This window comes from Prionailurus viverrinus, chromosome D3 (genome assembly GCF_022837055.1).
Source record: "Prionailurus viverrinus isolate Anna chromosome D3, UM_Priviv_1.0, whole genome shotgun sequence".
Taxonomy (NCBI): Eukaryota; Metazoa; Chordata; class Mammalia; order Carnivora; family Felidae; genus Prionailurus; species Prionailurus viverrinus.
Genome location: NC_062572.1, coordinates 43409916 through 43482004, shown reverse-complemented (window position 1 = coordinate 43482004; position 72089 = coordinate 43409916). Strand labels below are relative to the sequence as shown.

The following is a 72089-nucleotide window of genomic DNA, read 5'->3' as shown; positions in this document are numbered from 1 at the left end:
TTTAAGGCAGAAGGTTAGGTTGTGTATCTGAGATCTTTCTTCCTTCTTTAGGGAGGCACGGATTGCTATATACTTTCCTCTTATGACCGCCTTTGCTGCATCCCAGAGGTTTTTGGTCGTGGTGTTATCATTTTCATTGGCTTCCATATACTTTTCAATTTCCTCTTTAACTTCTTGGTTAGCCCATTCATTCTTTTGTAGGATGTTCTTTAGTCTCCACGTATTTGTCACCTTTCCAAATTTTTTCTTGTGGTTGATTTCAAGTTTCATAGCATTGTGGTCTGAAAATATGCACAGTATGATCTCGATATTTTTGTACTTGCTGAGGGCTGATTTGTGTCCCAGTATGGAGTCTATTCTGGAGAATATTCCATGTGCACTGGAGAAGAATGCATATTGTGCTGTTTTAGGATGAAATGTTTTGAATATCTGTTAAGTCCCCCTGATCCAGTGTGTCATTCAAAGCCATTGTTTCCTTGTTGATTTTTTGATTAGATGGCATGTCCATTGCTGTGAGTAGGGTATTGAAGTCTCCTACTATTATGGTATTACTATCGATGAGTTTTTTTATGTTTGTGATTAATGGATTTATATATCTGGGTGCTTTCACTTTTGGTGTATAAATGTTTACAATCGTTAGGTCTTCTTGGTGCATAGACCCCTTAATTATGATATAATGCTCTTCCTCATCTCTTGATACAGTCTTTATTTTGAAGTCTAGATTGTCTGATATAAGTATGGCTACTCTGACTGTCTTTTGTTGACCATTAGCATGATAGATGGTTCTCCATCCCCTCACTTTCAATCTGAAGGTGTCTTTCGGTCTAAAGTGGGTCTCTTGTAAACAGCATATAGATGGATCTTGTTTTCTTATCCATTCTGTCATCCTATGTGTTGTGTTTGGATCATTTAGTCCATTGACATATATTTATTTATTTATTTATTTATTTATTTAATTTTCTTAATGTTTATTTTTAAGGGAGAGAGAGAGAGAGAGCGAGTGAGACAGAGCATGAGTGGGGGAGGGCAGAGTAAGAGAGGGAGACACAGAATCTGAAATGGGCTCCAGGCTCCGAGCTGTCAGCACAGAGCCTGATGCGGGGCTCGAGCCCATGAACTGTGAGATCATGACCTGAGCTGAAGTTGAACACCCAACCAACTGAGCCACACAGGTACCCCATCCATTGACGTTTAGAGTGAATACTTAAAGATATGAAACTCTTGCCATTATAATGCTTGTAGAGTTGGAATTTCTGGTGGTGTTCTTTGGTCCTTTCTAATCTTTGTTGCTTTGTGTGTGTGCATATCTGTATCTATCTATCCATATATATATAGGTATATATATATGTACATATATATATATCTATATCTATATATATCTATATATATAGATATAGATATATATATATATATATATTCATTCATCTTTTCTCCCCTCACAGAGTCCCCCTTTAAAATTTTTTGTGGGGCTGGTTTTGTGGTCACAAACTCCTTTCATTTTTATCTGTCTGGGAAACTTTTTATCTCTCCTTCTATTTTGAATGATAGCCTTGCTGGATAATTCTTGGCTGCATATTTTTCTGATTCAACACAGTGAATATATCCTGCCACTCCTTTCTGGCCTGCCAAGTTTCTGTGGATAGGTCTGCTGCAAACCTGATCTGTCTTCCCTTGTAGGTTAGGGACTTTTTTTCCCTTGCTGCTTTCATGATTCTCTCCTTGCCTGAGAATTTTGTGAGTTTGACTATGATATGCTTTGTTGATGGTCAGTTTTTGTTGAATCTAATGGGAGTCCTCTGTGTTTCCTGGATTTTGAGGTCTGTGTCTTTCCCCCGGTTAGGAAAGTTTTCTTCTATGATTTGCTCACATAACGCTTCTACCCCTATTCTCTCTCTTCCTCTTCTGGGACCCCTATGATTCTGATGATGTTCCTTTTTAATGAGTCACTGATTTCTCTAATTCTTAAATCATGCTCTTTTTCCTTAATGTCTCTCTCTTTTTTTTTTCCTGCTTCATTATTCTACATAAATTTGTCCTCTATATCGCTGATTCTCTGTTCTACCTCATTCCTCCTTGCCACGGTGACATCTATCCATGATTGCAGCCCAGTTATAGCATTTTTAATTTCATTCTGTTTTACTTCTTTTATCTCTGCAGAAAGGGATTCTAATCTATTTTCGACTCCAGCTAGTTTTCTTATTACCGTGATTCTAAATTCTGGTTCAGACATCTTGCTTGTATCTGTGTTGGTTAAATTCCTGGCTGTCATTTCTTCCTGCTCTTTCTTTTGGGTGAATTCCTTTGTTTTGTCATTTTGAAGGGAGAAAAGGAATTACTGCTTAATTCTGTGGTTCAAGTTGTGCTAATTGTTGTGTTAATACTCTCATCAGTTTTCCAGGTGTGCAGGATGGTTTAGTGTGGGTCTTGCTGTATTTCATGGATGCAAGACACACACACACAAAAAACTTCCATGATGTTCCGCCATCTTGGCTCCCCCCCAATATTATACAATTTTTAAAGAAACTAAAAGCATATGGTATATTATTATCTTAAATTCACTCTCACATAATGCGTTATATTTTATCTGATTTATTTTTATTCATACATATATCATCTGGTTTACATATAATTGGGATCTTTAATATCACAAATTGCATTAAGTATTTTATGAAAGAAATTATTTTTAATGAAAACAATTGTTTTTTTAAAAAATTCTTATCAGATACATCTACATAATTGTCCCTATTATTTAATGTTGGCATAATATTACACTATATTAATTCTCTGTATTATTCCTCTGTTGTTGGACATTGAGAAGGATAACACTATGTATTCACCATTGATAACACTGTAATAAACCCATCTGTATACATAGATTTTCTTCTGCATTATATAATTACAAAAAAAACATACATTATATGTTCATATATATTTTGTTTAAATTCATTGAATTTGTAAGAGCAAAGTATACATTTTTCTCGGTATTTTCTCTCCTCCAATTCTTATCTCAAAGACCACCATTCTAAATGCTTTAATGTGTTTCCTTTGCAATGTACTTATTTTTAATTTAGAGAAAATTAATTAAGTTTCTCATAATAATCAACTAAAATCTTGATTAGGATTTCATAACAAGTTTTTACTGTTGTAGCTGTGCCACACAAACGCTGATCTGTAGTGTTTTCTATTAAATATTTAAATATATTTAATATTTAAATTTTCTTAATTTTTCTAATGTGAACTTTTTTAACACATGGTTATTTATGAAGACATTTTCCAGTTTACAAACATATGAGACAGTTTAGTTATTCTTATGTTTTAGAGTTTTGTTGTTGCTGTTGTCCTTTTGTGCCTTTTTTGTAAAATTTATGTAATTGTTAAAATTTAGACTTTACATCTTTTGAGTGGTTTTAGGTTCACTGAAAAATTGATAGGAAGGGGGGCCACCTGGGTAACTCAGTCATTTAAGCATCTGACTCTTAGTTTTGGCTCAGATTATGATCTTACAATTCATGAATTTAAACCCTGCATTGGGCTTCAAGCTCATAGCATGGACCTTGCTTGGGATTCTCTCTCTCTCTCTCTCTCTCTCTCTCTCTCTCTCTCTCTCTCTCTGTCTCTCTCTCTCTCAAAAAAAAAATAAATAAACTAAAAACAAAAACAAAACAAAATTTATAAGAAGGGACAGAGATTTTCCACATACTCTTTGCCCCACACATAATCCTCCCATTGCCAGCATCCCCCACCAGAGTGGTACATTTTTTATAGTTGATGAACCTATACTGACACAATAATCACCCCAATCTTTAGTTTACCTTAGGGTTCACTCTTGGTGTTGTATATCCTATGGTTTTGGAAAATGTATAATGACCTGTATCCACCATTATAGCACTATACAGAGTGTTTTCACTGCCCTAAGCCTCCTCTGTGCTCCATCTGTTCATCTCCTCACCCTGTCCCCCTACTCCTGGCAACCACGTATCTTTATGCTGTCTCATATAACTTTGAGTTTTCTAGAATGTCACATAGTTGGAATCATACAGTAAGTAGTCTTTTCAGATTGTCTTCTTTCACTTAGCAATATGAATTTTAGTTTACTCCATGTCTTTTCATGCCCTGACAACTCATTTCCTTTTATTAGTAAGCAATATTTCATTGTCTGTATGTACCACTATTTACTTATCCATTCACCTGCTGAATGACATCTTGGTTGCTTCCAAGTTTTGACACTTATGAATAAAGCTGCCATAAATACCCATGTGAGGTGTTTTTGTGGACATAGTTTGAGTCAATACCAAGGAGACTGACCCCTGAATCATATTGTAAGAGTGTGATTAGTTTTGTAAGAACTGACAAATAAAGTGGCTGAACTGTTTTGCATTCCCACCGGCAATGAATGAGAGTTCCTGTTCCACATTTTCACCAGCATATGGTATTGTTAATATTTTGGATTTTGGTCATTCAGATAAGCTTATAGTGGTATCTCATTGTTTAAATTTGCATTTCCCTTACAACATATGATGTGGAATATCTTTTCATATGCTCACTTGCACTCATTTTCAATGCTGTGAGTTGGCTGCTCAATTTTTTATTTCTGGAATCTATATTTTCCTTTTGTTTCTCCAGTTTTTCTAAGATCAAAATTTGTGGAGGAAGAAATACAATAGTGTTTAATTGATGTTTGTTTTTCAGCACAAAATTAACTAGCACTTTCCTAAGGTAAGGTAAAAAAGATTTTAATGTCCTTTGATATACCAAAATGTTTTCCAAAATGACCATATAAATGTACTATTTTACAAATGATGCAGCAGTACTCTGGATTTAATGTACTATTCACTAGCTTTTGGAATCATGTTGCATTTTCAAGTATATGCCTTATATATTATACCTCATCTTTGTTTTAGCTTGCATTCATTTTAGTACTAACAAAAGCCAGTAATATGTAGCATGTGTTTATTGTTTGCATGTCCTCTTGAGTCATTTTACTGTTCATGTTCCTTGCATATACATTTACTAGAATCATGATGCTCTTATGACTTGGAAGAAACGTTTTACATTTCTCAGATATTCTATTTCTTTGATAGTCATAGGGAAAATAAAAACATTTTGAAATGTTATGAACTCAAATGGAAGATTAAGGAAACCAGACCTTCTGTCTGTCAAGAAGCAGGGAGTGAGGAATGTGATATTTTAATCATTGAAATCACATATGTTTCTGCATCCACAAGGTGCAAACATTATATATAGTTTATTCAGTTCAGAGCCTAGTTTCTGGGTTAATGGTGTTTTTGTTCAGAATAGAAGCTCAAACACTGGGAGTTTCTACTTTCTTGTAGTCTCACTTTACGTGGTGTGAAGTTGGCACTGGTGCATCTGTCAAGTACAACAGATGTTGTCGGGAACAGAAACTTCTCTGCAACCAAGTTTCAATCTGCCTTTTGCACATGATTTTGAACACATAGGCTGCAGTTTCATTTCAACAGAAGAAAGACAATTTATTTCACCTGCAAGTGTATTCCCTCTTCAGGTCCTAGAGAAAGGATGAGGGTTGATTTTCCTATTGCTATGCAAGGAAATGTAAAGAGAACTGTTTCCACAAGAAATCTATAGCCTTAAATGTTTCCCTCTAAGATATGATGTTAATATGGATTTTGTAGACGTAGACAGCATTGAGTACCTGAATGGCTTCTTTTGTGCATGATGAGATTACGTACATGAGGAGCTGATCTCATTGAGCAGCTTCTTTAGAATCATGGAGGCAGAATTGTGTAATAACATGGCTTGTTATTACATGGTTTTATGGTGACTCCAAGTCAAATATTATAAATAAAAGCCTTGTAGCATCAAACGGGTGTATCTGTGGCACTACCCTCATTGAGTAGCTGTATCATGCTTTGGGAAAGCCACAGCACAATATTTTTACTACTATAAAGAAGCCTAGTGGTTGCCAGAGGGGTTAGGGAGGAATGGGAAAAATAGGTGAAGGGGAGTGGGAGATATACAGGCTTCCAGTTACGGAATGAATAAGTCAGGGAGATAAAAGATACATCATAGTCAATGGTATTGTATAGTATTGTATGGTGACAGATGGCAGCTACACTTGTGGTAAGCATGGCATAATGTGTAGACTTGTAGAGTCACTAAGATGTGCACATGAAATTAATGTAATGTGTATCAACCATACTTCAATTTAAAAAAAGAATAAGAAGCCTAGAATTATGGATAATGATAGGAAGGAGGAAAAGATAGAATATAAAATATTCTAGTAAACATATAGCATATTCTATCTAGTAAAATAAAAATGATAACATGTTCTTAATATTCTGCTTTCTAGTACTTAAATTCTAATCCCCTAAGAGCTAAGAGAGAAACCATATGGGTATGAATCGTTACAACTGTAGTTATTTTTTGTTTTCAGTTTTTATTGTAGTAAGATATATGTTTCCATTTTAATAATTTTTAAGTATACAATTCAGTGTCATTAGCTTACATTTACAATGTTCTGCATCCATCTCCACTATCTATTTCCAAACTTTACCACCCCTCCAAAGAGAAACTCTGTAACTATTAAGCAATAGCTCTCCATTACCTCCTCTCTCCAGCTCCTAGTAACCTCTAAACTACAATAAAACCTTGGATTGCAAGTAACTTGTTCTGCAAGTGTTCCACAAGATGAGCAAATGTTTATAATAAATTTCAATTTGATAAGTGAGTGATGTCTTGCAATACAAGTAGTACATGATGCCGAATATCACATGTTCACAACTAAGCCAATGTTCTTCTCTCTTTCTCTGTCTTTTGCTGTGGGATTGTAGGTGATCATCTCCCATGCTTGGATGCTCAGTCTCAGGCCATGGTGTTTGGCAGAAATCAATGATTTTTCAGAATGTTGGAAGGTGCCCACAACTAGCACTAATGTATTTTTTGTCATTTCGAAGCACCTATGGACAGTCCTTTGCTTTCCATACAAGAGTAAGCTTAGAAATGCTTTCTTCATTCTAGGTCAGGCTGTCTGCAGATATAGACCCTTTCCTTTGCTGCCTTATTGCCAATTACACTAAATACAGTATATGACAGGAGTTTATTACTACTGTACTGTAATCAACATTTGTGCAAGTGTACACAGTGGCCCCATGCAGAAAAATATTCCATTGAACCAATAGATAGCAGTGATTCTGTTAGTGATAAAGACATCTTACACAATAACCCTCCTCTCTCTTGTTTCTCTCACACCAGCCACAAAGGTTTTCAAAGGTAAGTGCAGGTTAATTTGTTTATTTTTCTTTATATTTTGCATTTTTTTTGTTATATTACAGTATTGCAATCATTTTTATATGAATATTTTTGGGCTGTGGAACAAAGCATCTGAGTTTCCATTATTTCTTACAGGGAAATTCACTTTCATATACAAGTGCTTTGGATTACAAACATGTTTCCAGAATGAATTATGCTTGCAAACCAAGGTTTTACTACAGATTATATGAATTTTCCTATTCTAGATATTTCATATAAATGGAATCATGTAGTATTTGTTTGTGTCTGGCTTTTTTCAGTTAGCATAATGTTTTCAAGGTTCTTCCATGTTGTAGCATATATCAGAACTTCATTCCTTTTTTAAGGCTAGGTATCACTGTATATCTATATATTTATTTATCTATTCAACTGTTGATTGACCCTTGAGTTGTTTCTCCCTTTGACTCTTTGACTTTAATTGTTGACTGTTGTGAATTATGCTGCAATGAGTGAACATTGGCATACAAACACCTGAGTCCTTGTTTAATTTCTTTTGTTTTCTTTTTTCCATTTTTTGAAAGTACTTGGGTACTCTTGATCTTTATTAAATCCTTCCTAATCTGAATACCAGTAATCTAAAATTCAGGCCCATTCAGATCAAACCAAGGCTGTATTTTGGTAACTAATTATACTTTGTATCTGTTAGCATTTAGGTGGGTCCATGATATGGACACTTCATAGAGGCCCGATCCTTTTTCTACAAAGTATGGCATACCTGCACATGACCACAGATGCCCTGCTGATATGCATAGAAGCTTTGAGTCTCTTCTAAACTACTTGGAATATTAACTTGGGAAAGAGTAATGTGGAATCAATAACCCACATTATCAAACAAATATCCAAACATGAATATGCTTAGAGACCCCTGGCTCCCTTTCAAAGTCTTCATAGCATGGTTCTCTGAGACAGGAAGTCTCCCATTGGCCTTTTAAACTCAGTGATTTCTGTTATTATTTATCCTGCTTACCTAACTTGGAGGAAAAGTAGTGTTTGCATTGCTAAGCCCTATCTTTGACAGTGAATTGTTACATTTTTTATTTTGGATGGCCTTAGATAATTCTTCAAATGCCCATTATCTTTTTTTTCCTTCATTAAAAGAAGTCTATCAGGACCTCTGCTTGCTAGCATTTCTTTAACCTTGAGCTCGTGGTATATGTAGATGGTGACAACCACCACCACAATGAAAATAACATATGATGAGTGCTTATTATGTTATTTTCATATATTGGTGAATTTAATCTTCATAAAACCTATAAGAGAGGTATTGCTTTCATTTCACTCTACAGATAGGCAGGCTGGTGCCCAAGTCCCATTTTTTAACCAATACACCAGACCTAGGGATATTGCCTATTTTTCAATTCTCTGAAGTGTCTTCCTTGAAGATTTAGTAGAATTTGCCTTTATAATCCTTATGGGCTGAAAATATTACAGTGTGTTCATGAAGATGGTAAGTTTCTCAATACTGATTTCTCTTTAAGGATTATAGGTTTATGGTTTAAAAATTTTTCTTCTCAAGGTACTTTTAATAATTTGTATTTTTTATAAAAGTGTTAATTTTCAAATTATTGCCTTAAAATGTTCATTTTATGATACATTTGTCATTTCTGCTCAATCTAATTATGTCTTCTTCCTCACACCATCTTTTTTTTTTTGAATAGACAAAATTTATTAAAATTGTTGGAGATTTAGCATTATGTTTTATTTTTATTTTTTTTTTCAGATCCTACAATGTTTTTTTTTTATGAAATTTATTGACAAATTGGTTTCCATACAACACCCAGTGCTCATCCCAAAAGGTGCACTCCTCAATACCCATCACCCACCCTCTCCTCCCTCCCACCCCCCATCAACCCTCAGTTTGTTCTCAGTTTTTAACAGTCTCTTATGCTTTGGCTCTCTCCCATTCTAACCTCTTTTTTTTTTTTTTTCCTTCCCCTCCCCCATGGGTTCCTGTGAAGTTTCTCAGGATCCACATAAGAGTGAAACCATATGGTATCTGTCTTTCTCTGTATGGCTTATTTCACTTAGCATCACACTCTCCAGTTCCATCCACGTTGCTACGAAAGGCCATATTTCATTTTTTCTCATTGCCACGTAATATTCCATTGTGTATATAAACCACAATTTCTTTATCCATTCATCAGTTGATGGACATTTAGGCTCTTTCCATAATTTGGCTATTGTTGAGAGTGCTGCTATGAACATTGGGGTACACGTGGCCCTATGCATCAGCGCTCCTGTATCCCTTGGATAAATTCCTAGCAGTGCTATTGCTGGGTCATAGGGTAGGTCTATTTTTAATTTTCTGAGGAACCTCCACACTGCTTTCCAGAGCGGCTGCACCAATTTGCATTCCCACCAACAGTGCAAGAGGGTTCCCGTTTCTCCACATCCTCTCCAGCATCTATAGTCTCCGGATTTGTTCATTTTGGCCACTCTGACTGGCGTGAGGTGATACCTGAGTGTGGTTTTGATTTGTATTTCCCTGATAAGGAGCGACGCTGAACATCTTTTCATGTGCCTGTTGGCCATCCGGATGTCTTCTTTAGAGAAGTGTCTATTCATGTTTTCTGCCCATTTCTTCACTGGGTTATTTGTTTTTCGGGTGTGGAGTTTGGTGAGCTCTTTATAGATTTTGGATACTAGCCCTTTGTCCGATATGTCATTTGCGAATATCTTTTCCCATTCCGTTGGTTGCCTTTTAGTTTTGTTGGTTGTTTCCTTGGCTGTGCAGAAGCTTTTTATCTTCATAAGGTCCCAGTAATTCACTTTTGCTTTTAATTCCCTTGCCTTTGGGGATGTGTCGAGTAAGAGATTGCTACGGCTGAGGTCAGAGAGGTCTTTTCCTGCTTTCTCCTCTAAGGTTTTGATGGTTTCCTGTCTCACATTTAGGTCCTTTATCCATTTTGAGTTTATTTTTGTGAATGGTGTGAGAAAGTGGTCTAGTTTCAACCTTCTGCATGTTGCTGTCCAGTTCTCCCAGCACCATTTGTTAAAGAGGCTGTCTTTTTTCCATTGGATGTTCTTTCCTGCTTTGTCAAAGATGAGTTGGCCATACGTTTGTGGGTCTAGTTCTGGGGTTTCTATTCTATTCCATTGGTCTATGTGTCTGTTTTGGTGCCAATACCATGCTGTCTTGATGATGACAGCTTTGTAGTAGAGGCTAAAGTCTGGGATTGTGATGCCTCCTGCTTTGGTCTTCTTCTTCAAAATTACTTTGGCTCTTCAGGGTCATTTGTCGTTCCATATGAATTTTAGGATTGCTTGTTCTAGTTTCGAGAAGAATGCTGGTGCAATTTTGATTGGGATTGCATTGAATGTGTAGATAGCTTTGGGTAGTATTGACATTTTGACAATATTTATTTTTCCAATCCATGAGCAGGGAATGTCTTTCCATTTCTTTAAATCTTCTTCAATTTCCTTCATAAGCTTTCTATAGTTTTCAGCATACAGATCCTTTACATCTTTGGTTAGATTTATTCCTAGGTATTTTATGCTTCTTGGTGCAATTGTGAATGGGATCAGTTTCTTTATTTGTCTTTCTGTTGCTTCATTGTTAGTGTATAAGAATGCAACTGATTTCTGTACATTGATTTTGTATCCTGCAACTTTGCTGAATTCCTGTATCAGTTCTAGCAGACTTTTGGTGGAGTCTATCGGATTTTCCATGTATAATATCATGTCATCTGCAAAAAGCGAAAGCTTGACTTCATCTTTGCCAATTTTGATGCCTTTGATTTCCTTTTGTTGTCTGATTGCTGATGCTAGAACTTCCAGCACTATGTTAAACAGCAGCGGTGAGAGTGGGCATCCTTGTCGTGTTCCTGATCTCAGGGAAAAAGCTCTCAGTTTTTCCCCGTTGAGGATGATGTTAGCTGTGGGCTTTTCATAAATGGCTTTTATGATCCTTAAGTATGTTCCTTCTATCCCGACTTTCTCAAGGGTTTTTATTAAGAAAGGGTGCTGGATTTTGTCGAAGGCCTTTTCTGCATCGATTGACAGGATCATAAGGTTCTTCTCTTTTTTTTTGTTAATGTGATGTATCACGTGGATTGATTTGCGAATGTTGAACCAGCCCTGCATCCCAGGAATGACTCCCACTTGATCATGGTGAATAATTCTTTTTATATGCTGTTGAATTCGATTTGCTAGTATCTTATTGAGAATTTTTGCATCCATATTCATCAGGGATATTGGCCTGTAGTTCTCTTTTTTTACTGGGTCTCTGTCTGGTTTAGGAATCAAAGTAATACTGGCTTCATAGAATGAGTCTGGAAGTTTTCCTTCCCTTTCTATTTCTTGGAATAGCTTGAGAAGGATAGGTATTATCTCTGCTTTAACCGTCTGGTAGAACTCCCCTGGGAAGCCATCTGGTCCTGGACTCTTATTTGTTGGGAGATTTTTGATAACCGATTCAATTTCTTCGCTGGTTATGGGTCTGTTCAAGCTTTCTATTTCCTCCTGATTGAGTTTTGGAAGAGTGTGGGTGTTCAGGAATTTGTCCATTTCTTCCAGGTTGTCCAATTTGTTGGCATATAAGTTTTCATAGTATTCCCTGATAATTGTTTGTATCTCTGAGGGATTGGTTGTAATCATTCCATTTTCATTCATGATTTTATCTATTTGGGTCATCTCCCTTTTCTTTTTGAGAAGCCTGGCTAGAGGTTTGTCAATTTTGTTTATTTTTTCAAAAAACCAACTCTTGGTTTCGTTGATCTGCTCTACAGTTTTTTTTTTAGTTTCTATATTGTTTATTTCTGCTCTGATCTTTATTATTTCTCTTCTTCTGCTGGGCTTAGGCTGCCTTTGCTGTTCTTCTAGTTCCTTTAGGTGTGCTGTTAGATTTTGTATTTGGGATTTTTCTTGTTTCTTGAGATAGGCCTGGATTGCAATGTATTTTCCTCTCAGGACTGCCTTTGCTGCGTCCCAAAGCGTTTGGATTGTTGTATTTTCATTTTCGTTTGTTTCCATATATTTTTTAATTTCTTCTCTAATTGTCTGGTTGACCCACTCATTCGTTAGTAGGGTGTTCTTTAACGTCCATGCTTTTGGAGGTTTTCCAGACTTTTTTCTGTGGTTGATTTCAAGCTTCATAGCATTGTGGTCTGAAAGTAAGCATGGTATAATTTCAATTCTTGTAAACTTATGAAGGGCTGTTTTGTGACCCAGTATATGATCTATCTTGGAGAATGTTCCATGTGCACTCGAGAAGAAAGTATATTCTGTTGCTTTGGGATGCAGAGTTCTAAATATATCTGTCAAGTCCATCTGATCCAATGTCTCATTCAGGGCCCTTGTTTCTTTATTGACCGTGTGTCTAGATGATCTATCCATTTCTGTAAGTGGTGTATTAAAGTCCCCTGCAATTACCACATTCTTATCAATAAGGTTACTTGTGTTTATGAGTAATTGTTTTATATATTTGGGGGCTCCGGTATTCGGTGCATAGACATTTATAATTGTTAGCTTTTCCTGATGGATAGACCCTGTAACTATTATATAATGTCCTTCTTCATCTCTTGTTACAGCCTTTAATTTAAAGTCTAGTTTGTCTGATATAAGTATGGCTACTCCAGCTTTCTTTTGGCTTCCAGTCGCATGATAAATAGTTTTCCATCCCCTCACTCTCAATCTAAAGGTGTCCTCAGGTCTAAAATGAGTCTCTTGTAGACAGCAAATAGATGGGTCTTGTTTTTTTATCCATTCTGATACCCTATGTCTTTTGGTTGGCGCATTTAATCCATTTACATTCAGTGTTATTATAGAAAGATACGGGTTTAGAGTCATTGTGATGTCTGTATGTTTTATGCTTGTAGTGATGTCCCTGGGACTTTGTCTCACAGGGTTCCCCTTAGGATCTCTTGTAGGGCTGGTTTAGTGGTGACAAATTCCTTCAGTTTTTGTTTGTTTGGGAAGACCTTTATCTCTCCTTCTATTCTAAATGACAGACTTGCTGGATAGAGGATTCTTGGCTGCATATTTTTTCTGTCTAGCACCCTGAAAATCTCGTGCCAATTCTTTCTGGCCTGCCAAGTTTCAAAAGAGAGATCAGTCACGAGTCTTATAGGTCTCCCTTTATATGTGAGGGCACGTTTACCCCTTGCTGCTTTCAGAATTTTCTCTTTATCCTTGTATTTTGCCAGTTTCACTATGATATGTCGTGCAGAAGATCGATTCAAGTTACGTCTGAAGGGAGTTCTCTGTGCCTCTTGGATTTCAATGCCTTTTTCCTTCCCCAGTTCAGGGAAGTTCTCAGCTATTATTTCTTCAAGTACCCCTTCAGCACCTTTCCCTCTCTCTTCCTCCTCTGGGATACCAATTATGCGTATATTATTTCTTTTTAGTGTATCACTTAATTGTCTAATTTTCCCCTCATACTCCTGGATTTTTTTATCTCTCTTTTTCTCAGCTTCCTCTTTTTCCATAACTTTATCTTCTAGTTCACCTATTCTCTCCTCTGCCTCTTCAAGCCGAGCTGTGGTGGTTTCCATTTTGTTATGCATTTCGTTTAAAGCGTTTTTCAGCTCCTCGTGACTGTTCCTTAGTCCCTTGATCTCTGTAGCAAGAGATTCTCTGCTGTCCTGTATACTGTTTTCAAGCCCAGCGATTAATTTTATGACTATTATTCTAAATTCACTTTCTGTTATATTATTTAAATCCTTTTTGATCAGCTCATTGGCTGTTGTTATTTCCTGGAGATTCTTCTGAGGGGAGTTCTTCTGCTTGGTCATTTTGGATAGTCCCTGGCATGGTGAGGACCTGCAGGGCACTTCCCCTGTGCTGTGGTGTATAACTGGAGTTGGTGGGCGGGGCCGCAATCGGACCTGATGTCTGCCCCCAGCCCACCGCTGGGGCCACAGTCAGACTGGTGTGTGCCTTCTCTTCCCCTCTCCTAGGGGTGGGATTCACTGTGGGGTGGTGTGGCTCGTCTGGGCTACTTGCACCCTGCCAGGCTTGTGATGCTGGGGATCTGGCGTATTAGCTGGGGTGGGTAGGCAAGGTGCTCGGGGGCAGGAGTGGCAGACTTAGATTGCTTCTCCTTAGGTGATCCACTTCAGGAGGGGCCCTGTGGCAGCGGGAGGGAGTCAGATCCGCTGCCGGAGGTTTGGCTCCGCAGAAGCACAGAGTTGGGTGTTTGCGCGGAGCGAGCAAGTTCCCTGGCAGGAACCGGTTCCCTTTGGGATTTCGGCTGGGGGATGGGCGGGGGAGATGGCGCTGGCGAGCGCCTTTGTTCCCCACCAAACTGAGCTCTGTCCTTAGGGGGCTCAGCAGCTCTCCCTCCCTTTGTCCTCCAGCCTCCCCGCTTTCCGAGCAGAGCTGTTAACTTATGACCTCCCAGAAGCTAAGTCGCGCTTGTTGTGGGAACACAGTCCGCCCGGCCCCTCCGCTTTTGCCAGCCAGACTTGGGGGCTCTGCTTGGCCGGCGAGCCGCCCCTCCGCCCCGGCTCCCTCCCGCCAGTCCGTGGAGCGCGCACCGCCTCGCCGCCCTTCCTACCCTCTTCCGTGGGCCTCTCGTCTGCGTTTGGCTCCGGCGACTCTGTTCTGCTAATCCTCTGGCGGTTTTCTGGGTTATTTAGGCAGGTGTAGATGGAATCTAAGTGATCAGCAGGACGCGCGGTGAGCCCAGCGTCCTCCTAAGCCGCCATCTTGCCGCAACTCCCCCCTCACACCATCTTTAATGTTGTTTGAGTAGCTCATTTTTCTAGACTGAATTTGCAGAAGACTTTGTTTTCATTTTTATTATTTATTTCAAGAAGCAGCTTTGGCTTTTGCAATCCTGTAAAATTTATGTGTTCTGTTTCATTAATTGTTTTCTTTATTGCAAATATTCCTTTCCTCTTTTATTGGTTTATTCTCTTTTGATTTGTTTTGTCTCCTTAAAATGGATACATACCTCAAAAATTTGGCCTTTCTTCTTTATAGTATTTGTGTTTACTTTTCCCTCAAAATAATACTTTGGCTGTGAGGTAGGCAGAATTATGCCTCTCCAACCCCATCAAAGATGTTCATATGCTAATACCTGGAATCTGTGAATATGTAGGTTACCTAGCAAGGGGGGAATTTAGGTTGTAGCTGGAATCAAGTTTGCCAATCAGCTGATTTTCAGGAGGGAAGATTATCCTGGATTAACTAGGTAGACCCACTGTAATGATAAGAATCCTAATAAATGAAAAAGAGAAGTCAGAAGTCAGAATCCTGTAATGAGATATGAAGACTCAAGACTCTTTGAAGGTGAAAGGGGCCATGAATAAAGGAATGCAGGTGGTTTCCAGACACTGGAAAAGGCAAGAAAACAGATTCTCCCCTAGAGCTTCCTTGATGGACCACAGCCCTGCTGCACCTTGATTTTAGCCAAGAGTCATTTCAGACTTCTGACCTCCAGAACAGTAAGGTAATAATCCAGGCTATTTTAAGCCACTAAGCTTTCGGCAGTTTGTTACAGCAGTAATAGGAAACTAGCAGAGATTGTATTTTAGAAATTAGTCAGTTTTGAATATCTAAAAATGTTCATTATGCTTTATTCTTTGAATCATGAATTATTTAGAATTATGTTTTTAATTTCTCAGGTGTGAGTTTTTAAATTTATCTTTTTGTAATTGGCTTGTATCATTATTACATTATGATGAGAATATATGGTCTGTATAACACCAATTTTTGAAACAGAATGAGAATCTGTCTGAAATTATTTTCTCAATGTTTCATGTGTGCAAGAGAAGACACTATATTAATTGTTGGAAGTAGGTGTTTAGATAACTGTTATTACAGCCATAAGATATAAAAAATAATTATATTCAAATCTTGATATCTTTACTGATATGTTGTTATGCCCAGAATTCGTGATCCCCAAAGACCACCAGGGAGCCGAGTCCGATGCAAAAGCAAAAGAGCCATTATTCGAGCTAGCTCGAGCTCAATTCCCTACCTGCACCAACGCAGCGGTGAGATGCTGGGGAGAGAGCAAGTTTCAAAAGGACAAAGGTTTTATTGGGGCCTAGGGGCAGTTGGTGAGGTAATGGCTGTGGCCTCAGCGGATTGGCTGGGGGAAGGGTCCGAGTCCTGTTAGGCAGGTGGGGGTGGGTTACTCAAGGGGAGGAGGTGTGGTCAAGGTGAAGGACACAGAACAAGATGGAGTCGGCTGGCGTAGGCCCGCCCTTTCAATGTCATCTAGTTTATCTAAAAATTATAAGAAATAGATGCTAAAATATACCATAATCATTATGAATTTGTTCATTTCTTCTTGCCATTCTGTCAACTTTTCCTTTAAATGTTTTGTGATTCTGTTTAGTGTGTACAAGATCAGAATGTATAACTAACCATACTCTTTATCCACAGTAGGAGTTGTGTCTTAAAGTCTATTTTGTCTAATACTAACATAGTTTCCTATCTTTGCATGGGTTAAGTATTTGCCTGATATTAGTTCTTTTTTTTTTTTCACTTTCAAATTTTCCATGTTCTTGGCCTTTTGGGAAAAAAACATAGAGGTATTTTTGGTTTTGTTTGTCCAGTTTGGTTATCTCTGGATTTTAACTGTTGAGTTTGCTTTATTTACATTTATTATTCTTCCTAATATATGTGATTTTATGTCTACCATCTCGTGTTATGCTTTCAATTAATCTGCTTTTCTTTTACTTCTCCCATCTACTACAAATAATCTACTTGCTCTAATCGAATTTATTCCCCTTCAAATTTTCCTACTTAATTTCTAAGAATTTTTACTATAATTAAAATTTTAAAATGCATAGAAATTTAACAATGTCAAAAATCAGTACTTCTTTCTCTTAAAAGTATTATTTATTTTAATCACTCTTCTACTTTCCATTGTATTGTCTAGAATATTAATCTCATTTTATAACCACTCGCCTTCCCACACATCCACATGTGTACTAAATTGGCTACTATGATCTTGGGGGCAGATCCTTTCTCTTCCTTCTTTCTTCCATATTGACAAAATGACACCATGGGGTGTCTCTTGCTTTACCCCCTCACTCATTCCTTTGGTAGGTTATTTGTTCAGATCAGACTTGGATGTGTGAAATTTTAGTCTGTAGAATATAAATAGATGTGATTTGTTCAGTCTCCCAATGGAAGAGCCATAATACAGTTGGAATTTATTTGCCTTCTGAGTCCTAAGAGTAGCATGTCCTAAAGGACGACCTCTCCTTCAGCCACTAATGAAGTCCACGTTTAGTCCACAACAGAACAAGAGTGGGTTTTATATGATCAAGAAATAAGGCTTTCCTCTTATAGTCCAAGAAAATTTCTGCATTATTTTTTACAGCCACATGATTTATATTAACCTGACTGATATACCTTCCAAGAAGAGAAGTGGTAAGTAATCTTATTAGTGAATTTGGGAGGAGTTGAATATGGTCTGATAAACTCCTTGTTCTTTGGTATTAGACTTCTCACAGAGTGTACACATGCTCTTGGCCAATTGTAAATCTCACAGTGTCTGCCATTTTGAGGAGTGAGTTTATTTCAGAATAGATTTTCAAACTAGTCTAGTTCTACACCTAAGCCATGTATTCCAATATACAGATATATTGGTTAATGAAAACTGAGGTTTCATCTCCGTCTACATAGATCTTATGAATATTTCTCATATTTCAATTCAGGTGGAGAAGAGGGATATGCTATACTGACTCCTTCTCCAACAAGTACTGTGATTCTGCACAGGTAATATTTGTTTAGATGTAGCCACATGTTTACCAATCTCAATTGTTTACCACTGTGTTTGACATTTCTCTCCCTGATTCTGGATTCAAATACCATCTGCATGAAGTCTATCCATTTTTCATTCTTTCAGTACAGGTCAAAAATGGTAAATTATCTCTATATTTGTCTATATGCTCTTACTCTTGGATTATTATTTAGCCAGGAATTCGGTTTTTGTTGGACAGTTTTCTTTCAGTACTATTGTCTTCTTCCCTACGTTTTTGCTACTATGAAGCAGGTACTCAGTGAAATTATTGTTCCTCTTTGAATGAATTCTCCCTTTAATTTAGTTCTTTTAAGAGCTTTTTCTTGCCTTTGGTTTTCCTCACTTTCCTTACTTTCATCTCACTTGATGTTGATATAGCTTTGAATCTGAAGATTCTTTCATGAATTCTGAAAAAGCCTTTTTCTTATCAAATATGTCTCTGCTCTGTCAGAGAATCTGGTTTTTCTTATGAAACCCATCATCCAGGTTTTTACTCGCTTTTCCATATTTTTAAAATGGTGTTAATTCGTTGCACTTCATTCTGTAAATTTTTCTCAGGTCTAACTTCTGGTTCAATAACTACATCCTCAGCTGGTGTCTAATTTCTTCTACAACCTATCCCTTAGGGTTTGACTCATTAGTAATTTTTAAAATTTTTTTAAACTTTTTATTTTATTTTTTGAGAGAACAACAAGAAGGGAAGGGCCAGAGAGAGGGAAGACACAGAATCCAAAGCAGGCTTCAGGTTCTGAACTGTCACCACAGAGTCCGATGTGGGGCTCGAACTCTTGAACACAACATTATAACCTAAGTTGTAGTTGGACACTCAACTGACTGAGCCATCCAGGCGCCCCAACTCATTAACAATTTTTAAACACAAAGTTTTGTTCTTTCACAATGCCCCTTTAGTGCTTCAAGTTCTGGGATTCTGTTTTATGTGGTGTCTGCTATTTTTTTAATATGTGGATCTGTTCTTCATTTTTTTCTTTGAGTTCATTTTCAGTGGACGTTATTTTTCCTTTTTATGAATTCCCTGTGGTCTCAGTTATAGGTATTTAACTCAAAAGGGTTTTGTATGCAGCTAGGAATATCTTAGCTATCAGGAACTTGGGAACAATATTTAAATTATCCTCTTGGTATGGGAGTTTCTATACTACTCATACATTAGAAATCTGAATTGGGACCGAAATAATACACAAGCCTGGAGTTCCATGTTTCCTCAGGGCACTAATCTTTCTTACCAATAGCCCTCCAGAGACAGTGGGGTGGGGGGCGGGGTGGTGGTGGTGGAATGGAGAGGTGAGAAGAGACAGAGAGAGAATTCCAAACCACCTCTGTGCTGTCAGCGTGAAGCCCGAGGCATGGCTGGATCCCACAAACCGTGAGATCATGATCTGAGCTGACACCAAGAGTCCAGAGCTTAACCGACTGAGCCACCCAGGTGCCCCAGACAATGGAGCTTCTTATCACTCTGCACTGAAGACTAATTTTTTTTCTAGTGAATGCTCTTACAGAGCGGAGAGGGAAGTCCTTTGAAGTCCTGGCTTTATTAAATGGGACACAGCTTCAATGGGCTCAGCATCTATTCCTGAAGAAAGTTAGCATTCGTGCTCCTGGTTTCCACGTCAGATAGTCCAAGGCTGCTACAGTATCACTTCATTTTACTTTTCACTTTCATTTTCATTTCTTTTTATTTTTGTCATCTTTGTCTTTTCCTCTCTTTCTTGCAAGCTTCGCTATACATTAATTTTCATGTGGAATCTAGCATTTCCTAGGTTATGGGTGGGTTTTCAGGTTATAGAATTTCTGCCATGTTGATGAAACTACAGCTTCTACTATTTTCCTATTTCCCCTTTGTTATGAATCTAAATTCTCCATGTCAAATTTCTGACACTTCCTCCTTTTTTTTTTCCATTCATCTTATATTCTGTGGGCTATATCCACTGATTATCTCCTTGGATGTGTGGGCAAGGGATAATTGAGCCAGCATAAGCTTTGGCTTTAGGCAGACATAGGTCCCCAAACAGTGCTGTCACTCACAGACATCTGTGCATTACTTACATAGATGTAAAACAATACAGCTCTTAACCATTACACCCGCCACATGCTATTTCTTAATTATCCTGTTCTGACCATTTCCTTTCCATATCATAGGAGTTGAGTTTTCCAGCCATCCTCTTTTTCCCTTAGGACTGATCAATGAAATTCTAGGTTCTAGTCTTTAAATATAAGACTTTCTAATTACTGTTGTGTGTGTTTTTGGTTTTTTACAAAAGGTGAGACAAAAATATTACCTATGCAAGAAAAGCAGATAATATTCTGCATAAAAACATTATTCTTGGTAAGTTTAAATTCAATAATGGGACCTTGTAAAACCTCCAGACTTCTGATATTGTGGCTAATTAAACTAACCCTTAAACTCTAAGAGGTGTGTAATTCTAATTGATTTCTCTGCTTAATAACATACTCCTGAAATAATATTTAAATTGATAATCTCTGTTTTTGCAAAGGTATAAAGTATAAATATTCAGGGATTTTCTCTGAAAAGCCAGAAGTTGATCCTTGGTACTTCCTTTTTTCTCACATGCACGGAAGGAATAGATAAAAGGACACACTATATTTCTTATTTAAACAGATTTTGAAAGTTTTATCTGAACCAAAATGTTATAATCTATAAATTGAGAAAAATTACCTACCACACAGAGCAGTTAGATGATATACTGATTAAATGACATGTTACATCTAAAGCACCTGGGATATAGCTGACTTGTGGTAGAACGCTATTTCATCTCTGCACCCCCCACCAGCTTGTTTTTTCGTGTTCCTCCTCTGACTTCTAAGTCATTTCTCTTCTTTCTTTTCTTTATTTCTTCCCTTCCTTCCCCTCCTTCCCTTCCTTCCCTTCCCTTCCCTTCCTTCCTTTTTTCCATCTTTTATCTATTTTTTGTTATTATCATTTTGTGGAAGCCTCCTTTTTCCTTTCCCTAAATTATATGTGTTTCCCAAAGGATGATATTGTCTTTAGTATGCTTCTTTTTCTCTGTCTCTCTCTCAGAAAACTACTACAGTGGACCCTTGAACATTATGTGGGTTACTTAGGGGCACCAACACCCTGTGAAGTCAAAAATCCATGTATAACTTTTGACTTCCCCAAGTCTTCACCACTAACTGTGGACCTGAAACCTTACTGATAACATAAACAATTAACACATACTTTGTATGTTATGCATATTAGATACTGTATTCTTACAATAAAGTAATCTAGAAAAAATAAAATGTTATTAAGAAAGAAAATCATAAGGAAAAGGAAATATGTTTACAGTGCCGTGCTGTATTTATTGAAGGAAGTCCACATATAAGTGGACCTGTGAAGTGCAAACACATGTTGTTCAAGGGCCAACTATCTACTCAAAATTATAGTACAAGGTTATTAGGAGGAATAAATGACATCTATGCCCCAGTGTTGTCTATATCATCACATCTGCTGTCATTTTGGCATCTGATGCCCCTAAGGACTTACCTATATGACGCCTCCCATAGAAACATTGTTTAAATACATAACCATTCAGTCACACAAATTGGTGAGGTAGACTTCCAGAGAAGTGGACCTTTTGGCCTTTTACACAGAATATCAAACAGAAGTAAAAGGGGGAAGCGGTGTTCTTTTGTTTTTTGTTTTCAGCCAAAATGTAACTAGGTACAAACTCCCATTACCTTTATGATGAAAACTGCTTCTGGGTTGAATTTGAGTAAGTGGCTGTTCTTTTGAAACCTTATGAACTTGGACAGTTATGAAAAGGGCGATGGGTTTTGTCCCTCTGGTGATTCTAAATGATTAATATGAAGCTAAAATGTATTATTTTCTGTTCCCTAATTTCTTCTTGGTTGGGAAAGTGAACTAAAATCTTTTAGGCTTAAATGTATTCACCTTGTAGAGAGGTTACTGATTTTTCTTTTTTCCCATAAATTATGTATCAGTGCTTTTTTACTGGCTCTAAAATTATAATCCATAAAATTAAAAAAACAAGGCCATCAATCACTACTAAAAATGACAAATAGAAGGTGAATAAATCAATACTCACATTATCAGAATGCAATATTAATTTCCAAAAGACTCTTTAATTAAAACTCTACCTGTTCTAGGGTGAAATCTCTAAATAATGTTCTATGAATTATTTGCTATGTAAAAAGGGAGCTGGGATGCAGGAAAACAAACAAAAGTATACACAGAGTGTGCTGAATTTCTTGAAGTTGTTCTTTCTAAGCATGGCCCTTTATATAATCATGGTGTTGAGTCCAGCAAAAATCTCTCTGGAAGTACACACAAAGATAAGTGTTAAGTACAGGTAATGTAATTTTGCTTAATTGGATGTTGATAGTTATTCACAATTGGGATTTCACATTAAAAACGTCTGGGGAATTATGTATTTCAATATATTTATAATGAGAATCCATACCTGGGTTTTTCCTTAATGGACCTCCCATGGGGTTTATTTTGTAAAAGCTTCCCATATGTTTGATTTTATACCAAACATTAAAAACGTGGATATAACATTATTCTTTCAGAACACATAGCACAACTCTTTCTTTTTGGATAAAATGGTTTATTTTGAAAGGGAGCAGTGTCTATTGGATTTGGATAACCTCGGGTATGTTGTGTGGTCTTCAAGGGTGACAATAATATCCATCTGTATTTGCTTCACCATAATAGGTAACTTGTGGGATGCTTCTACACTTATGGCTTAATAAGTCAGCAGTATCATCCTTTGAAATATCTCCTGTGGCTACAGTTAAAATCCCATCACATTACAAAACACAGTATTAGCTTCATATTTTAAAATAGAAGATCAACAAATATTTTTTGCTTATTTGACTCACTGGACTTTATGTCAGTAATACTAGAGTATATCATTAGCATATTGATCTAAGAAATGGTGCATTTAGGGAAAGAAAAGAAAAAGAAAACAAATTTTTGGAGATATCTGTGCATTTATACATTAAAAATATAACATTTCTGACATTCAAAATATATAAAGAATAATATAAATTATACATTTATATTACCCAGATTAAGAAACAAAAAATTTAAAATCACATGAAACCTCTATAATTCACTTCTGCAATTGGATTTACCCTCCTCCTTCAAAAAGGAAAACACTGTTAATAATAGGAGTTTCTCATACTTTATAAAAATATATTTACTATGTAAGCATGAACCTATAATCAATATATAGTAATGTTTTGCAGTTTTCAAATTCATGTAATAGGACGTTTAAAGCATCTTTTTCTGGGCCACGTGGGTGGCTCAGTTGGTTGAGCATCCAACTTCTGCTCAAGTCACGATCCTGCAGTAAGTTCGAGCCCCACATCGGGCTTGCTGCTATCAGCATGTTAGTGGAGAGCCCACCTCAGATCCTCTGTCCCCCTTTCTCTGCTCCTTCACCACTTGTACTCTCTCAATCAACAAATATTTTTAAAAAACACATCTTTTTCTAATATATATTGTTCCAAATTATGTCTGTAAGATTTGTCTTTATAGAAAGAGGTCTAGGTCATTTATTATTAGAGCTACCTATTTTTCATTAGATGGATAGAGTATAATGTATGTACTTATCTCTCTGCTAATGGATAGTTAAGTTGGTCTTTTTTTCAATTTTCCCTCATAGAAACGAGGTTATAGTATGCATTTTTGTATATGTCTCTAGGCTGGCTAAATATGTAGAATTGGGTATGGTGGGTCATAAGGTATGTATGGATTCAGCTTTAGTAAACATTAGCACTCTGCTCTCTCCCAATAATGATGTATAATTTAAATTCTCACCAGCAGTGCATAAGAGTTCATATCATTCCAGACCTACTCCAACACTTGATGGCTGACCTTAAGTCTTACTAATTGGATGCACAAGAAATAGTATCTCATTTTGCCTTGAATGTCAAGGCACCTGACTACTAGTGAAATGAGGTATGTTTTGTATTGTTAATGATCCTCTTCTTTGAATTAATTGCCTATTCCTATAGTTTGCATATTTTCCCATTGTTTTTCTTATTTATTTGCAGGAGTTCCTAATACATTTGTATCTTTTAAAAAATTATTTAATTTTCAAAAAATGTTATTTTTGAGAGAGATAGCACATGAGTGGTGGAGGGGCATAGAGAGAGGGAGACACAGAATTTGAAGCAGCTCCAGGCTCTGAGCTGTCAGCACAGAACATGACATGGGGCTTGGACTCATGAACCATGAGATCATGACTTGAGCTGAAGTGGGACACTTAACTGACTGAGCCACCCAGGAGCCCCTACATTTGTACCTTTATATACTACAAGATTGATTGTCTTCTGCAAAGGCTGAATGCTTTCAAGATTACTTTTATCTTAGAGAATTTATTATAAGTAAAAGCTTGACCTTTGTAGGCTCAGATTCAGTCTTAACTGAGTATGGGTCCACGTATCAGGGATAAATCTGTATTAACCAAGCTCACAATATTTATAAAGTGATGCATCAACATAGGATATAATTGCATTTATTACTTTATAGGGCAGAAGCTTTAGAGTTGGCAGAAATAGATTCAAACCCTGATTTTACCACACACCAGCTCTAGGACTAGGATGTAAACTCCATGAGGACATGAATTTTTTTCTCTTTTGTTAAGTGTTCTATCCCTAGGACTCTGAACATGCCTGACACAGAATATACACTCAATAAATAGTAAATCTGTGTATGGAACCTGCTAGTATAAATGTGCAAGTTACTGTTTTGCCCATGGTGCCTCTTGTGCATGGATGTACAGATTTTACATTTTAATGTAAAAAGTTAATTTTCTTTTCCATATGCTTTAAATATTCCATTATCTTTTTAAAAAAACCTTTCCTAGACCAAATTCATGAAGCTATTCTTTCTCATCATTAGCTCTTTTATCATTCTGCAATTAATTAATTATGGCACATCCATGTTTCCAATTAATCTTCTCCATGTGAACCATTTGCCCCAGGACCATTTTCTGAACAGTTCATTCTTTTCCACTTGATCACTTACCATATTTTCCATCTGTCACTTATCCAGTTTCCATAAATGCATGCATCTCTATAGACATTTAAAACTTTGATTTTGCTAGTCCATTTTTCCATAATTATACCACACAGTCTTGATTATTTAAATGAGACTGAGCATTTATCTGAAAGACAAGCCCCACTGTTTTGTAACACACACACACACACACTCTATTCTTGAAGTTTTTCCTGAATTTGCATGCTCCTTTGTCCTTCCACAAAAATTTTAGAATAAATTTGAAAGTGCCATTAAATCTTTCAGGCTAAGAACTATAATTTTAACCCTGCATTCTCTTACTTATGAACTGTGTGTATCTATTTATATGGAACTGCTTTAAATTCACTAAATAAATTTTTTATAATTTTCTCCATTAAGATTTTAAATAAATCTTGTTAAAATAATTCCTAGAGGGGCGCCTGGGTGGCGCAGTCGGTTAAGCGTCCGACTTCAGCCAGGTCACGATCTCGCGGTCTGTGAGTTCGAGCCCCGCGTCAGGCTCTGGGCTGATGGCTCAGAGCCTGGAGCCTGTTTCCGATTCTGTGTCTCCCTCTCTCTCTGCCCCTCCCCCGTTCATGCTCTGTCTCTCTCTGTCCCAAAAATAAATAAACGTTGAAAAAAAAATTAAAAAAAAAAATTCCTAGAAATCTTGCACTTTTAGTTGCTATTTTAATGATATGGTTTTATGAGACTGCATTTTCTACTAATTTGTTGATAATATATAATCAATTGATATTTTATTCAAATCAGAGTCAGCAACTCAATTTTTCTTTTTTTAAATTTTAATATTTATTCATTTTGGGGAGAGCACAAGCAGGGAACGGGCAGAGAGAGGGGGACAGAGGATCTGAAGTGGACTCTGCACCGACAGGCTGATAACAGTGAGCCGGCTGTAGGGCTTGAACTCACCTGAAAGCATGACCTGAGCTGAAGTCCATCGCTTAACTAACTTTGTTTTGTTGTTATTGTTTTGTCTTGTTTTTTTAATGTTTATTTATTTTTGAGAGAGAGCGAGCAGGAGAGGGGCAGAGAGTAGAGTGAGGGAGACACAGAATCTGAAGCAGGCTCCAGGCTCTGAGCTGTCAGCACAGAGCCCTACACAGGTTTCAAACTCAAGGATTCATGAGATTGTGACCTGAGCGGATGTTGGACGCGTAACTGACTGAGCCACCCAGGCACCCCACTTTGTGTAAGTAAAGAATTATGTAATCTTGTGTAAGTAAAGAATAATGATAATGTTAAATCTTATTCCTAAACTTTATACCTTTACTTATTTTTCTAGTCTTTCTGGGATATCCTCATGAATGGGATAGGTGTCTCTACAAAAGAGACTCCAGAGGGCTTACTATTATCCTATGAACCAGGATACCAAATGTGCTGGCACCTTGATCTTTGACTTGTCAGAGCCAGAACTGTGAGAAATAATGTTTGTTGTTAAAGCCACTCAGTCTATAGTTTTTTGCTATAGAAGCCCAAATGAACTGATAGTTGATATAGCTGGAATTTATTCTTCCTCTTATTTTTTACTGAATTCTATGATATGATTTTACCACATTCTTTTTTGTATACTTGATGCATATTTGAATTGACATAGTTTTTGACTCCTATGAATGAACTGCTATAAATATTATCTTATTGTCATTCATGCCACTCCATTATATCTAAAATTAGAATTGCAGGTAAAGGGTAGGATATACATAGCTTTCATATATACGGCCAAAAATATTTGCAGAGGGATTGTACCAATATATACTCTCACCTGCAATAAATATTTTAGGTGCTCCATTCTTATCAACATTGGTCCTTCTACTTTAAGATGTATTAATGAGTGTAGAAGTAATTTATTATGGTATTAATTTGCACTTCCTTAATTACTAGTGCTGTTGAGCAACTTTTCATATAATTTGAGGCATAATTATTTTATGAAGTGTATATTTAAATTTGTCTATCTTAATTTGCTTTCTTTTTCTTCCTGATTTGAAGTTGTTTCTTGTTTAATCTGGATATGAGCACTTTGTCAAATATGTGTATTCAAATATAACATCCCAATTAATGACTTGGCTTTTAACTCTCTTCATGGCAAATATTTGAGTGATGAACTTTAATTTTTTTATATTTCTTTATTTGAGAGAGAGAGAGAGAGAGGTAAGAGGAGCAGGGAAGGGCTTAATCTTAAGCAGGCTCCACGCTCAGCACAGAGCCTTATCCAGGGCTCAATCCCATGACCCTGGAATCATGACCTGAACTGAAATCAACAGTTAGACACCTAACCAACTGAGCCACCCAGCTCAGGCGCCCCTTTAGTGATGACTTTTAATGAAGATAATTTCTCCATTTTAAACTGGTTCAAATTATCAAAAAAAAATTTTTATGTGTACAGCTTTTTAATTCTCTTGAAAATATTTGCCTACTTAAAAGTAATGAATACACGTTTGTGCCAAGATCTGCTGACATGATAACATTTTTAATATTTTCAGGTATGTTATGAGATAGTGGTGAATTTTATTTTTTTCATACATTTACTGAATTCATCCACTATAATTTACTAAAAAGGCTATTTTCAGGGTGCCTGGGTGGCTCAGTCAGTTAACCATCCAACTTTGGCTCAAGTCATGATCTCACGGTTCATGAGTATGAGCCCCGTGTAACGCTCTGTGCTGAGAGCTCAGAGCCTGGAGCCTGCTTCGAATTCTGTGTCTGCCTCTCTATCTGCCCCTCCCCCACTCATGCTCTGTCTCTCTCTCTCTCAAAAATAAGTAAACATTTTCAATGCAATCCATATCAAAATTGTACCAGCATTCTTCTCAAAGCTAGAACAAGCAAACCTAAAATATGTATGGAACCACAAAAGACCCTGAATAGCCAAAGTAATATTGAAGAAGAAGACCAAAGCAGGAGGCATCACAATCCCAGACTTTAGCCTCTACTACAAAGCCATAATTATCAAGACAGCATGGTATTGGCACAAAAACAGACACATAGACCAATAGAATAGAATAGAAACCCCAGAATTAGACCCACAAACGTATGGCCAACTAATCTTTGACAAAGCAGGAAAGAACATCCAATGGAAAAAAGTCTCTTTAACAAAAGGTGCTGGGAGAACTGGACAGCAACATGCAGAAGAATGAAACTAGACCACTTTCTCACACCATTCACAAAAATAAACTCAAAATGGATAAAGGACCTGAATATGAGATAGGAAACCATCAAAACCCTAGAGGAGAAAGCAGGAAAAGACCTCTCTGACCTAGGCCGCAGCAATTTCTTACTTGACACATCCCCAAAGGCAAGGGAATTAAAAGCAAAAATGAACTATTAGGACCTTCTGTGAGGATAAAAAGCTTCTGCACTGCCAAGGAAACAATCAACAAAACTAAAAGGCAACCAACGGAATGGGACAAGATATTTGCAAATGACATATTGGACAAAGGGCTAGTATCCAAAATCTATAAAGAACTCACCAAACTCCACACCCGAAAAACAAATAATCCAGTGAAGAAATGGGTAGAAAACATGAATAGATACTTCTCTAAAAAAGACATCCAGATGGCCAACAGGCACATGAAAAGATGCTCAACATCTCTCATCATCAGGGAAATACAAATCAAAACCACACTCAGATACCACCTCAGGCCAGTCAGAGTGGCTAAAATGAACAAATCAGGAGATTATAGATGCTGGAGAGGATGTGGAGAAACGGGAACCCTTTTGCACAGTTGGTGGGAATGCAAACTGGTGCAGCTACTCTGGAAAACAGTGTGGAAGTTCCTCAAAAAATTAAAAACAGATCTACCCTATAACCCAGCAATAGCACTGCTAGGAATTTACCCAAGGGATACAGGAGTGCTGATGCATAGGGGCACTTGTACCCCAATGTTTATAGCAGCACTGTCAACAATAGCCAAATTATGGAAAGAGTCTAAATGTCCATCAACTGATGAATGGATAAAGAAATTGTGGTTTATATACACAATGGAGTACTATGTGGCAATGAGAAAGAATGAACTATGGCCCTTTGTAGCAACGTGGATGGAACTGGAGAGTGTTATGCTAAGTGAAATAAGTTATAGAGCGAAAGATGCCCTATGTTTTCACTCTTACGTGGATTCTGAGAAACTTAACAGAAGTCCATGGGGGATGGGAAGGAAAAAAGAGAGGGAGGGAGGCAAACCATAAGAGACTCTTAAAAACTGAGAACAAACTGAGGGTTGATGGGGGGTGGGAGGGAGGGGAGGGTGGGTGATGCGTATTGAGGAGGACACCTGTTGGAATGAGCACTGGGTGTTGTATGGAAACCAATTTGACAATAAATTTTATATTTAAAAAATAAAATACAGACAGCTTTGACAGAAAAAAATAAACATTAAAAAAATTTTTTTAAAAAGACTATTTTCGGGGCGTCTGGGTGGCGCAGTCGGTTAAGTGTCCGACTTCAGCCAGGTCACGATCTCGCAGTCCGGGAGTTCGAGCCCCGCGTCAGGCTCTGGGCTGATGGCTCAGAGCCTGGAGCCTGTTTCCGATTCTGTGTCTCCCTCTCTCTCTGCTCCTCCCCAGTTCATGCTCTGTCTCTCTCTGTCCCAAAAATAAATAAATGTTGAAAAAAAAAAAATAAAAAAATAAAAAGACTATTTTCTCCCTAATACATTGTAGTGGTGCATTTGTTGCAAATCTGGTAAACAAATATTGGTTATTATTTTCCTCACCTCTAGTGAATTCAAAATGAAAGGTGATTTTTCAGACCAGATTAAAACATTAAATACAGTTAAATAACTTTTAAAAGAGGAAAGTTTAAACTTAAGAGAAAATTTTCATGAAAATAATACAACAAGAAAATACTCATTAAAAAATCCCTAGTGGTGCCTGGTTGATTCAGTTGGTTAAGTACCTCTTGATATGGTCTCAGGTCGTGATCTCATGGTCATGCTTGAGCCCCATGCCTGGTCTGCGCTGAGCATGCAGTCTGCTTGGGATTCTCTCTCTCTCCTTCTCTCCGCTCTAGGCTTCTCTTTCTCTTTCAATAAATAAATGAACTTAAAGAAAAAAAAACTCTATTAACATTAATAACCATTAAGCATTACCAAAGGTAACAATGGTCAGGAGTTAGCACAACAATATAATAAAATTACTTAGCAATATCAATTCTAAATATTTATGTACCTAATAAGATAACCTCAATATGGATCAGGTAGAAATCAAGAGAACATCAGATAAACAGACCAACCTACCATTATAACATGGTATTTTAATGTTCCACTTTGGTAACTGATAAAGTAAGCAGACAACGTATGAGGAAAAGTACAGAAAATTGAATTGGTACAACTAAAAGAAAATATGTAGAACACTGCTTGTTACAATTTCAGAGAACAAATTTCATTAAAACACAGACAATATTTATAAATATTTACCACATATAGTGCTAATAAGAAGGCCTCAATCCATTTAAAAAAAATAATTTATGCATTGTTATTTTTTAAAAATTCAAGTAAGCTAGATATCAATATAAAAGTATAACTATATAACTAGAAAAATCTACATATGTTCATAAATTGTGAAACTTATTTCTAAATAGCACATGGGTCTAAGGAGTAATGGAAATTAGAAAATATTTGTACAGATATTAAGAACATCCTCCATATGAAATTACAAAGGAGTTCTGACAGAAAAAAAATGTAGCCTAAAACACATATAGAAGAAAACTTACAGCCTTAAAAATTTATTAGCTATTCATGGTTCTCAAAATAGTATTTGAAAAGCAAAATGAACCAAAGAAAGGTAATAGGTAGGAAACAAAAAATGACAAAAATTATTGAAATGGTAAAAAATGAACAGCATAAAAATCAGGAAGACTTTTTTTTTAAAATTGTATGTATCAGATATCCTCTCGCAAGTTTGATCAATGTAAGTATAAAGCAGTATCAGTATTAGGAATGAAAACTGGACATAATTATAGATAATGCACACAGTAAAAAGAATGTAAGAAAATTTTGTGAAAAACTTTATGATAAGTTTGAAATTTCAGGTAACATAAAATCCAAGAAACAGAAAGCTAGAAATCTCCAGTAGCCATCATGTAAATTGACTTAGTGGCCAAAATCTTACCACAAAAGAAAATTCAGGTCTCTGGTGGTTTTATGCGGTAGTTAAACCAACTCATGCAAGAAATAGTTCTAATTTTATGTAAACTCTTCCAGGGAATAAAAAAAGGAATACATCTTAAGGCAGTTTTATGAATTTTATGAGCAATACCATAAATTCAAATAGGACCAAAAAGGAAAATCATTGCTTCATCTTCAGGAAAATAGATGTAAAAACCTCAAAATATTTTCAAACCAAATCCAGGCATAAAGGATACAGAACACATTGTGACTGAGTTGGGGATTTCCTGCAAGGCTAGGTTGGCTTAACAATAAAAAAATAATGTAACTCATCATGTATGATCATAATAGATGCAGAAAAGAGAATAAAGTTCTCTATCCAATTATTATAAAATCCCTTAGCAAACTATGTATAGAATAAGAATCCTTAAACTGCTAAAGGTCTTCTGTAAAAAACAGAATAAATTTTATACTTAATAGTGCAACATTGAAAATCTTTCCTTCAAGATTGGGGACCAGGCAAAGATCAATGCAGTATATTACTACTTCCATTAACTATATTGCTGCAATTCCTGCTGTTGTACTAAGATAAAAAGAATATATAAAAAGTGCAAAGAATAGAAGCAAAACAAAACAAATAAATAATCAAGAATGTCAGGGGCACCTGGGTGTCTCAGTTGGTTGAACATCCGACTTAGTCTCAGGTCATGATCTGATGGTTCATGAGTTTGAGCCCCATGTTGGGCTCTGTGCTGACAACTCAGAGCCTGGAGCCTGCTTCAGATTCTTTGTTTCCCCTCTCTCTCCATCCCTTCCCTGTTCACCCTCTGTCTCTGTCTCAAAAATAAATAAACATTAAAAATTAAAAAAAAAGAATGTCATTGTTTGCAGATGCCAATAAAAAAGTACTAGAGAATCTACACATAACTTATGAGAAATATATAGCATTTATCAATATTGATGGCTAAAAAAATCAGTGTACTAAAATCATTGTATTTCTATAGACTGACAAACATTTAAAGTAAATGAATTTATTTAAGGATACCATGTAACACACATCTCGCAGAAAGAAAAATGGCCCTTTATCAGGTAAAACAATGCTCAACTTCACTCACAGATGAAAATATTAAAAAAAATGTGAACTATCAGACTGGGAAATATGTCACTGTCAGTACATTGGCAATGTGTGGAAAAAACAAGCATTCTCATATTTTCTACTCCAGTGGGAGTATATTTTACTCCATTGGTAATTAAGAATAATTTGGCAATATCCATAAAAATTAGATTCAGGTTCTTTGAACCAGCAATTTTAGTTTTAGAAACTAACTCCATGGGTATAACTGTTGCAGGATTTTTCACTTCAAAATCCCGGGGTTCATTGTCTTGCTGCTTCAAAGAATGAAGAGGTAGAACAAAATGAGCAGCAGGCAAAAGTTTATTAGAGTATAGGATCAGAAAGGAAGAATAGTAGGAAAGTTCTCTTTATAAAGAGGGGACATTGAAAAGTGAATGCCTGCAACTATAGGCAAGGGTCCTTATTTTATAAGGTTCTGGTCACCCTCACTTCCCTTCCCCCCTGTTCCTTCTCAGGTTCTACCCTTATTGGCTGGATAACTCTAGGTTCTGGGTTTCCCATTCCTGATTGGCTCATTTCCATTGTATGAGGGGTGATCTATGGCCATATCATTCCTTGTGGATCATACATTTTGATGAGAAAGCTTGGGGCAAGCTGAGGGCATTCCCCAGGTGGAATATGTGTGATATCCCTTGGACACTCCCAGCTACCCAAGAACGAAGGAAAGGGGTTTAAGTGCTTGCCATGGTAATGTGGGAAACTAAGGCAAATGAAAAATTAAATTCCCTTACTGCCTATAGCCCATTGACAAGTCCTTGAAACCTGCAGAGTGACCTCTCTCTAGCAGCTCGGCTGCCTTGATAAGGACACTTTGCTAGGAGCAAAAGAGAATCTTGGCTTAACATTGTCCCAACCTCAAGGATACTGTAAATCTACTTCTTTTATATCAACCACCCCAAGATATATGCTGGCAACCATACTCCAAGCTTATGGCCCCCCATATGCATCTGAAGGGTCTCATGACTGAGGTTTTATTAAACGGTGATAAATGTTTCCCTAGCAACAGTTAGCTCCTCAAGGTCCTGGAAACGTTGCTTCCTAAATTCCTTAGAGACATACTGTATCCCTGAACCCCTCCCAACCTGAGGGTATATAATGAGTTACCTGTTACAATCCCAGGGCAGCTCTTCCTGCCCATGGGTCCTGTTCCCATGCTTTAATAAAATCACCCTTTTGCACGAAAGACATCTTCAAGAATTCTTTCTTGGCTGTTGGCTCTGGTCCCCACGAACCACCCCCATCACCCCCAAACTTCATCACATTTTATAGTTTACTTATTTTCAGTCAGGTCTTTTGTCAAATTCCTGAAGGAAACCCAAGGGGGAATAGGTGGTGTCTGTTACATTCTTAAGAGGAGCCTTATGCCTGGAAGCATTTGCTGTGGTCAGACATTCCCAGCATTGTTCCAAAATATGTCTTTCCCCACCCAGGGATCTCAGGTCCTAATCCTTTCCCTCTCTGCCCATTTTATCCTACTTTTTACTCTACAAAATGAAATACTGTATACCTGTGGTTAGTCATCATATTCATAAAAGCAACCTGGTTAAGTTAATTTTAGCAGGGAGAAAATGGTGGCTCCTGCCTAGGTTTTCATCTCTAGGCATTTCCTCCTAAATCAGCATGAAACAGCAAGAAAAAGAATTAAACCACACACAACTATGCCCTCAGCATAACTTGATGATAGAGAATGGGTAGATTCCAAATAACTCTAAGTATAAGGAGAAAGTGAAAACACTTCTGACCCATAATCTCTTATGGTCCTGCCCCACCCTCAACCCGTGGCATCACTTTTCAGGGAGAAAAATCAGACCAAGGAAAAATTATAGATGAAAGAGAAGGGAGCTAGGAATGGGGCCCAAAGACTGATTTCAAATTGCTACTTACAATACTAAATCCATCCTAAATTTGAGAACATTATAAAGGTATCTCTGTGAACCAAAGCAAGGATTACAGGAAGATTTACAATGCATGCAATTTTAAGTGGTGGTCTTTGAACCACAAAGCTTCTGGGAGGAGAAAACATCAAAAGGGAGAGTGGTGAAGGGAAAAAGTAGCTAAAAGGGAGATTTGCAGTCCCGAAAACCAAAGAATATCAAAAAAATTTGAAGGATATGTAACCCCTCCCTCCATCAACAAAAAACAAAATGTAAATCTTCTAGTGTGTGAGGTCTTTGCTGTACTGACAGAAGATGCCATTCAGTTGGAAATCATTTTGTAGAAATGTCCCAATTCTACAAAAATGAGTATGAAAAAAGACTAGCAGATCCACAAGGAGACATTAGAAAAAAATCAGAAAAAGGAAATTCATATCAAATGTGGAAAATTCTCCCTGATAAGTAAGCACAAATCAAGGTGGGGGGGTGGGGAGAGGTAAGGCAAGACTTCATATTGAATTAAATATATCCAAACATGAAACTGAATCAAACCCACTTTGAATCAGAAATTCAAAAACTAAGAAGGGAAATAGATTTTATTTATTTATTTTATTTATTTTTATTTTTTAATTTATTTTTATTTTTTTTTTCAACGTTTATTTATTTTTGGGACAGAGAGAGACAGAGCATGAACAGGGGAGGGGCAGAGAGAGAGGGAGACACAGAATCGGAAACAGGCTCCAGGCTCTGAGCCATCAGCCCAGAGCCCGACACGGGGCTCGAACTCAGACCGCGAGATCTTGACCTGGCTGAAGTTGGACGCTTAACCGACTGCGCCACCCAGGCGCCCTGGAAATGGATTTTAAAACACAGGGGAAAAATAGAAAAGCATGACTAAACCTAAAAAAACTGAATAAAATAAAATTGTCTGAGAAATAAACAAAAAGTTAAAAGATGGTCAAGAGAAAATATACCAAAGGGAAAATTTAATAGTGCCAATCAGAAAGCAGGAACATGAGGGCACCTGGGTGGTTCAGGCGGTTAAGCATCCGACTTCAGCTCAGGTCATGATTTCCTGGTTCATGGGTTCCAGCCCCACGTTGGGCTGGCTCTGTGCTGACAGCTCAGAGCCTGGAGCCTGCTTCAGATTCTGTGTCTTCCTCTCCCTCTGCTCCTCCCCCACTTGTGCTCTGTTTCTCTCTCAAAAATAAACAAACATTAAAAAAAAAAAGAAATCAAGAACATGAGCAGAGCTGTGTATGATATAGTTTGTAGACACCAAAATGTGTAAATGACATTTTTGATTCAATGAATAGACCTTAGGCCAATTAAGAAAATTTCAAAGAAATTCATTGATAATATTTATATAAAGAAAGGGAGAAATATGGTTACATATATTTTTTATTTGCTAGTATAGGTCTGTGTGGTATTATTCTATTTTGGAGCTCTAATTGTAATATAGTTTACACTTTGTAGTTTAATGAAAATGTAAGGCAGTTAAGTCAGAGCCTAAGACAATCTCACACTTCACTTCGAATGACTCATAAAACTATTAGTAATGAATTATTCTTGTGTGCCATTTTACCTTCTTTCTATATTAAGTGTGTGTTGACTATAATTTTAAGGCTTTGAGGTCTTAATGAGAAATCACTGCAGTTACTAATTAAAAAATGCAGTTTAATCATCTGGCATTTTCCAGTGGATCAAATGTGTTTAAAAAATTTTAAGGGATGCTTAGACAAAGCCATATACATCTATGTTTAACATCTATAACAATATTAGGTAGATAATATTCTTCCTGAGTAACTTTCATCTTGAGAATTAAATGAAAGAGAAAAAAATATTTGCACTCAAGATGTTTCCATATAATTCACCAACTCAGGTGAAAGTGCCTTTACACAAAACCTAGGAGAACTGTCTTTATTGAATACAGTTATGTCTGGGTTTAAAGCAAAATTATATATAAATCAGGACAAGTTTCATGATGAACTCACTATCTTACCCAACAACCAAGTTGAGCCAAACTCTGAAAGGATATTCTCGGAAACATTTGACATCATCCAGCGAAAGGCCCTTTTGTAATGTCAAGATGAAAAAACCACACATACGGGATGCCGGAATAGATTTTATCCTAATGGGGCTTCCCACAAGCACTGTAACACCTAACATTTTTCTATGGGCAAAATCAGGTTAAAATAGATATTGTAGTCAGCTTTAGAAAGGGGTGCAGAGTGGAGAATGGGGAAGGACAGTCCTTCCAGGTTGTGCCTGTGGAAGCACTGAGAGCGTTAAGGCTGATTTTATGATTTTAGGCTCAGCCTGGCAGACGCTTAATAGCTGGAGTCACTAGTCAGATTCCTGGGCCCAACAGTAGAGTAAATCCCTTAATGTACATAACTTTGTCTGTTTGTTTTCTGTGATTCACCATCCCCTAAAGACAGCATTATTTCAGAGACTCTCAGGCACAGGTATTTATACTATTTAGGATTGTACCATGAGGTTTCTATTTCTTTCTGGCTTCAGCTACAAGCAAACAAATTGGTTATTCCCCAGTCCTTACTTGAACAACATTCCATAGGCTGTTTCTAATCGGATTAGAAAACAAAGCTTATTTTCACAACCTGGAACGAAGCAACTTGATTGAATTAAATTGTGCATGACGAAAATCAATAAAACTCATCAATTCAAATCAATCAGTCCTAATAAACAGACTGAATCTGATTAAAGAAAAAATGCAAAAGCAATTAAAATCATAGCAATTTTTTAACCTCTCCTCTGCTGATTTCAGTCTAAGTTTCAAGACCCACAAGGTATCCTATGGAGAAAAGCCAAGACAGTTTGAGGGGTGCTTTCACAGGAATGATGTCTAATTGTTTCTATAGTTGTTAAAAAAAAAAAAGTTACTGTCTTTCACTAGCAGCTATGACAACTATGTGCAGAGACTATATTAAATCGAAAAATCCCTGGGGTACCTGGGTGACTCAGTCAGTTAAGTATCCAACTTCAGCCCAGGTCACGATCTCATGGTTTGTGAGTTTGAGCCCCACGTCGGACTCTGTGCTGACAGCTCAAGGCTGCTTCAGATTCTGTCTCCCTCTTTCTCTCCCCCTCCCCGACTCATTTGCTCTCTCTCTCTCTCTCTCTCTCTCTCTCTCTCAAAAATAAACATTAAAAAAAATAAAAACCCCAAATTGTGACTATATAGGACACCTTCCTTTTTTTTTATTGGAACCTCATTATCAGTCTTCAGAGTAATTAATGTCAACCCATCTTGTTACACCAGCTTGACTACCCAAGTGGCCCTTATTAATTAATTGTAAAAAAAAAAAAAAAAGATGGGGCGCCTGGGTGGCTCAGTCGGTTAAGCATCTGACTTCGGCTCAGGTCATGATCTTGCAGTCCGTGGGTTCGAGCCCCGCGTCGGGCTCTGTGCTGACAGCTCAGAGCCTGGAGCCTGTTTCCGATTCTGTGTCTCCCTCTCTCTCTGACCCTCCCCCTGTTCATGCTCTGTCTTTGTCTCAAAAGTAAATAAACGTTAAAAAAAATTAAAAAAAAAGAGATCTAACGTGGACAGAGACATTTTGGGTGTATACCTTAAACACTTATCTAAGCTCCACAAGTTACATATATATTCCATTTTGGCAGAGTAATAACAAAAAAAAACTTCAAATGTACATGTTGTTGGAAATAACTATCATTCTTTCTACTGTTGGGTTTTCAGAAGCTGACAAAGGATTTATGTCAGAAGGTTTAATAGTTGGTGTGGTCAGTGTGTGGCAGGTCCATGAGATGATATGCATAAACTGAGCCAAGCAAAACTGTTACTAATGTTGAAACCAATATCCATTACAGCCCATCTTACTAGATTTGACTATGTGCATAAATCTGTAGGGTAGCAATAAATTTTTCTTTTCTAAAACTGACATTTTATCTGAACTGACATCTGTCAACTTCCAACTATGCATTGTCATTCCAAAGGTCCTTTACTGGGATAAAAATTGACAAAAGAAAAGAGACCCTGTGCCCAAGATCTCTGAAAGGTACATGGCAGAGACAGTAAGACTTCACCAAGAGCCTGGCCAGACCCAGGACATCAAGTGGGTGGAAGGAATTGTGCAGAGAGCCATCCACAGCCTAACCTGCACATGGGGGATGGCGCCCTAGCAAACTGTCCTGGTCAGTCACCGTCTCCACATCCTAGCTCCTGTCTGACTCCCACTTGTCCTTTCCTACTGCCCATTCCTCGTGGAACACAGGCCATTTCTCTACTAAGAGTTCCCTGAAAGCCATGTCTTTTTGACTGTAGCTAAAAGAAAGCTTGATCCAGCTGCTTTTACAAACAGCAATGCAGACATTAAACTGAGTCTGAGATAGGGTTTAGCCCCAGGAGAAGCTCTCTTCCAAAGCAGTTAATGCAGCTACTTTCTTACCAGTTTCTCAGTTCCCAACTTTAAGACATTTAAGTTTCTCAAGTTACTATGAGATTGAAGAAAACAAACATGAACTAAAGCCGTGCCTTTCAAAGAGAAGTCAGAAAACTAAAATGAAATTTCTTAGCAAGGAAGAAAAAACAGTCTGGAAAGAAAAGTCAGAGAAATAAGAGCCAGAAGCAAAATGTAAAAGGCCAAGTAATTCATTATCCTGCTGCCAGTAAGAGACTCCAGACAGAGGGAAGAGAATTCACACATATGGATGATCACTCTCTAAAGGACTTCATTTAATGCTCTCTACTAGCTAGTTATTACTATCTCCCCTAAGAAAACAGAATCACAGGCTTGAACAAAATCATACAACTGCAGTATATTGGCTCTACTAAAATACATATTTCTTTTATTTTGCACAGTAATAGGTCTCATTTAACAAATTTTAACTTGGTGTAGTATATTAGCCATTTAATAGATGTAGGATTCATATTAATATCTGAGATGATAAACTATCAATACTTACTCCTTACTCCTCAGCTCCAAATGGAAACTGTCACAAAGGACAATACTATAAATTAAAGGACATAATATTTGGTTCCACGTCTGCCCATTTTGATCTCTAAGAGTAGCAAAACAAAAAATCAGATAATAAAAATTCCTTTTAAAATGTGGAAGAACAAAGAATCTTTTTTTTTTCTTTTGTAGGAGCATAATATCCAATGGTCTATTTGGACAGTAACTTAATAAGACTGAGAGAATTGAAGTACGCATATATACCTAAGGTAATCATATAGCTTATTGTCAAAACTGAAACACTTCAGAGGGAAAAGTAAATATAATACAAAATAGTAGTTGTTATGAACAGTGTTTGTATCCCCACCAAATTCGTATGTTGAAGACTTAAACCCATGGTGTGGTTGTTTTGGACATGGAACCTCTAAGAATGTAATTAAAGTTAAATGAGATCAGAAGGATGGTGTCCTGATCCTGATAGGATTGGTATCCTTATAAGAAGAGTTCACATGAGCACAGAGAGAGAAGACAGACATGTGATACCCAAAGGGAGAGCATTCACTAGATACCAATGCTGCCAGCATCCTGATCTTGGACTTCCAATCTCTAAATTTATGAGAAAATAAATTTCTCTTGCTTAAGCCACCCAATCTATGCTATCTTGTCATGGCAGCCTGAGCAGACTAAGTCAAGAGTGAAAAACAGGAGTGAACATAACTGTCTTACATATATCAACACAAACCTATAATCACGCCCCTGGGTATATATTTCTGTTAATTTTTTGTTCTAGTGCATTATGAGACATGTGATTGATTGTTCTTTGCAGCATTGTTTGGGGTGAGGTGTCAGAAACTCTGAGTTAAATTTACAGTTAGAAATATGAATAGATCTGAAAACCAAAATGAGCAAAAAAAAAAAAAAGAAACATAATGATCATTTATATAAATTAAAAAACATATGGCCAGAATGTCACTAGGAACATAATTATCTATCTTTCCATCTGTCTATTTGCACATTCACATGCACACACAATGTTATATTACAGGAAGAGATGAGGACACTGCATGAAAAATAGTGAAATAATCTCCAAAAGAGTCTGACATTAGTGTGACCTGAACAGACAATGACCCACTCAACTCTATGCATCTTAGCTCCACATTCACATACCAAAAGGAATATGTTAGTTTTACACAAAGTGTTAAATGGTATTTGAGATATTAATTCTGATTGAAAGAGTAAGCTTTTAGTAATACTTGTCGATTTATTGCCGATGTATCTAAACCCCCTCGTAATGCATTCCAGAGTATAGGAGATCACTCTATTACCAGTTGTTATTTGATTTTCCTTTGTAATTTTTAGTTTTCAATGAAATACATCCCCATGACCGTTCATTTCTGTAAAAGTTTTATGAAAAATTTGAGTAGCAAGCAGAATAGATGATTGTAAAAAAGTATTCATTAAACCACAATTACTAGGTCTCAAAACATATTTAAAACAGGTTTTGAAATCATCACAATTATGGGCAATAAAGAGTGAATACATAAATGAACACATAGCCATAATTATAGGCAGTTATTTTTGTTAGTTTGCAAAGTACTCTCTAAATTGGTAAGCTATCTTATCACTCTAAATGACGTGCCTCTAAATGATGCCTCTATGATCACCAAAATCAAAGCCTCTATGGTCCACTGATTGTAAAAATGCCCCAGTTCTTCAATCCTCTCTGTGTCCATGGTCTTTGAAATATGATTTTACAGCTCCTCTCTTGAAGAGGTGCATTTTTCTAACCCTTTAGAAGGGGTGACCTTATGATGTCTTTAACCAATAGAAAGCAGCAGAAGTGGCGATACACCAGTTTCACACCTAGATTTTAAGAGGCATTGTTTTCTCTCTTGTAATCCTGCCACTGTAACCTGAAGGAGCCCAGGCTAGCTTGCTGAAGAATCTAAGGCTACAAGGAACAAAGACAAGCCATCTCAGTTGAAGCCATGCTAGGCCAGCCAGACCTCCGTTTTAATAAGATTTGAAGATTCTTTTGATGGTAGGACACAACAGAGTGACACTCAGATACATAAAAGGCAGAATTTTTTGTTACTTACAGGTCCAAACAAGGGAAGGCTGTCCTGCAGGGCCAGAGGGCTGCACCTGGGGATAGGGTAGGGAGTAGTTTATGTAAGGCAAGTGGGGTGGGGTTAGCTAGGTTTCATAAGCTCCCTGTGGATTGGCCAGTTGGAATAATTTCCTGGGCTCCTGGGCATAGGGGCAGTTCTCTAATACCTGGCCCTAGAGCAATTAGGTCTGATGTATAGTGTGGAATGGAGGATGAGCACCCACATAGGGAAGGGGTGGAATGTGGACTTAATTATCTGATCCAAAAGGCGACTGACAAGCCTCTAGCCAGAGCCTCAAAACTGGGACAAGACAGCGTTATACTTAAAAAACTAAACAACTAAACTAAATTACAACCTCAACCAACCCAGACTCTGATTATGACAAGATGAAACCAAGACCAGAATAACTGCCACCTGCACCCAGCCCAAATTGCTGATTCACAGAATTATAATTAAAATAAATGCTATTGTTTTAAACCACTCACCTTTGGGATGATTTGTTATGGAAGAAAAGCAAAAGGATACATTTACTCTTAGAGGACAGAAGTTTGTCACACCAAGAATATGCAGAAAAAACATGCCACAGCTTCCAAACATCAAGAATTCAAAACCTGACTGACATAACAACAAAACAGAGAAAAGGCATAGTCTCCCAGAGAGACTGCTTAGAAGGGGTCGCTGCAGATTTGAATACATAAATGTGGAAATATTTATCTAAAGGCTGCAATTACATTACTTTACAGTCTTGATTTATATCTGCAATTATTAAAAGATATCTTCTTTTTTTAAAATACATGGTGCCCTGGCTCAATTTGCAATTTGGGACCAACTTAGAAAAAAAAATGGCTGAAGAAAGGTAATAACATCAATGAATACAGTCAGGTTTAGTGCAGAGTATTGCCAATTATATATTTATCTTAGTTCCTATCAAAAACTTTACTAAAGGATTTCTACCCAATAAAAGTCTTCTTTTACTTAAAAGGACATTTGAACACTTGGATAAAACCAAGTAACTGCCATAAAAAAAATCTAGTTGGACTATTTCTATATATCACCAAAGGATCACTGACATGGTGAAAAGAACACTGAGCCAGATATCAGAATAAATTATTTCAGCTTTGACATTCATAAGTTGTATGATGTTCAACTAACTACTTCCCTCACTAGAACTGTTTTTTTTTTATATCTGTAACTCAAAGCACCTGGATTGATGGTTCCCTAGAATTCTTTCCAAATCAAAGATTCAAGAACCCTGTGATTGGTGGGCTTTCTGAATTATTATGAGAATGTTTTTCTTAACACTTACGTAATCCTCTGAGAGAAGTATCAGCAACAATATATACAATACAATGTATGTTTGTAATATATATTGTATATTAGTATACATATTTATATATACTATATGTATATACATATATGTGTATATATTATTACATGTATATATAAATATATTCATACATTTGCAAATATATTACAAACATACAAAAATATGTTTGCTGCACTTCATCAATTTTAAGATGCACAATTTTTCTGCATTTTAACATTTCTGAAACTTAAATATGCAACAGCAGGAACTCACAATCACTTTTAGTAGGGTGGGGGTCATACTATAAATGTCACTGCTGGCACACATGTAAACTTGGTCACAGCTGTTCACACAGACAGCAATTCAACTGAATTATAGACATTGTTTCCAAGAAAAGCCTCAATCTGGAGGAGAGGGGAATCCATAGGCATGGAAAGACCCTCTCAAATAAACATGAAGGGAAAATGACTCCTCTCAAACAAGACAGAGATTCCACCAGTGCTCAGGGAATAAAAAGAAGAGGGACTGGCTAAGCTATCTGAGACAGAATTCTAAGGATGTCGTTCATGTTGCACTTTGTGAACATTTATTTGAACCACTGAAGAGTAAACCTGCTAAAAAAGTATAGTGACGTGGTTGTTAATCCTGATGGGCAATTGCGACCCCTTAATATCTCAGTCAATAAAACCATTTTAGATTCATTTGAAGAAGGAAGATGGGTTCTGGTTATTATGTGGAAAGCCTTCTATTTAAAACTTCTGGTAAAAGTCAAGAAAGGTTCTATATCAAAATTGTCTAATAAGGATAAGTGACTTACAAGAAATTACTGGAAACACTAGCGGAAAATATTTTTTTAGAAATGCTGCTTCATAGATGCTCTTGATGAAATAGGAAAATAAGTGGAAAATCGCCAAACATCAAGGACTCTGAATTGGAAAGTGACTCTGAAATGTAAGAGTCAACAAACATATATTTTAGGAAAAAAGTTAAATAATTTTGCTTAGATTTTCATTTATCTACATTGTAAAAGTGATACATGGTAAAACATTTTATATACAAATCAGTATAAAAACTTTGAATGAGGGGCACCTGGGTGGCTCAGTCAGCTAAGCATTTGACTTCGACTCAGGTCATGATCTTAGGGTGCGTGAGGTAGAGCCCCACACTGGGCTCTCAGCTGACAGCACGGAGCCTGCCTGGGATTTTCTCTGCCCCTTCCCCACTTGTGTCTGCTCTCTCTCTCTCTGTCTCTCTCTCTCAAAATAAATAAATAAACTAAAAAAAAAAACTTTTTATGAGAATAACATGAAATTCTTATTCTAATTCAAAAGGAAGCATTATGTCATAGTTTAAAGCATGATTTCCTTTCTTTGTGATATAAAGAAAGGAAGGAGCATTTTGCAATCAATGATGTCTCAGAATCTATGAAACTGCAATATGTTTTCTTTATACACAGAAGGACACAGAGTTCTACAGTTTTCCAAACTTTTCTTATCAGTTTTCCCACTGTCCCATGTTTTCTAAGATTTTCCTTAAAAAACAGACTCAGTGTGTTATGATTCCCTTCATGTTTCTGTATTCTATGCACTGCTTCATAACAACCCCCAAATTTAGTGATTTAAAACAATTTATTATTATCTCTCATAGCCCTCTGGGTTGACTAGGATCAACTGAGAGATTTTCATTTGGATTTTTTTATGTGGTTGCTGTCAAATGGAAGTCATGGCTTGAGTCATCGGAAGGACCCACAAGGCCGCACATCCAAGGTGGTTCTCTCACATGGCTGGCAGTTAATGCTGGTTATCTACTGGCAGCTCAGCTAGGCCTGTTGACCGGGCCTCTCTGTGTGGCCTGGGCTTCTCTCATCATGGATGGATCTGAGAGGAAAGGTCCTAACAGCAAGCATTCCACCAGGCCAAGGTGGAAGTTGTGAGACATTTTATCATCTATCTCCAAAATTTCCAGAATGTCATTTCTTCTATAATCTATTATTCAAAAAAGTCATCACAGCCATCACAGACTACTAGGAAAAGGAATGAGAGCCCACCTCTCAGTAGGAGAATAGCAAGGAATTTGCAGCCATCTTGAAGCTGCCACTTCATTCTGCAGTCAAAAATAATTTCTGTTTTGAGGCCCCTGGGTGGCTCAATTGGTTAAGTGTCCAACTCTTGGTCTTGACTCAGGTCATGATCTCACAATTCGTGAGCGTGAGCCCCACGTCAGAGCTCCTTTCAGCATGGAGCCGTCACGCTGTTAGTGTGGACACTGCTTCTCTCTCCCTATCTGTTCCTCCCCTGCTCACTCTTTCTCTCTTGCTCTCTCTTTTGAAATAAATAAACTAAAAAATATAACGATTTATGTTTCTCCCACATAAATAATGCACTCACCCTGTCCCCGCCCCCCCAATCTCATTCAATGCGACATAAGTTCAAAACCCAGGATTGTGTTAACTAAGTAACATCTAGGCAAACATGAAGCTCCTCAGGTAAGATTTCAGGTGCATCTCCCAAATATGGGTCTTCTTGCTGGGAATGATCTGTGAACTAAAGAGATGGATTACATGCCCCCTTCAAATACACATGCAAGCAACATACAAAAGTGACACATGGCTGGCATAACAAAAACTAGTACTTTGGTTCTAAAAGGACAGTTACTAGTCCTTGCGGTTTTGAAATCCAGCTGAACACATTTTGCCAGTTCCTGGAATAGGACCCAGTCTTGCTCCCTGGAAGTCCCTTTCCATTGCCGTTGCTTTTGGCTCCACTCTCTAGACTTTGCCTGACCTCTGAGTCACGCTTCTTTCTCACAGAAACCACAGCTGAATTAGCACCTAAGTGATATTCTCAGCCTGTTCCCTCCTATACAGGAACCAAGGGATTCTGGGGGCTCTTCCCATTTAAAAATGTTTCTAATTCATTTTAGTTTCAATTGGTAGTGTTTCTCCCAATTCAGTTTTCATAAAGTATTTGGTATTTGTTTTGAATCTTACTGGGTTAAACTTTGCTGGACAAAGGCCACACCCATAAGCATCTTCAAAACAAGCCCCTTGATGGATCACATTGAAACACAGGGTTTTGTGGGACAATATCTTTATGATTCCTTAAAAACTCCATCTAGTCTAAAATGTCTGTAATTCATACTCTTAATATTTTTAAAGAATCTCTTCTCTATCACAGATGTCTAAGAAGCTCAGTCTGAGTAGTCTTAGAAGCCCAAATAGGCATGATTTAAATTTTTCAGATTATTCAATAGTCTTTTATCCACAGCCTTGAGATCTTTATCCTGAAGCCATGCTTTACTGACAGTGTCCTAAGGTATTTCTAAATTTGAGACTTTTTACCAGAAGGGACTATGGATAAGAAAAAAAATATTTTGAGCCCAGTGCATTTGTATATCCTATAAATTATGCTTAAGATATGAACAGTCCCTTCTTTGGGATATCTTTCTCTCTACATGTTTAGTCAGAGACAGCTAGAGGAAGTATTTGCCACATTAAAGCATCTGCCTGGAAATCGCTTTAGCCAGACCCACGATCTCTTTCAATTTTCCATGTTACTGCAGGTAACAGTCTAGTTAAGCTTTCTGTCAAAACATCGCAAGTATTGCTTTTCTGCAGCATCCAAATTAGAGTCTCTCTTTTTTCCATCCTACACTTACCTCCTCAGATTCTGCTCACTGCTAGGTTCTTAGACAAAGAGATGTTTTAGGTATGTGTTAGGACTTCAACTCACTTCTGAGTATCAATTTCTGTTCCAATTGTCTGATGCCACTTAATAGTTTTCTTATAGGCTGGTATCCAATTTTGTTTAAGTATTTAAAATCTGAAGATAGTTGATGGAAACTAATACTGGCTTTGGAATCACTATGGTCTAAGAAGTCATTTGGGAAATGCACCTAGATTGGCAGATACAAAATAGATATTTCACTGTTTCCTATTAAACTGCCTTAGTTCACAATTATGTTACATCTAGGTAGGAAGAACTTTTCCTCTTTATTTTCTTTACTTTCCCTCTAATCTGTCACAGAATTTCTTTTTAAATACACTTTACAAAAAGAAATTAGGTGTTCTTTCTTCTCTGATGAATAATTTATAAAAACCCTCTCAATGACATTTGATCAATAGAAAGAGTTTTTAAGATTTTTTTCTAACATAATAGATATATAACAGTTTGGATGACCAAATAAGCTTCCATTGTGAGATGTCCTATCTACTAAACTCCATTGCTCTATTGATAATACATGCCCCAAGTGTCAAGCAGGGCAGGAATAAACCAGGTGATGATTAATGTAATTTCTATTACTTATTACTGTTGACATTCAGTCTATGAGAGCACTAGGAATTTCATATTGAGACTTGAATTAGTTGTTTTATTTTTAAATCATTAACTTTTTAGTATCAGTCAGAACTTAACAGATGTCTTCTAGAAATTAGTTGAGGGATGTAACACACACACAAAAACTGAGAGCATAAAGCATAAAGAAGGTGTTGACCTCCACAGCCATGAATATGGTCTGAAATAACAAAACAGAAAGCTAGAATCAGGTAAACAAATATACATTCAGCTATAATCTGTGGCCGTTTGTTTGCCTAATAGTTTAGACTGAACTGTCACCTGAATTAACAGGAAATAGCAGATGCTTTTAAAGAGTTTGAGCCATACTGAAACTTTGATGACTTTTAGGGAAAATAGTGTGTTTATTTATTTTTTCAGTGTAATCAAAGGGAATATCATACTGTGTTTAAAGACCACATATCAAAGAATACAGAACTTCAGATTAACACTTAAAGTTAGAGCTCTCTCTCTATACATGTAAGTGGATAGGATGTGTAAGCATATTGCAAAAAGAAGCTATCACTGAATTCTAGTAGGGGCTTTGTTGCAAAAAATGAGTGCGAACTCTAAAGAGTCTGGTCATGAGAAGATAGTTGTACTGTGAACCATGGGAACTCCTTTAGCATGCAGGAGAGCTTTCGCCTTGGCCTCAGCCATTTGATCTGCCTAACCTTTTACAGAGACCATAATTATGCTCTAAAACCAATCTGCTCTTGACTTACAGATCGCGAAGTCCATTCATTTGGGACAAGTCAATGTGAGCCAGAGATGACCTGTCTGACCTCTTGGGTTAACAACAAAGGAGATGAAATAGGCCATAATCTTGTTTTAGTCTCTTGCAATACATGAAGGTCAAATCTGTGGGCAAAAGAGTTGATGTATAACTTGTGTATCAGTGATGGTCATAGTTGTGTATTAAGTATGAAGATATGAGTGGGATTTGTACAAGCAAACCAGAAGTATAGAAACCCAGGGCTAGCAGCAACAGAGCTGTTACAATTCCAGGCTTAAATGGACAAGGAAAGGGAATAGTCATCAAAACCCAGAAAGAGAGGTAATAGAGTTGGCCTCCTTGAGAGAAAGGCAGTTTCACAAGGATAGAACCAGGGGATAAATTCCCTGACCTAACCCTCTTCCCTCCCTCCACTTTTCTGCCAGGATCCTCAACTAGAAGTCAGAAGACACAGGACATTATTGCTATAATTCACACAGCTCATCTTCCCGGGAAAAAGAACACAGTGGAGCAGTGATCTAGAAGGATTGAAAAATATATCTGACATAAATCCTATCTGGTCTTCTAACATCCTACACTCTCTACCAAGGCTCCCGAGTAACCCTTCCATCACCTCTGGCAACCACATTATCGAACTTTTCTTAATTCCCTATCCCTATTGTCCTTATCTCCATTTTTCTTTTTACTTTAAGTCTCTGCTTTATTCTAGTAGACGATAATTGTAAAAAGAATATTACTTAGCTAAATGTGTAAGTAAATATTGGCTATTGAAATGTTATCCAATTTGGTTAAAATGTGTATTACCAAAAGATTCTAAAGGTTAGTAGGTTTATTGGTTGCTATTTTTCAGTAGGCCACCTTTTGGGGTCCCTTCATAGCTCTCAATATAGTTCAGTCTATATTCATGAATTGATGCAATCGCTATGGAGTATCTATAGACATTGTTATATGTGCTAGAGACACAATGGAGATTAAAATAGTTATCACATTCAAATATCCTGTAGCTTATCTGTGAAAATGGGAAAGTAAACAGAAAATGTTCAATTTGGTGTAATAAGGGTGTGGATGATATGGAGGTAAGCAACATGGTTCCAACTAGTAGGAATGCTGTAGGCTCACAGCCTTTAGCTACACAGTGCCTTTGGGATCTGCCCTAGTCTGTACTCAGTCTGAAGCTACAACACTGTTTCAAGGAAACCACAGGCCAATGATTGAGAATGAATGTGGAGGGTGGTGGTGATGGGAATAGTAGGGTCTTGATATTTCTGCTCAACATGGAATTCTTCTAATGTTTTCTCTAGGCTTCTCCTTCGTGTTGGTGGAGACTTGATCAGATCTTCACTGTCTGAGACTCTCCCTGCCCATTTTTCTTTTCTCCCTTCTTTTATTTCCACAGTTTATAGGTTTTCATTGCTGGCTAATAGCTTTATCTGTTAAATCCTGCTTCCTCTTCCTTGATCTTTTTATTCCCTGATAAACACCTTGCATTCTTAACTCCATATCAGCATCTGCTTTTGAGAAGAACTGAACACTTCAATTATGAGTAAGTATAGCATGCTATGAAAGTATGAAGCAGTAGTCCATGAGAATCTCACAGTTGAAATGCCAGATTTTGTCACATGTATAAATTTCAATTGTTTCATTAGAATCATATTATTTAAGACCTAGGAAAGGTCCTATGATCTTTCCTACCATATGTCTGATACTTTGATTCCCTTGTCCTTCTAAGAAGTCATAAAGGATGTGTTCCTGGGATTTATCTTTCATCCTGAGATAATTTAACTAATATAAATTCAACCTTCTTTTGTCTGCTTGCCTATGGTTTTAATGCCTTATATCTAATTATTGCTCCTAGGATAGAAAGGAATAAATATTTCACATGACTGCTCTCACAGTTGTTGGAAGGCATTGATTATGTCCACTCACAGGGGGCTTCAACGCTCTTTGCTTTTTCAATGGTATTTCCTCATGTGATAGTCTTGAGCGCAGTGCCTGAATATTATCATTGCATAATTAATAAGTTTATAATTGGAATTGAATTCCTTCAAATATCATAGTCACTCCCTTAGGTATCCCAAATTTATCTTAAGACTTTTCCAATTGTGGATTTCAGAATTAAATGGAAAACTATGATACATCTAAGTAGTGTATAGAAAAGGAGTTGTAAAACCTCTCTTTTCTCAATAATATGCATATATTGGTGTAACAAAGGATTAATAGCTACCATTTATTTCACACTTATAACGAACTTAGAAACATGCTAATTACATTATATATTATCTTAATTTTCACCTTGATTTGGAAGAAACTGAGGCCAGCAAAGCAAAACATGTGCCTAAGGTAACACAACTAGTTAATGGGGGCACCAAAATTTGAAACCAAGTTTGTCTAATCTCAAAACTTGTGCTTTTGACCATTATTTCATACTTATCATACTTGTAGATCTTTTACAACCTCATTAGAATATTGATACACGTTGAGGTTGCTGTCAATTACATTTGTCTATTTCATAAGTGTTGTACACTGCCTTTGTTTTTTTTAAATAATTTTTTAAAATTTTACTTATTTGGAAAAAGAGAGAGAGAAAGCATGGGAGGGGCAAAGAGAGAGAGAGGGAGAAAATCCCAAGCAGGCTCTGCACTGTCAGTAGGAAACCCAGTGTGGGGCTCAAACTCACGAAACTATGAAATCATGCCCTGAGCCAAAATCAAGTCAGTAGCTTAACCCACTGAGCCACTCACACACCCCCCACTGCCTCTTTTCTTTATGTAATTATTTTGTTTTGTTAAAATTTAACTTGTGTGATACTGAGAAAATGGATTGAATCCATTTACTGCCACCTCACTTACTTTGAGATTTTGATTTACAAATATGTCTTACCCTGTCTCTTAATCCAAAAACTGGGAATAATAGAATTGATATTCATCTCCAGGCCTGCACAAGGTCAAGATATTTATCTGCTTTGTTCACTCATGTATCTTAAGCACAAAAGATAGAGCTTGGTCCAAACAAGCTTATTGAGTGCATTGCTACACTTAAAAGAGATGTTTTATGTGGTTGCTTAGCATAATAACTTGGATTAGCACAATACTTTTTACTCTTAATAAATGGTAGACATTATTAACTTGAACTTTGAAAATGTAAAGACAACACATGTTGTAACTTTTAGATTATTCCTGTAATTCAGCTTATTGAGATACTGTGATTTTTTTTATTCTCTCCTACAACATATTTATCATTGTTTCTATTTATGTGTTACCTGAACATAATCAGACAGGTCTTAGAAATTTCTGTAATACTATAAATTACAGAAATTTGTAATAGACAGAAAATCTCTTCCAGGCTAGAAGTAGACTCTGAATTTAGGCTTCTATCTTGATGGCTGTTTATTCTTTTGGATTCTTGGAGATTTATAACTGACAAGGACCTAATAAATCATCAATATTTTAAACCAAAAACCCAGACAACTTTTAGCAAGTGGTTACCCATTCCTCACTGTCTCCCTCCTGACCATTCTCACCAGGTCCCTGAGTGTCAAAGAGCATCTGGTAGAAGACCAGATATGTGTCTCCTGAGATGTCTTTTGACCTCATTTGCCATTTGCAGTAAAGATTTAACAGCTCCAAATTGAAAGAAATAGGAATTGATTCTGAAGGCAAACACCAAGCTTTCATTCTGAAAGAGAAGCCAAACAGGCCTAATGACAAGAGAAAATTTTGTCCAAATGTTATAAACACAAAGAAAAAGATCCAGATTATTTTCTTACTATGTTTCTCACTACAAATAACTGGTAAAATTAAAAATTGTTTTCTTTTTATTTTCCTATTTAATTGATATTAGTGATGCGTATGCTAGTCAGAAGCTCTAACAACATTTTAATTTATCTTCCTTTTCTATTATCCCATTATAAAAGTTTTTCAAAACTTTAGAAATGGCATTAGAATCTCATTTTAAAATGCCAATATGGAAACATTGTTACATAAGATGGACTGACTCCATGAATTTATCTTCTCTTCTTTCCCAACCTTACTAAAGTGGCAAAGAAGAATTAAAAAGAAAATTAGCCAGGACAAAGTTAATGGGAGATGAAATAAGAGCATCAGAAGACTTTAAATAATTCCCGGAAGACAATGAATAGATGGAGTAGTCATAAAAAGTAAGAGATCCGCAAGAGTTAAAGGGTAAGAATTTGTCAAGAATTTTCAGTGGAAATCAAGTTATCAGAATCCCTGAGAAAAGAGATGAAGAAAGTGCTGGAATAAGTGGAATTGGTTGAAAATTCACATACAAAATACTGAGACATTCAGATCCCCACCTACATTCTAAGGAGCCAGGCAATTATGACTGCCCCTTCCCTAGAACGGAATAAAATTAAATTATTTGTAGAAATTGGATCAGTAAGTCTCTTGATACCAGAAAATCAGGTTTAGTGGAGTACAGATGTGAGAGGCTGGATTGTAAACCAGAGAATTTAGGAGTGAGGTTACCTCAGATCAGGTTGCATGGGAACTTCATGGCTCATTGTTATAAGTGTCCAGTTTCCACTAAATTCCGGAAGAAGACAACACTTTTTTTCAAAAGGAGAGTACTTATCAATAGGGTGTGGCATGGATTGGCTCCAAAGGCCTGAGTCTTCCCTGTTACCCACCTACGGGGCCTAAGTCTCCAAACCCCATCTCTCTGTACCACTGACACTTCGAGCACCATGGAATCTGCTGGATCACATGGCGAAATGCCAGAACCTCCTCTTGCTCTGGCTGCACTCAAAACTAGCAGCTTTTGGGGTCACTTGGTCATGGGCCAGCGTAGGACACTCAGTGAGGAATAAATTGCCACTCCCCCCCAATCATCCTTTCTTTTCTCACTTTCTCCAATGCAGTGAGGAGCAAACAGCCAATCTCATTACAGTGGTCAGGTAGAAAAAAAATTGTTCTAAGGTATCAAATACATGGCCAACTAGAACCCTGCCTTTTATGAGTAGCTGATTAGGAGTATTCACTGACAATATTTTGTGCATATCTATTGTTACATGTGGACTACTAGTACCTTCTTTACCACTGGAAATATAATTAATAGTGTCTTTAAATATAATCAGATTGGAGAAGCAATACCACAAAATGCAGAACCAATTCAGACAATTCCTAGATATAGATAGAAAACAGAGAATTAACACACACACTATCTCTCTCTCTCTCTCTCTCTCTCTCTATCTATCTATCTCACATACACACACACACACACACACACACACACACACACACACACTGAGAGACAGCAAGAAATAGAGGGAAAGTTTTTACAAACAATTGGCCTATAAAGAGATCTGGCAAGTCTGACATTTGTAGGACAGGCCAACAGTCTGGAAACTCCTGGATAGCACCTGAAGCTATAGTACACAAGTGGAATTTCTCCTTCCACAGGAAACCCCAGTTTTACTCTTAAGGTCTTTTATTGATTAGTTAAGTCTCACACAGATTATGGAGGATAATCCCCTTTACTTAAAGTAATTAACTGTAGATGTTAATTACTCTACAAAACACCTTCAAAGCAAGACTTAGTCTTTAAGCAAATCAATGCATACTATAGCCTAGGCTATGTGACACATAAAACAAATTTTCGCAAGAAGTAAAATGTGTAACAATGTTCCAGAGAAGATGAAAAAGTGGAAAATGGAGCTAAAGTATTCAAACATCTTAATGTTTATTTGGAGGTGGTAAAGCAAAAAAGAACATTGAGAATGGAATAAATTAAGGATTCCTAAATTCTTGTAATCTAAAGTAACCACTAACAAAATAGAAAAAAAAGGTATAACTAGTATGCTAATAGAGAGGGGTACAGAATAATACTAAAGTAATTGAATTACCTAAATTAAATAAAGAAAAGACAAAAAACACAAAATAGGTAACTCAATGAACAAATTGTAAGATGGCAGAAATAATTCTAAATATATCAGTAAATAGATTCTCAGATTAAAATAAAATAATATTAACCAATATAAAAATAAAACCCTAACCATATGATTCTTATAAGAAACATCTTAAAAATAAGAACAGTGAAAAGTAAAAGATTGAAAAGAGTATATCATATGAACTCAAACCAAAAGAAAGTTGGTATAGTCATATCAATATCAGCCCAAGCAGAATTTAGGGCATGAAACATTAATAAAAATTAAGAATATACAGTGGGAGAAAGAAAGTCTCTTCAACAATGGTGTTGGGAAACTGGACAGCTACATACAAAAGAAGGAAACTGGACCATTTTCTTATACCATGCATAAAAATGAGTTCAACATGGATTAAATACCTAAATGTGAGACGTGAAACCATAAAATTCCTAGAAGAAAACATAGGCAGGAATTTCTTTGACATAAGCTATAAAAAACTTTTTTCTAGGAGGAACCAAGATGGCGGAAGAGCATGAAAGATTTCTGTGTGTCTAGCGTCCATGAAATACAGCCAGACCAACACTAAATCATCCTGAACACCAAAAAAACTGATCTGAGGATTAACACAACACACAACCTGCACAACCTGAACCACAGAATTCAGCAGGTACGCAGCGAGGAGAGGTGAATTTGGGGAGCGAGAAGCCGTGGGAAGGGAGGTGGTTTTGTGGGTGGACAGAGGATGGAGACGGGGTGGGGGGAGAATAAGGGAAAAGCACCCCCCCCAAAAAGGAGCTGGAGAGAAAGTGAAAGTGGAAACAGCCGCAGGGACTGAACTAAAAAGAAAGAAAAGAGAAAAGAGAGGGTTTAAATTCTATTAAGAGTATAAACAGGGCGAGTGCAGAGTCTGAAACTCTGCAGCTCCATACCTGGTGGTGCTCTGGTGAGAAGGGCGAATCCCCAGGTGCAGAGTGGAGTCCGGTGTTCTTCAGGCCATAGAGAGAGGGGCAGTTCCTCTGCTGGAAGGACACCTGGTAGAGGCTGTGTTGGTTCCCCAAAGGCAAGGCCCCAGTGGACCTGGGAGGAAAACCACATTTGCTGGTGCTGGAACAAGGTCGTTAAGGGTGAAGCCTGGTGCCAGATGTGTGTTGTGATTTTCCATAATCCCTGAAATGCTGCAGCTACATGATCTCACGAACTTTTTCTGGGGTGGGCTAGCACTCAGCCACAGTCTCTGGGCATCAGCAGCAGCATGGTCCTGCAAACGTTCCTGGGTGCAGCTGGCACCCGGCTATTGCTCAGTGAGACCCTCCTGCAGAGGGACAGAATGGGTCAAAGCCGCAGTCCCTCAGAAGAAAGGGGTTGGGTAAAACAGCCGCATCTGAAACAAAACTGAGGAGGGAGGTTCTGCCTGGGACTTGGTCACAGACTGTGTAAAAGAGGGGAGTGGACAGAAGCTGAAGACAAAGGACAGGTGTGTGATTGCTGATCAGGGAGAACAGAGTTCCAATACTAGACACTGGGTAGCTGGTTGATGCCATTTTCCCTGCTTCCTGCGCATGCGCTTATGCACCTATAAGCACCACAACAATCCTCCATCGTAAGCTAAGGAGTGCCATCTGGTGGAGAATGGAGCCATTACACTAAGCTCCGCTCAACTGGGCCAACCTCACTCTTCAGGAACACAAGCCTCTCCTCCTGCTTAGTTTATGACTATAAAGCGCTTCACAGCTTGATTTCTAGGGGAAAACAAGTCGAATTTCAGTCTGTTTGCAGGTCCATCTATTCCATTTTCTTTCTTTCCTTTTCCTTTTTCCTCTTTTTTTTCTTTTCATTTTCTTGAATATAGAAAGAAAAAACTCATTTTTATTTTCAATTTTTATTAAAAATACTTTTCTATAATTTTTTCTACTATATTTTCTATTTTTGTGTATTTATTTTCAAATTCTATTTTACTTCCATCATTTCATTTTATTCTACTTCAGTGTATTCACTTTTTCAAATTTTGAAACGGTTTCATTTTTTTCTCTTTTTTTTCCTTTCCCTTTTTTCTCTAATATATCAAGCCCCTTTCAACACCCAGACCAAAACACACCTAGGATCCAGCATCATTGATTCGATTGTGTGTGTGTGTGTGTGTGTGTGTGTTTATTTTTAATTTTTTAATTTTAATATTTAATTTTAATTTATCTCATTAATTCCTTTTCTCCCTTCAAAGTGATAAAATGAAGGAATTCAACCAAAAAGAAAGAGCAGGAAGAAACAAGAGCCAGGGACTTAAGCAACACAGATACAAGCAAGGTATCTGAACCAGAATTTAGAATCATGATAATAAGAATAGTAGCTGGAGTCAAAAATAGATTAGAATCCCTTTATACAGATATAAAACAAGTAAAAGCTAGCCAGGATGAAATAGAAAATGTTACAGCTGAGCTGCAATCTTGAAAGGATGCCATGGGGGAAAGGATGGATAAGGCAGAACAGAGAATCAGCTACATAGAGGACAAACTTATGGAGAATAATGAAGCAGAAGAAAAGAGGGGGATTAAGGCAAAAGAGCACAATTTAAGAAACAGAGAAATCAGTAACTCATTAAAAAGGCATAACATCAGAATCATAGAAGCCCCAAAGAGGAAGAGAAAGAAATAGAGGTAGAGGCGTTATGTGAGCAAATCATAGCAGAAAACTCTCCTAACCTGGGGAAAGACACAGACATCAAAATCCAGGAAGCAAAGAGGACACCCAAAGATTCGACAAAAACCAAATATCAACAAGGCACATCATAGTCAAATTCACAAAATACTCAGGCAAGGAGAGAATCATGAAAGCAGCAAAGGGAAAAATGTCCTTAACCTACAAGGGAAGACATGTCAGGTTTGCAGCAGACCTATCCACAGAAACGTGGCAGGCCAGAAAGGAATGGCAGGATATATTCAATGTGCTGAATCAGAAAAATATGCAGCAAAGAATTCTTTACCCAGAAAGGATGTCATTCAAAATAGAAGGAGAGATAAAAAATTTCCCAGACAAAAATTAAAGGAGTTTGTGACCACTAAACCAGCCCTGCAAGAAATTTTACGGGGGATTCTCCGAGGGAAAAAAAGATTAAATAAATAAATAAATAAATAAATAAATAAATAAATAAATAAAATAAAATAAAATAAAATAAAATAAAAGACTAAAAGCAACAAAGACTAGAAAGGACCAGAGAATACCACCAGAAACTCCAACTCTACAAGCAATATAATGGCAATAAATTCATATCTTTCAGTATTCACTCTAAACATCAATAGACTCATCGCTTCAAGAAAAAGACTTAGGATAACAGAATGGATAAGAAAACAAGATTCATCTATATGCTGTTTACAAGAGACCCACTTTAGACCTAAAGACACCTTCAGATTGAAAGTAAGGGGATGGAGAACCATCTATCATGCTAATGGTCAACAAAAGAAAGCCAGAGTAGCCATACTTATATCAGACAAACTAGACTTCAAAATAAAGACTGTATCAAGAGATGAAGAAGGGCATTATAACATAATTAAGGGGTCTATCCACCAAGAAGACCTAACAATTGTAAACATTTATGTGCCAAATGTGAAAGCACCCAAATATATAAATCCATTAATCACAAACATAAAGAAACTCATCGATAGTAATACCATAATAGTAGGAGACTTCAACACCCCACTCACAACAATGGACAGATCATCTAATCAAAAAAACAAGGAAACAATGGCTTTGAATGACACACTGGACCAGAGGGACTTAACAGATATATTCAAAACATTTCATCCAAAAGCAGCAGAATATACATTCTTCTCCAGTGCACATGGAATGTTCTCCAGGACAGACCACATACTGGGACACAAATCAGCCCTCAGCAAGTACAAAAATATCGAGATCATACTGTGCATATTTTCAGGCCACAATGCTATGAAACTCAAAAACAGTCACATGAAAAAATTTGGAAAGGTAACAAATACTTGGAGACTGAAGAACATCCTACTAAAGAATGAATGGGATAAACAAGAAATTAAAAAGGAAATTGAGAAGTATATGGAAGCCAATGAAAATGATAACACCACAACCCAAAACCTCTGGGACACAGCAAAGGCGGTCATAAGAGGAAAGTATATAGCAATCCAGGCCTTCCTAAAGAAGGAAGAAAGGTCTCAGATACACAACCTAACTTTCGGCCTTAAAGATCTGGAAAAAGAACAGCAAATAAAACCCAAAATCAGCAGAAGACAGGAAATAATAAAGCTTAGAGCAGAAATTAATGCTATCAAAACCAAAAAAAACAGAACAGATTAATAAAACCAGAAGCTAGTTCTTTGAAAGAATTAACAAAATTGATAAACCACTAGCCAGTTCGATCACAAAGGAAAGGACCCAAATAAATAAAATCAAGAATGAAAGAGGAGAGATCACAACCAACACAGCAGAAATAAAAACAATAATAAGGGAATATTATGAGCAATTATATGCCAATAAAATGAGCAATCTGGAAGAAATGAACAAATTCCTAGAAACATATACACTACCAAAACTGAAACAGGAAGAAACTGAAAATTTGAACAGACCCATAACCATTAAGGAAATCAAATTAGTAATCAAAAATCTACCAAAAACAAGAGTCCAGGTCCAGATGGCTTTCCAGGGGAATTCTAGCAAACATTTAAGGAAGAGTCAATACCTATTGTCTTGAAAGTGTTCCAAAAAATAGAAATGGAAGGAAAACTTCCAAACTCTTTCTATGAAGCCAGCATTACCTTGATTCCAAACCAGACAGAGACTCCACTAAAAAAAGAGAACTATAGACCAATTTCCCTGATGAACATGGATGCAAATCCTCAACAAGATATTAGCTAACAGACTCCAACAATACATTAAAAAAATTATTCACCATGATCAAATGGGATTTATACCTGGGGCAAAGGGCTGGTTCAATATCTGCAAAACAATTAACGTGATTCATCACATCAATAAAAGAAAGGACAAGAACCATATGATCCTCTCAATAGATGCAGAGAAAGCATTTGACAAAATATAGCATCTTTCTTGATAAAAACCCTCAAGAAAGTAGGGATAGAAGCAGCATACCTTGAGATCATAAAGCCATATACGAGCGACCCAACGTTAATATCATCCTCAATGGGGAAAAATTGTCAGCTTTCCCCCTAAGGTCAGGAAGAAGACAGGGATGTCCACTCTCACCACTGTTATCCAACATAGTATTGGAAGTCTCAGCCTCTGCAATCAGACAACATAAAGAAATAAAAGGCATCCAAATCAGCCAGGAGGAGGTCAAACTTTCACTCTTCACAGATGACATGATACTCTATATGGAAAACCCAAAAGATTCCACCAAAAAACTGCTAGAACTGATTCATGAATCCAGCAAAGTTGCAGGATAGAAAATCAACGCACAGAAATCAGTTGCATTCCTATACTATAACAAGGAAGCAACAGAAAGAGAAACCAAGGAATAAATCCCATTTACAATTGCACCAAAAACCATAAGATACCTGTGAATAAACCTAAACAAAGAGGTGACAAATCTGTACACTGAAAACTATAGAAAGCTTATGGAAGAAATTGAAGAAGACACAAAAAAAAAATGGAAAAAGATTCCATGCACCTGGATAGGAAGAACAAATATTGTTAAAATGTGAATACTACCCAAAGCAATCTACATATTCAATGCAATCCCTATAAAAATGACACCAGCATTCTTCACAGAGCTAGAACAAATAATCCTAAAATTTGTATGGAACCAGAAAAGACCCCGAATAGCCAAAGCAGTCTCGAAAAGGAAAACCAAAGCAAGAGGCATCACAATCCCAGCCTTCAAGCTATATTACAAAGCTGTAATCATCAAGACAGTATGGTACTGACACAAGAACAGACACTCAGATCAATGGAACAGAATAGAGAACCCAGAAAGGTACTCACAAACACATGGTCAACTAATCTTTGACAAAGCAGGAAAGAATATCCAGTGGAATAAATGCAGTTTCTTCAGCAAGTGGTGTTGGGAAAACTGGACAGCAACATGCAGAACAATGAACCTGGACCACTTTCTTACACCATATACAAAAATAAACTCAAAATGGATGAAAGACCTCAATGTAAGACAGGAAGTCATCAAAATCCTCGAGGAGAAAGCAGGTAAAAACCTCTTTGATCTTGGCCGCAGCAACTTCTTACTCAACATGTCTCTGGAGGCAAGGGAAACAAAAGCAAAAATGAACTACTGGGACCTCATCAAAATAAAAGCCTTCTGCACAGCGAAGGAAACAATCAGCAAAACTAAAAGGCAACCGACAGAATGGGAGAAGATATTTGCAAATGACATGTCAGATAAAGGGTTACTATCCAAAATCTATAAAGCACTTTTCAAACTCAACACCCAAAAAACAAGTAATCCAGTGAAGAAATGGGCAAAAGACATGAATAGACACTTCTCCAAAGAAGACATCCAGATGGCCAACCGACACACGAAAAAATACTCCACATCACTCATCATCAGGGAAATACAAATCAAAACCATAATGAGATACCACCTCACACCTGTCAGAATGGCTAACATTAATAAGTCAGGTAACAACAGATGCTGGTGAGGATGTGGAGAAAGAGGATCTCTTTTGCATTGTTGGTGGTAATGCAAGCTGGTGCAGCCACTCTGGAAAACAATATGGAGGTTCCTCAAAAACCTAAAAATAGAACTACCCTATGATCCAGCAATTGCACTACTAGGTATTTATCTGCGGGATACAGGTGTGCTGTTTTGAAGGGACACATGCACCCCCATGTTTATAGCAGCACTATGAACAATAGCCAAAGTATGGAAAGGGCCCAAATGTCCGTCGATGGATGAATGGATAAAGAGGATGTGGTATATATATACAGTGGACTATTACTTGGCAATCCAAAAGAATGAAATCTTGCCATTTGCAACTACGTGGATGGAACTAGAGGGTATTATGCTAAGCGAAATTAGTCAGAGAAAGACACATATCATATGACTTCACTCATATGAGGACTTTAAGACACAGAACAGATGAACATAAGGGAAGGGAAACAAAAATAATATAAAAACAGGGAGGGAGGACAAAACATAAGAGACTCTGAAATTTGGAGAACAAACAGAGGGTTACTGGAGGGGCTTTGGGAGGGGGGATGGGCTAAATGGGTAAGGAGCATTAAGGAATCAACTCCTGAAATCATTGTTGCACTATATGCTAACTAATTTGGATGTAAATTAAAAAAAAACCAAAATAAAAAATAAAAATAAAACAGCAGTACCCCTCAAAAAATATTGCTCAAAAATTATATCTGACTTTTATAGAAGTAAATGAATGATTAAGTTAGCAGACAGCATGATCATGTGTCTGGGTGAGTGAGTAAAGTTTCTTTATTGCCTCAAAAAGAACAAAAAAAAACCCATAAAACATTTTTCTAGATATATCTTGTCTGACAAGGGAAACAAAAAGCAAAATTAAACTACTGGGACTTTCTACTCTAGAAATGGAAGCCATCATTCCAGCAAGGAAAAGCTGAAAAACAATGGTTTTTCCATCAGCGAACTTCAGGTCACAGGGCCAAGTGCTTCCCCGAAATCCAGAGAGGTGAATTCAGTGTCTCAGCTGATATCTGCTTACCTGAAACAGAAGCCACTAGGGCCATACACTGGTAAGAACCCTCAAATAATAATTTTGATGAGCTGCTGAAGCCTGAGCATTGATGAGAATGAGAGTGAGGGACACATGGGGGACATGCTTTTATAGGTTTTACCTCCAGTAGCCCCACCAAGTTCTCACAGTGAAGATCTGAGACAAATTCCCTTTTGGCTTGACAGAAAGAGGGAAAGAAGAGGTCACTGTAAAAGAGACCCAACTATTATCCATGATGAAGTTCTACTATTCAGGGTCAATGGATCCTTACCAAACCCATATACTACCTGGGGGAAGGGATTTCCTCTTGCTTCCAGTTACTGTCAAGCTTTCCTATATTACATAATGACTAGGGAAGCTATATTTCTGTAGAAACACTCTGTGAGGTCATAGCCTAGAGATATAGATCCACTAAGAAAGCCGAGATTTGATCATAAGGTAATGGAAAGCTTCCTCTGGCCCATACATTACCAGTGCACCAACAGGACTTGATATAATATTAGAGAGCTACAACAGAAAGAACAATAAGACATAGAATCTCTCTGAGGAGCATACTTAGGGATAATCAAAGTCAAGAGAGGAGGGGGAAAAAAAGCAATTATACTAGAGGAATTTGAAGCCTCTAGCAACTACAGTTAGAACAGGCATTAAATACAACCCAGTTCCTCATCAGATTAATGTAGGATATACATTATACTCATAATAAGGGCCTATCTATCTCAACCCTTATTACTCAATACATCATATCTAGCTTTAAAGGCCTATGGCAATAAAGGCCTATCTACCTCAACCCTTATTACTCAATACATCATATCTAGCTTTCAACAAAAATTACAAGCCATGCCAAGAGGTAAGAAGAAAACACAGATTGAAGAGTCAAATCAAGCATCAGAAAACAGACCCAGATAAGACACAGATTTTGCACCGGGAACTTAAAATAACTATGATTAATATGTTAAGAGCCCTAAGTAGTTTATTATACAATAATAGATGGTTAATGCAAGCAAAGATATAGAAAATAAGAATCAAAAGAAAATGATTAAAATAAAAAACATAGCAATAGAAATAAAGAATGCCTTAAAAGAGCTCATAAGTACATGGGACATGGCTAAGGAAACAATCAGTGAGCTTTAAGGTAGGTCAGTAGAGGGGCGCCTGGGTGGCTCAGTTGATTCAGCGTCTGACTTCGACTCAGGTCATGATCCCATGGTTTGTGAGTTTGAGCCCCATGTTGGGCTCTGTGCTGACAGCTCAGAGCCTGGAGGCTGCTTCAGATTCTGTGCCCTCCTCTCTCTGCCCCTCTCCCACTCACACTCTGTCTCTTTCTCTCAAAAGTAAATGAACATTAAAAAAAAAAAAATTTAGGTAGGTCAGTAGAAACTACCCAAATTGAGATGCAATGAGAAAAAAGAAATGAAAACAAACAGAAAAGAATGTTGAATATATGCAAGACAACTTAAAAGATTTAATACACACAGAATCAGAGTACCAGAAGGAGAGCAAGAAAAGTATAGAACAGAAGACATTTTTGAAGTATAATGGCTGAGAACTTTCCAAAATTTATGCAGACACCAAATCAAAGATTCAGAAAGGTCAGAGAATACCAAAGCAGGATGAAGGAAGGGAAGAAGGGAGGAAGGAAGGAAAGAAGGAAGGAAGGAAGGAAGGAAGGAAGGAAGGAAGGAAAGAGGGAGGGAGACAGAAATACATCTAGGCATATCATAATCAAACTGCAGAAAATCAAAGACAAAAAAGAACACCTTGAAAGAAGCAAAACAAACAAACAAACTCCTTAATTTAGAGGAGCAAGGATAAGAACACAGCAAACCTCTTATCAGAAGCCATGCAAGTGAGAAGAAATTGGAACATGCTGTTCCTTCTAACAGGAACACCTACCCTTCATCCATATCAGCTGTGTTTATTCTTTCTTTTTCAGGTTTTTGCTCTAATATCAGAACATCCATGACAAGCTCTGAAGCTGGGACATGGCTTCAGAGATGTCTCAGATTGAGACTGGGTCTGAGCTTTTTTACTCTCAAAGTGGCCATTCATTGGATGTAGCTTACCCCAAGAATAGGCATAGACTTGGGTAAGGCATAGCCTCCAAGAGGGGCTGATCTGAGAATTGTCAACAGCCTAATTCACAGCTGGAGAAATAAATACCTCAGTGACAAAGTTGGAGGATGTGGCCAATGTACCACACAGTATATACAAAAGTCTCTGTTGCTCTTCTTAATCAAAATGTGTCACTAGGATTTATGATCCTAACAGCTCGTGGTTGATTCTCTAATCCCTTGGTGCAATGAGTATTTAAAATACTGAGCAACTAGAAAGGAAATTACACAGAACAAAAAAATCAACACTGTAAAAGGTCTTTGTTGAATAATAAACAATAAAGTCATTTGGGAACATTTTTATAATATAATGCTCCCAATAAGTCAAAACACACAAAATTTTAGTGAGAATTATAAGTATTTGGAAATGAAAAGTAATACTAAAAACTGAAAAGTGATATGCAAATAGCAATTTATTCATTGCTTAAGGTAGAGGGTGAATTATTATCATCTATTATATTAAAGTAATTTGTCATTAGAAAGAAATTAGTAAGGAAATTGCTATTAAACAATCTCTTCAGTTACACAAACTAAATTTATGTGGTGTGATAAATTCGTGTAGGCAAGAGTCTTAAAGCAGAACTCTGTGGGAATTGAACCATTGTGTTATATATCAAAATGACTGAATTGTTACAGTGAAAAAGCATGTGAAGCTGGTTTATTATTACCATCATGCTACTAATTCATGGAACACCAAATTATACTTGTAAACTATTTGATTTAGTGACATTAAGCAAATGACTTATTCTCTCCTCTTTGCTTCCATTCCTTCATCTACACTACTGACTGAGATAATGATAATACCAGTGTCTCCTTTTCCTATTGGACAAACAAAATGAGGACCTAAATGTAAAGACTTGGAAAACTGAATAGCAATCAAGAAATGTAAAATGATTTTAAGAATAATACTTTAGATACTTCATAGTGTTGACAGTGGGATAAATCTATTAAGTGTGATACAATGCTAGAGTGAAATTTTTTAAAGGCTGTATTTCTTACAGCAGTTTTAGGTTCACAGCAATTTAAGAGGAAACACAGATGGTTTCCTTATACCCTTTGGTTCACACATGCACAGCTTCCCCCATTAGCAATATCCCCCACCAGAGTGGTACATTTGTTACAAGTGATGAACCTACATTGATATATAACAACCACCTAAAGAAACTAACTTTTTATTTGAAAGAAACATTTGAGTCAAATGTGAAGCTGGAAGAATTATTTAATCTTTCTGAATTGTAATTTTTTTCCATATGTAAAATGGAGTGAATATCTATCTCACAAAACTATGATAAAAAGATACCAGTGAGAAGCATGTCTTATTCAAAAATACTACCGTGTTGTATCAAAATCATTACCATCGTTACCATCATTTCCATCACATCTACCACAGTTATCATTGTCACCACCATCAGCCCACTGATGTCATATCATAATCACTGTGCTCCTTCAAATGTGTAAGGAACAGAGAGAGTGCCAATTTTTATGTTATGCAACCAAATTGTAAGTTTCTTTTTGTCTAATTAGAGGCAAGGATGTCATGGCAGATGGTTTAAGTTAATAAACAACCATCAAATAAATGTTTTTGAGTGACCACAAATTAGGCACACAGCAAAAAAGTTTATAAATAAGTCAAAATGAGGCTGCCTTGAATTTTTAAATGCAGGGGAAAAAATCTGACAAATGGTAATTCTGTTCTGATTTTAAGATAATTACTAATATCATATTTAGAGTAATTAGAAATTTTCAGTACAAGTCCACACAAATCTTGCTAAATTAATATTTGTCATGTTAAATCTTATTATGAAGATGACAAGTCAGTGGAGCTATTTGTAACACCTAAGCCATCCAGGAGAAACATCTAGTTTTGCTATCTCTAAAAGAGAAGTTTGCTTTTTTTTTTTATCTAAAAGACATTTCAGTAAGATTTCTTAAGATTCTCTGAAAAGATATTTGATATTCTCAATATTTGATATGTTAAGCAACTTTTTTTTACAAACAGGCTTTTTGCTATCATCTGGGCCTTCAATCTTTGTGAAGGTCATAAGCACATTGACCCCAGTATTTGAGAGGTGCAAAGCCCAAAAGATGATTAATTCCCCTAGCCTGTATCTAGTAGCTAATCTCCTAGATGGCCCCCATTGGTTCATGCCCTTGCAAATGCAATACTGAATCATTGTTGTCTTTGTCTCTATGTAACCAATAAATACGTATAAATGAAGATGTATGATTTCTGAAGGTAAGCTATAAAATGCAAAGCACTGGTGTCTTGGAGTCTCTGCTGCTAAGCCATAAGGAAATGGAAGCAGTCCTGTGGAGGGACCCAGCTGGAGAAGAGCCAATATCCCTGGCCAACAGGTAGTACCAACTTGCCAGCCATCTGACTGGGGCACCTCAAAAGTGGGTCCTCTAGACTCATTCAAGCCTTCGAATGATGTAGCCCTAGCTAACATCTACCTGCAATTGCTTGAGAGGGCTCCAAGCAATAATAAATTCTCACTATGCCTTTTCTGCATTCTGACCCACTAAATCCACGATCACAATAACTGGTTGTGTCATATCACTTATCTGGGGGAAGGGTAATTTCTTGTATAGCATTAAATAACTGGGAGACCAGCCCATACCTTTTTCAATTCCAAAGGAAAATTTTAAATCACTTTGATTGCTTTACTTGAGAGGTTAACAAGAATTATAAGTGTGTGTATAAGTGTGTTTTTGTGTATGGGTTTGAGAAATAGAACACACACACTGTTTATGAAAAGTATTGTGATGAATCTAAGGTGTCTCTCTTCTGAAAAGTAATTAAAAACAAAAGTAAAAAAAAAAAAACAAACAAAACCTGTGAATAATTGGCAAATTTTAATGAGGCAAAAAAAAGACTACCTATCCACCCAAATCTGTTTCCCTTTCATAGCACATGATTTCAGTTAGGAAGTGGCTTTGGATTCACATGTCTAACAACACCGCTTTGCACTTTAGTGGCTTATTATGATCACTGATCCCTCCTCTGAATTACCATAAATGGGAGACATACCCACTAACCAGAGATAACAAATTTGGACTTATGTGAGTGAAACAGCAAGTTCATTGTGTAAATTTCAATATGTATTTAGAGAGACTGTTTAGCAAACAGTATACTAAAACAAATATATTTAAATTTATAAAACTAAATTATTTTTTAAAAATGTATCTTCTGTGCCTTTTTATCACTTGATACTTTCATGAAGCTTGAAGGTTCCTTAAGAAACCCATTCCATTAATAAAATCCTATACATGCCACTTACTGGCCATTCACTAAACATATTTTTAGGTTAGAATGAGGACATTTTGATAATTAAAACCTAAAGAAATTAGAATATAAAACAACTATGAAAAGTTATGTTTTTTTTTTAAGTTTTATTCATTTTTGAGAGAGAGAGACAGAGTTAGTGGGGGAGGGGCAGAATCCGAACAGGCGCCAGGCTCTGAGCTGTCAGTGCAGAGCCCAATGCAGGGCTCGTACCCACAAACCATGAGATAATGACCTGAGCCAAAGTCAGACACTCAACCGAGTCACCCAGGTACCCCCAAAGTTATCTTAAGATTTATTTTGTATATTGATATAAAGGGTTTATATTGGAAATGGAGAGCAGTATACTCCACATGTTCATTTCCCCATGATTAAAAAGACAGATTTTTCCCTTAAAAATAACTTATATATCAAAACATTACACATTTTGTGTACAATTTGTTTATGTACCAGTGCAAAATTTGCATCTCTGATTTATAAAGCACTATAAGATCCAACACACTTCAACCAATGAGAAACTGCCCCAATGACTCACACACAAAGAAAACTGAAGAAAAATGGAACACAATACCATAGACTGAATTAAATATACTCAAACACTTAGGGTTTTGAAAAATCACTTTGGATCAGAAATTCAAAAACTAAAAATTGGAAGAAATATACGGAGAATAAGATTGAACTCAGGCAGAAAATCAAAGGAAAAACCCACAAAATTATCTCAATAATGAAGACTAAATTGTGAGTTGCCTTAGAAAGAAAAAACTCAAATATGAATTAAGACTTTAAAAAGACTTAAAAAAGGTAGGGAAATAACCAACAGAACTATAATGAAATAAAAATAAAATTAAAAACAGTGGAGAAAATGGTTTGAAATTAAAGACAGGCAAAAAAGGAATAATATTCATAACAGCTGTCCCAGGTAAAGAAAAACAAAAGAAGACTAATATCCAAAATTATAAGTGAATATACATTTACAAAAATAAAAAAAAAAAAGCCTATATCTACATGTTGAAAGGATATGTCTCATATTTGGAAAAATAAATTGAAAAAATCAACATTAGGGCATACACTAGTGAGATTATTGGACTTCAAAGAAAAAGAAAAAATTCTAGGGTGCTTGGGGTGGCTCAGTAAGTTGAGTGACCATCTCTTGATTTCAGTTCAGGTCATGATCTCAGGGTCATGGGATCTAGCCCTGCTTCAGGCTCTGTGTTGGGCATGGCGGAGCCTGCTTTAGATTCTCTCTCCTCCCTCTGCTCCCCGCCCCCCACCTCCTCTTGCATACTTTCTCTCTCTCTCAAAATAATAATTAGGGGTGCCTGGGTGGCTCAGTTGGTTGAACATCTGACTTCGGCTCAGGTCATGATCTCATGGTCTGTGAGTTCGAGCCCCACGTTGGGCTCTGTGCTGACAGCTCAAAGGCTAGAGTCTGCTTCAGATTCTGTGTTTCCCTCTCTCTCTGCCCCTCCCCCACTCATGCTCTGTCTCTCTCTCTCTCTGTCAAAAATCAATAAACATTAAAAAATTTTAAAAATAATACTTAAAAAAAGATAAAGAAAAAATATGCCAAGGCATCCAAGCCAAAAACACCAAAAACCAAAAAATCAAATAATTTACAGAGGTTAAAAGCAACAATAAAGCAGCATTTACAAAACTACTCAATGAGGGGTGCCTGGGTGGCGCAGTCGGTTAAGCATCCGACTTCAGCCAGGTCACGATCTCGCGGTCAGTGAGTTCGAGCCCCGCGTCGGGCTCTGGGCTGATGGCTCAGAGCCTGGAGCCTGTTTCCGATTCTGTGTCTCCCTCTCTCTGCCCCTCCCCCGTTCATGCTCTGTCTCTCTCTGTCCCAAAAATTAAAAAAAAAAAAAAAAAAAAACTACTCAATGAAAGAAAATGTGAACCAAGCCAAGACATTACTTCTAGGCAAGCTAGCCCTTAAATACCAAGGCTATAGAAAACATTATTAAGCATACAAGGTCTTGAGGTATTCTGTATTTATGTGCCTTTCTTGAGGAATCTATTACACCATGAACTTCCTCCAATCAATCATTGACTCAAAGAACTTCAATAAATGAACTAATGATGAAAATTTAATATATAAGAATGGAGGCAAACCATAAGAGACTCTTAAATACAGAGAATAAACTGAGGGTTGCTGGAGGGAAAGTAGGCGGTGATGGGCTAAATGGATGATAGGCATTAAGGAAGGCACTTGTTGGAATGAGCACTGGGTGTTATATGTAAGTGATGAATCACTGGGTTCTACTCTGGAAACCAATACTACATGTATGTTAACCAACTTGAATTTAAATAAATAAATTCTGAAAATTAAAAAGAAAATTAAAAAAAAGAAATAAAAGAAAAAAATGGAAAATCAAGAATTAAACAAGATAAACAAGATATGGACAAATGTGGAAGACTAATGTGTAAATTGTGTATATGGACCCAGGAAAAATAACGCAAATGAAATGACAAGAGAGGCTGGGGGTAAAGAAGAGAGTCTATAACTTCATTGTCATAGAGCCAAGAGGCGGAGGTTACAAAACACTGTTAAACACTGACAAATAAAATAACTATTAAATAAGAAATCAGGGGACTGAAAGGAGTATTAAAAGTGTAAGTTCAAAGCATCCACTGGAACATTCTCAAATAACAAAGTGAAAAATTGAATAAAGCACAAAGAATACACATCATGCAGAGAAAAACTGTCAAATATAGCAGACTATGTAGAATTAGAAAATAATATGACAGTTGAGACCAAACGTATCATATTAACACATGAATGAGCTTAACTCATCTATTTAAAGAATATAATTTTTAACTTAGCTTACAAAGCAGAACCCAAATCTTTGCTCTGAAAAAGAGATGTGCTAAAACAAGTAAGTCCTAAAGACTACTATAAAGGGATGAGCAAAGTCTTAATAGTCAAATGAAAACAAGAAGAAATTCAGGGTAGTGATCCTGATAGCATATAAATTATAACTTAGTAAAAAACACTAAATAGTACAAATAAATACATTCTTAAGCTAAAAGGCATAATTCAAATTAAATATAACAATTTAAATATCTATTTATAAAATAACACATCAAACAACTCCACCTAAAAAAACTACACATGTAATCTAATGCATAAATAGTGTCTGAATTGGTAGGGATAGAACACCACATAGAAAAGTGAACTCCAGATACATTAAAGGCCTAATTATCTTAAATATAATAACTTTTAGGGGCGCCTGGGTGGCTCAATTGGTTAAGTGGCCAACTTCGGCTCAGGTCATGATCTTGTGGTCCACGAGTTCAAGCCCCGTGTTGGGCTCTGTGCTGACAGCTAGGAGCCAGGAGCCTGCTTCTGATTCTGTGTCTCCCGCTCTCTCTGCCTGTCCCTTGCTCGTTCTCTCCCTCCCTCCCTCCCTCTCTCTGTCTCTCTCAAAAATAGATAAACATTTTTAGGGGCGCCTGGGTGGCGCAGTCGGTTAAGCGTCCGACTTCAGCCAGGTCACGATCTCGCGGTGCGTGAGTTCGAGCCCCGCATCAGGCTCTGGGCTGATGGCTCAGAGCCTGGAGCCTGTTTCCGATTCTGTGTCTCCCTCTCTCTCTGCCCCTCCCCCGTTCATGCTCTGTCTCTCTCTGTCCCAAAAATAAATAAACGTTGAAAAAAAATTAAAAAAAAAAAAATAGATAAACATTTTTAAAAAATCAGATAGAATAGCTTTCAACACGGGACTCCTAAATGAAACCCCAAAAGTATAAACCATAAGGCAAAAATACTAAAAATATAAAAGTTAAGAATTTCTTTTCAATGAAGAGTACAATGGGCAAAGTTTTTTTTTAAATGACAGATCAAAAAAGATATTCACCACAAGTAAAACAAAGAGGAGTTAATATTTATTATGTAGAAGAAATTTCTAGAAATCAATAAGTACAGACAAGAACCCTAATAGAAAATAGGCAAATTATGTCAATCGGCAATTCATAAAAGTTGAACCCCAAAAGGTCATCCATATGAGTGGGTATTTAAAATCATTAGTAATTAGAGAAATACAAATTAAAACAATAATGACCTATTAGTTTGCACCTATCAAATTGGAAAACAGTAGAATCAAATATTGAAATGTTAAAATAATAAACGTGTATATATCTATGATCTAGCTTTTCACTCCTGAATATATATACTTGAGAAACTGGTGTGAGAACACCAGTCATAAGGGATAGTTATGAGGGTTATTTGTGACAGTGAAAAGTTAGAGGCACTCTTGCTAACTATCACTAGTGAATGGAAAGAAGTAAATTTTAGTGGATGCACATTGTAGAATATTGGGTAGGTCTTAGAAGTAATGGACTATAGGAATAGATCTTCAATATATTCCTGAGTTAACAAGTAAGAAAAAAATGAGTTCTATAGCACAATCATATAGGAGTTCAATGCATATTTTACAGTAATACATAGAAATGATACACATCAAATATATTAAAATGGTTCCCTATGAAAAGTAAAACTAATGGGCTGAGGATATGGGGATAAAAGGGAATAGAAACATCCATGCACGTTTCTATGCAATCACACATGCAATCATATATATACACACAAACTCCTATGGAAGATACATGCATAAACTCACAAAACAAGAAAGAAAGCTACAGGGACTAATGATGATAGTGTGCTATCAAATGTAGAGTTGATAAACATAGCACTGTACATCTGAGTGTAAAAATTAACAGATATATCATCCAATTCCAAAGTAAAATAATACATACAAAAGAAAAGAACAATCTAAAATGTTTTACATTTACTTTACACTCAGATAAGATTTACTTTTGATCATTTCTTGAATGATCAAAATAAAATATTGGCATCTGCCTTTAATCTAGATAACTTGCCAAATCTTCCTGCAGTTTCTTGGCAGGCTAATAGTCATAGTAATGCAGATTTCTTTTCATTTTAAGAGAAAGATATTCTGGAATTCAAGGCATTGGAAGAATGTTTACACCATAGGCAAATCTTCACAATACTTATACTTAAATAGTCTATATCTCATAAATACATCAATAACCGTTAATCTAATTTTTTTGCTAAATTTTATGTATGACCATGAAATTTATGGTCTGTATCATATGTGTATAATTTTTGTGTGTGTGAATGAGTAGGTTTCTGTCAATGTCATATTCAGTCATTTATTATTATTATTTTATCATGTAAGAACATCAACATCTACTTAAATGTAAAGAGATATATTTATATATATTCTGATATATAATATAGATATATCACATGATAGAGTATCTGGTAAGATTCACTTCTTGCTAAAAAATAGTCCCAGACAAAATCCCCATTATCCCAGTCTTAGTTGGTTTTCTTGATAGCATGTATTATTTGAAATGTTCTTTTTTTCTCCCTTTTTTTTTTTGCCTTCTTGCTTATTGTCTCTAGAATATAAGCCCTATAGGAATCTTACCCATTTTGTTTTTGCTATATCCTCAGCTCCTAAAATACTTAGGACATGGCAAGCATTCAAATAACATTTGTTGAATGAATGGTATAATGTGAAGAAACATCCTAAATG

The 72089-nt window shown here is 36.8% G+C and overlaps 1 long non-coding RNA gene across 1 annotated transcript; it reads left to right on the top strand.

Annotated features, from left to right (window-relative positions):
• The first annotated feature begins 17164 nt into the window (after positions 1 to 17164).
• Positions 17165 to 48057, top strand: LOC125149664 (uncharacterized). The gene is made up of 3 exons (XR_007146000.1): positions 17165 to 17967; positions 39274 to 39350; positions 47991 to 48057. It is a non-coding gene; the product is annotated as an uncharacterized LOC125149664 (long non-coding RNA).
• Positions 48058 to 72089: the final 24032 nt, after the last annotated feature.